The following is a 72089-nucleotide window of genomic DNA, read 5'->3' on the forward strand; positions in this document are numbered from 1 at the left end:
CAGTCTTCCACATGGTATTTGAAGACACTCACTAGACACTCTTTGGTCTTCTTTTTTGTCTTAGCTGCACTGTCAGCAAATTTGATCTGGCTTTACAGGGCCTGCCCACCAGAATCTGCACATGTCCTTCAATAATTGAGTTTTCTTAGTCTTTTCGGTTCCTCTTCCCTTCCTCTCCTTCTCCTTTCCTGTCCTCTCCTCTCAGCCACAGGAATATTTAAAGGGAAAAAATAATTAGATACTATGAAAAACAACCGAACCATATGTAAAACGATTGAACAGGTTACTCTGTGGTCCTTTAAGTAGGACGATTTTGCCACCTTTTACAGTATGACTAATATTGAGAGTGCACCTGGACTACCGTGAACCTCCAAATACATGCTTCACCAGTGCTGGGGTATTTCTCAGCCCATGAGAAGGGCTTCACAGTCTATACTGAACTTTAGCCTGTGTGTTGTCTGTTTTTGTAAGTAATGTTTTATTGGGACACATCTTGATTCATTCCCTTACCTACTGTCTGTATCTGCTTTCGCACAACAGCAGAGTTGACTAGTTACAACAAAGACTGCGTGACCCACGAAGCCCAATATATTTCCTATTTGATCCTTTATAGAGAGTTGACTGGCCCCTGGTCTATACAGACCAAGGATACCCTTGATCTTTCAGCCACCTCATCAGTGTTTGCAGTTTCTTCATTTTGGTGACTTGGGATTGGGAGTTTCTCTTCAGGCATAACCCACAGAGGAAAACAGTGCTGTAAAACTCAACAAATAAAAAGCCTTCAAATCTTGAATGTGGCTTCCTGTGTTAGCCTCTAAATGGTGTTCCTCTCCCCAAGAAATGTGCACTCCTTGGAAAAGTGGATGATGTTACCTGATCTTTAAAAGATCTGGGGTGATTTTTTAAGTCATTTTAGGGTTTTCTTGAACTTAAAAAAAAGAAGAAAAAAAGAGCAAGAGCCAAAGTCTTCAATTTCAAAGAGGATCATTCACACTGGAGAACAATAAATAATTTTACACAAAAAAGGGCAAATCATTTTAAATCTTGCTCTTATATCAGTTCATTGATTGTATTTCTTTTCAGATGCTCTAAAACACTCATATACCTGTATAATACTATTCCTGTTCTAAAACTTCAAAAATATCATTGTACTTTAATTTCCCTGCCAATCCTACAAAGGGACAAGCATTATTTAACTTATTTTACCAATGGAAAAAATGAGATCCTGAGAAAATAAATAAAATTTAAGTATATTAAGTACACACCTTAGGGCAAAGTAAATATTGCTTAAATTCACTTAACTGAATAGATGTTCTCATGAAATTATGTGGAAAGTAAACCTCTATATGTGAGATTCTGATTTTCAATTTTGGAGGGAATTATTTTGGCTTCAATATATAATAAAATCACAGTAATGCACCAAAAGACAAGCTATGTTTCACTATTTGCATGTATGTACTGTGCAAACACGAAAAGAAAAGTTCATAAAATGGACAAAGAACAATGAGTTGCTGTGGTTTTCATTAAATTCTCATGATCTCTAATAAGATAATGCTATTTCTTTTGTGATGTTAATTGGGAAAGCACTTCTCAAAATATAAAATCATTAAAAATATGAGGTAAGAGATGCTCTGGGTAATTCTTAAAAGTATGGTCCTTGCTTTTAGACAGTTTATAGACTTTCTGAGAAATAGCAATAAAACAGAAAAAGTGTAGCCAGATTTGCTGAGCCTTTGCTTTGAAACAGTTATCTTCAAATTTATTTGTGTGTAAAAGTCCCCTGTGGGGAAGGGGAACTTGATGCCCAGCACACTTCTGGGACTGACCCTGAAAGATTTTGAATTTTAGTTCAGAGGTGGAGCTCAATAATCTGCATTTTACCAAATACCCATGGCTTTATTGCTTAGGTAGTTTATAAGCCATATCTCAGGAAGATGCTCCAGGTTTTTTTTAAAGAACAAATGAGCCTGGCCAGTGTGGCTCAATGGTTGAGCATTGACTTATGAACCAGGAGGTCATGGTACGATTCCAGGTCAGGGCACATAAAGGTAGCTTATCAATGATTTCCTCTCACCATTGATGTTTCTCTCTCTCTCTCCTTCTCTCTACCTTTCTGAAATATCTATCATCTATCTATCTATCTATCTATCTATCTATCTATCTATCTATCATCTTATCTAATAATAGACAAACATGTAAAATGTAAATGGACCATACCTCCGCTACACCCACCAGTCAATCAGGAGTGATATGCAAATTAACCCAACAAAGATTGTGGTTAATTTGCATACACAGGCACCAAGATACTGGGGGCGGGCAGGATGCTTGCGTCATCGCCATGGTGACAATGCAGGCATTCTGCCCCACCTTCCATCTCTCAGGGCCTCTGGGCAGTGTGGGAAGGTGGGGCCGGAGTGGAAAGAGGCGGCTCCGGGGCTGGGCCAGAGTGCAAAGGCAGTGTCGGCAGCCAGGGAAAGGAAAGCCCATTCTAGCACGAATCTTTGTGCATCGGGCTTCTAGTATATATATATATATGGAGGTGGAAATACAGCTGGCATTTGAGAAAGAGGATTAGGCATCCTCTTCAGGGGATAATTTAGAGCAGGGGTCCTCAAACTTTTTAAACAGGGGGCGAGTTCACTGTCCCTCAGACCGTTGGAGGGCCGGACTATAGTTTAAAAAAAAACTATGAACAAATTCCTATGCACACTGCACATATCTTATTTTGAAGTAAAAAAACAAAACGGCAAAAACACCCACATGTGGCCCTCGGGCCGTAGTTTGAGGACATCTGATTTAGAGGGACTGATAGGATCATACTTCTTGCTGCTTCTCCCAAAGAACTTTCTAACTATTATAATAGGAAAAAAAAATTTATAACTAGAAATGCATTCGTTTGGCTTGGAATATTTTTCCTAAAGAAATGCAAGTAAGTTAAGAGGCAAAGATCATTTGGACCTTAGCCATCATCTATACCTCAGTTTGGCTGACTTTATTAGATCTTCCCTTAGAGAGGTTTTGATGGGGAGCAGATGGTACCAGGGACATTGCTGCCCAGAGTGCATGGAGGGGAGGCTCTTAAAGTGGACAAGGCTATTCTATCACTTCAAAAAGAATTGAGGACCTGGGGAGGGAAATGGAAAGGAAAAACGAGGTGTATAGATGCCATTTACAAGCCAGCAAGGTCCACAAAAGGTTGGGGATGTCCATTTACTTGTAAGATCAAAGTGATGTAGGGTTCTTAATAGAATTATAGCTTTTTTTTTTTTTTTTTTTGCTCTAGTTTGCTTGTTTGTATCGATCAAAGTTCCTAAGCTGAAAGTTTGTAAAATGATGTGCTTCTGTATTTGAGACTATTGCTTCATATAGGCATGCTCTAGAATTGCAGCTTTCAGAGATCACCTATAAGAATCCTAAGACATCTCCTAGTTCCAGGATAGCACATGGATTTCAACTCATGTGCAATCTCCAACTGAGTGGTAGTGACTGCCTAGGTATACTGTGTTGCAAATAATTATGTGAATGGTTAGCAGTGCCTGTTTTGTCTGTCATGGGAGTAGGCAAAACTCCATTAGTCTAAAATCCTAATTTTATGCACACCGTAACATTGAAATTCAGACTTAGTCACAGAGAAACCTCAGAAAAGCCTGAAAGAAATAAGCCTATGGTTTGTGAATCTTTGTGTGGGCATGGGTTTAAAATGACTTCTTGATTTCCTTTACTAGAAAAGTTGCCCACGGGACTCCAGATGTTGAGAGAAGGGTTCACTGTTACATTATTATGATTTGGGGTTGTTGTGTACACTGTTTTAGTATCCATCCTTTTCCTATTTGTGCATTTTTAGAATGGAATGTACCAAGGGATCAATAAATGGAAGCCTAAATAGTGCAGGGGGAAATGTGTGAGCAACTTTGTAGAATAAAATTCTTCATATATTTTCAAGCTCTTTTAGGAACATTTAAATTTCTGAGTGCACTAAAGGTTCCTTTTTCTTCACATCCTCACCAGCACGTTGTTTGTTGATTTATTGATGGTAGCCATTCTGGCAGGTGTGAGATTGTACCTCATTGTCGTTTTACTTTGCATCTCTCTGATGATTAGTGACATTGAGCATTTTTTCCTATGTCTCTTGACCATCTATTTGTATGTCCACTTTGGAGAAGTGTCTACCCAGGTCTTTTACCCATTTTTTAATTGGATTGTTCGTCTTCCTTTTGTTGAGTTGTATGAGTACTTTATATATTATGGAGATTAACCCCTTATCAGGTGTATCATTGGCAAATATGTTCTCCCATACAGTGGATTCCCTTTTCATTTTGATGATGGTTTCTTTTGCTGTGCAGCTTTTTATTTTGATTTAGTCCCATTTGTTTATTTTTTCCTTTGTTTCTCTTGCCCCAGGCAATGTATCAGTGACAATTCTGCTCCACGAGATGTCCGATATTTTGCTGCCTACATTTTCTTCTAGGATTTTTATGGTTTCATGACTTACATTTAAGCCTTTTATCCATTTTGAATTTATTCTTGTGTATGGTGCAAGTTGGTGGTCTAGTTACATTTTTAAATCTTTATTGTTGAAAGTATTACATATGTCCCCCTTTTTCTCCCATTGACCCCTTTTAACCCACCCTCCCTTCTCTGCCCCAGGCCTTCACCAACCTGTCCATTATTTCACACCATTTATTGAAGAGACAATCTTTACTCCATTGTATGCTCTTACCTACTTTGTCAAATATTAATTGAGCATAATGGGGTAGCTCAAGTGCCCATCAGTAGATGAATGGATTAAAAACCTGTGGTACATTTACACAGTGCAATACTATGAAGCTGTAAAAAAGAAGGATCTCTTACCCTTTGAGACAGCATGGAGGGACCTGGAGAGTATTATGCTAAGTGAAGTAAGCCAGTCAGAGAAAGACAAGTATCACATGATCTCACTAATATGGGGAATCTAATGAGCAAAATAAGCTGATGAACAAAATGGATCCAGAGACACTGAAGCATGTAATAGACTGATGTATTTCAGAGGGAAGGGGATGGGGAAATAGATTAACCAAAGAACTTATATGCATATATGCATAGCCCAGGGACAGATAATGCAGAGAAGGCCTGGAGAGGGGTCGGGAGCTAGGTGGAGAGGGTCAATGGGAGGGGGGCAGGGAAGGGAACATCTGTAATGCTTTCAACAATAAAGATAATTTTTAAAAATTGCTGAGTGCACTTCCACGTTCCTGACAGGACTAAGGGCATGGAGCAGAAATCAATAAAAAAGGCCGAATTCACCTCTCTACACACCATACCATTTGCCAGTTGTTGATTTAATAAGAAGTGCTGGGCATCCAGAATAATTTCTTGGGGAAGCCCCACATTCCCTGAAGAGAGAGTCTAGTGTCCCCTCGTATCTAAGCATTTGCCCCAAAGAGTCTAGGTAGGATTGGGCTACTAATGAAAAAGTGAATATTCCCAGGGATATGACCACTGGCTTTGGTCTGCCTGGAGTTGTTAGATACAGTAGAAAAGGAGCGGCCCCCAGAAACTCTAGTTAGAGACAGAGATGATGAGAAAGCTTCCAGACTCTCCCAAATTCCTGTAACCTACCTGAATCTTACAAAACGTAATTCATGTCTGGTCCTTAGCCAGGACAAACACACAAGCCTTTTGACAGTTGATTTTTAAAATTCCGCTTTTAAAAAAATTCAATCTCGAAAGTACTCAGCAAGCATCTTTTCTCATACTTCCTCCCGCTGGACCTTGGCTGGAGGTTTTGTCTCTTTCTGGATAGTATTCCCCTCCATCTCCATTCTATAACTGGGTGTTAAAGCCCTGCCCCTCCTTCATTTATGGATTCATCTATTGAGTCATTCAATTCCACTCAACAAATATTTATTGAAACAAATTAAATACGGCTTCAGATAACACCAAATGTGTCATTACAACTGTGTCTTGTGTCTCAAAAGAGGAGCGGAGGAGACTTACCCTTTGTTGAGAAAGAAGTCTTTTATCTGAGCCTGAAAAATGAATAGGATTGGACTAGGTCTGTGGTCAGCAAACTGTGGCTCGCGAGCCACATGAGGCTCTTTGGCCCCTTGAGTGTGGCTCTTCCACAAAATACCACGGCCTGGGCGAGTCTATTTTGAAGAAGTGGCGTTAGAAGAAGTTTAAGTTTAAAAAATTTGGCTCTCAAAAGAATTTCAATCGTTGTACTGTTGATATTTGGCTCTGTTGACTAATGAGTTTGCCGACCACTGGACTAGGTGAAGTGGGAGATGGGAGGAAAAGAGGAAATAAGGGAAGAGCATTCCAGGAAGAAGGTGCTGGCCAGGTGTGGCCACAGGCAGGAGGGAACATGATGAAGAGGACAAAAAGGCCAGTGTGGCCAGAGTAGTCTGTGTGTGTGTGTGTCCTATTTTTGGAGGGTGCCTACTGCAAAATGCCCAAAATGAGGACAGAGAAGTGTAAAGAGGAAAGATCCTCTTTACACTTATAATCCTTAACATGTAGGCATGTTAAGGATTTTGTACTCAAACTTATAAACTATGTGAAACCACCAAATGGGTTTAAATTGGAAGCAAAGCACACCTCAGATACCATTTCTTCTGAGAAACTTTCCCGTTTTCCTCCAACATGTTATTTGAAAATATTCAATACTCATCTTGTATTAGAAACACATAAGTATGGATCTGTCTCCACCATACTATGATCTCCTTGTAGGCAAGAATTATGTTTTTTTTCATATTTATCTAATTTGAAGCATAGCTGGCAGAGTAACATGGAAAGAGTTTATTGGCATGGATGGAGATTTGGAATCAGGCAGATCTAGCGTTGATTCCTGTCACAATGCTTTTCCAACTCTATGACACTAACCATGTGCCCAGGGCATTGTAGTTGGAGGATCTTCTCACCCCCTCCTTCCCCCGCCCCGCCCCCCGCCATGCTGCCAATGGGTGCAGGCAAGAAGGCTGCGCATTGCTGTTTAGAATTTAAAAACAGTAATAAACCTAACTGAAAGTCGGCCTGCTTTTTATTATCACCATGTGCTGACAATTCTAAATAATGTCAGTGATAAAATACTCCTCTTTAAATAATCGTTTGTGGACCTAGGTTCTAAACAATTATAATGGTTACTATTGAGGTCCCCCTTCCCAACATTTTATTATGAAAAATGTCAGACATATAGAAAAGTTGAAACAATTTTACAGTGAAAAGTCACCATCTAGATTCTAAAATTAATGTTACATTGCTTCATCTATATCTATTCAGTTATTAATTATTTTATTCATTTATCAATCAATTTTTGGATACACTTCAAAGTAAGATGCATTCATGAGTCCATTGCCCTATAAATATTTCAGTATGCACATAATTAACCAGAGTTATTACTCATTTATAGGAGTTTGATATTTGTTTAGGCTATTCCTTCTTCTGAAATAAAATTTGCATAGCATGAAATGCATAAATCCTAAGGGCACCATTTGATGAATTTTGACAAAAACATACACCTGTGTCACCCAAACCACCATTAAGATACAGAAAATGACCATTATACCAACAATTTCTCTCACACCCCTTCTTAGGAAACCCCTCCTCCCATATTTCCAGAGGAAACCTGTGTTCTGATTTTCTTCCAAGCAAATTAATCTTGCCTCTTCCAGAACTTAATACAAAGGGAATCATAAAATATGTACTTTAAGATATCTTTCTTTCAATACAATGTTTCAGATTCAACCACATTGTTGCATTTATCTGTAGTTTTTCATTTTTAGTTGCTCAGTGGCATCCCTTTTTATCAATATACCAGTTTGTTTAGTCATTTTCCTACTGATGGACAACTAGGTTGTTTACTGCGTTATGGCTGTTATGAATAAAGTTGCAATTAAATTTCATGTACACCATGGTGTGTGGGCTTATATTTCCATTTTCTTGGGAAAATATATAAAAATATATATCCTCATAAGTAGAATTACTGGTTATGGTATAGGTATATGTTTTGGTTTATCAGAAATGGCAAACCTTGTAACTTTTTGTAGCATTTTACCCTCTCATTAACAATGCATGTTTTCAGTTTTCTTTTTAAATATTAGTCATTCTAATGAGTTTGTAGTAGTATAGTGATTTTAATTTTAATTTCCCTAATGACTAATGATGTTGAATACTTTTTCATGTGCATATTGGCCCTTCATCTAGCTTTTTTTTTGCATGCATTATTGCATTTATATAAATTTCCAATATTATTGAGTATATTCCATATGCTATACTTTATTTCCCTGTAACTGTTTTGTAACTACCCATTTTTACTTCTTAATCCCTTTCGTTTTTTCATCAAGCCCTCCAACCCCCTTCTATCTGGTAACCATCAGTTTCTTCTCTGAATCTATAAATCTGTGTCTGTTTGTTCATTTATTTTGTTTTTCAGATTCCACATATAAGTGAAATCATATGGTATTTTTCTTTCCCCTTCTGATTATTTTACTTCACATAATAGCCTCTAGGTCTATCCATGTTGTCTCAAATGGTAAGATTTCATTCTTTTTTTATGGCCAAATGTGTCATTACTACTGTGTCTTGTGTCTCAAAAGAGGAGCGGAGGAGACTTACCCTTTGTTGAGAAAGAAGTCCTTTATCTGAGCCTGAAAAATGAATAGGATTGGACTAGGTGAAGTGGGAGATGGGAGGAAAAGAGGAAATAAGGAAAGAGCACTCCAGGAAGAAGGTGCTGGCCAGGTATGGCCACAGGCAGGAAGGAACATGATGAAGAGGACAAAAAGGCCAGTGTGGCCAGAGTAGTCTGTGTGTGTGTGTGTCCTATTTTTGGAGGGTGCCTACTGCAAAATGCCCAAAATGAGGACAGAGAAGTGTAAAGAGGATATATGTAGGCATGTTAAGGATTTTGTACTCAAACTTATAAACTATGTGAAACCACCAAATGGGTTTAAATTGGAAGCAAAGCACACCTCAGATACCATTTCTTTACCAATTCTTTGTTATCTAATCATTTATTGATGGGCACTTAGTTTGCTTCTATTTCTTGGCGTTTTAAATTATCCTGCAATGAACCCTTGTAGGGGTATACATACATCTTTTTGAATTAGTGTTTTTGATTTATTCAGATAGATACCCAGAGTTTCTGGGTCATATGGTAATTCTATTTTTAATTTTTTGATGAACCTCCATACTGTTCTCCAAAGTAGCTTTGCCAATTTGCAAACCTACCAACAATGCATGAGCAGTCCTTTTTCGCCACATCCTCCCAACACTTTTTTCTTTGTACTTTTCCCAGGTGTGAAGAGACATCTTATTTTGATTTCAATTTGCATTTATCCTCTGATTAGCAATGTTGAGCATATTTTCATATATCAATTGGACATCTGTATGTTCTCTTTGGAGAAATGTCTATTTAGGTCCTCTGTCCATTTTGTAAACATTATTTTGGTGGAAAGTTGTATGAATTCTTTATAAATCTTGGATATTAATCCCTTATTGGATGTATCATTGGTGAATATCTTCTTTCAATATGTCGGTGGTCTTATTATTTTGTTGATGGTTCCTTTGCTGTGTAAAAACTCTTTAGTTTGATGTAGTACTATTTATTCTTTTGTTTTGTTTTGTTTTCTTTGCCTGAGGAGCTATATAAAAATATATTATTAAGAGCAATTTCAGAGAGTTTACTGCCTAGCTTTTCTTCTAGGAGTTTTATGGGTTGAGGTCTTACATTTAAGTCCTTAATCCATTTTGAGTTTATTCTTTAACTAGTGGCCTGGTGCACAAAATTAGTGCACATTAAAAGGGAATTAATTAAAGGAAATATTTTAATATTGCTATTTGCCCTTTCTCTATAATAGAAGTGTCAGAGATGAAAGAAAATTAGTAAAATGTATACAAAATCTCCCTCCTGTCAGAGTCTGGGGTGTGCCATGGGACCTAGAGTCAAGTCCTTGCCCACCACCCACATGCACTTTGAAAACACAGGAGACCCAGACCTGGCCAGCCCCAACCCCGTCAAGCCCCTCCAGGCAGGGGGAGCAGTCTCAGGTCCCCCATCAAGCCCTGCTTGGTGGGGGATGCAGTCTCAGGTCCCCCGGCTTGGTGCCGGGGGTGGGGGGGAGGGTGTAGCCTGAGGTCCCCTGTCAAGCCCCATCAGGCGGGGGGCACAGACTGAGGTCCCCTGGCCCAGTGCTGGGGCGGGGGTGCGGGGCATGGCATGAGGTCTCCTGGCCTGACACTGGGGTGGGGGGCATGGCCTGAGGTCCCCTGTCAAACCCTGCCAGGCGAGGGGTGCAGCCTGAGGTCTCCCATCAAGCCCCGCCAGGCAAGGGGCATAGCCTGAGGTCTCCCATCAAGCCCTGTGGGGCAGGGGGGTGCGGCCTGAGGTCCCTCGCCGCAGCCAGGCACCGTGCAGCCTCAGGTCCCTGCTGTTTGGTTGTGACGTTATGGCGTCCCAGTTAATTTGCATATTCCTCTGTTATTATATAGGATATGGTGTAAGAAGGTGGCCTGGTTTCATTTTATTGCATATACTTGTCCAGGTTTCCCAGTATCCTTTATTTAATAGACTGTCTTTACCCTATTGTATATTTTTGCCTCCTTCGTCATAGATCAATTGATTATGTAGGTGTGGGTTTACTTCTGGGCTTTCTATTGTGTTCCATTGATCTATGTGTCTGTTTTTATACCAGTACCATGCCATTTTGATTACTATACCCTTATAGTATAGTACAATATCAGGTAGCATGATAACTTCAACTTTGTTCTTTTTTTCTCAAGATTGATGTGGCTATTCCAGTCTTTTATAGTTCCATATAAATTTTAGAATAATTTGTTCTAGTTCTGTGAAAAATGCCATTGATGTTTTGATAAGGATTTCATTAAATCTATAGATTGTTTTGGGTAATCTTGACATTTTAATTATGTTAATTATTTCAACCATTAGCATGGTATATGCTTTTACTTATTTGTATCTTCTTCAGTTTCTTTCTTGAACTTATGATTTTCCAAATACAAGTTTTTTACCTGCTTGGTTAAATTTATTCTTAGTTATTTTTGGTGCAATTGTAATTGGGATTGATTTCTAAATTTCTTTCTGATAGTTTGTTATTTGTGTATAAAAATACAACTGATTTATTAATTTTGTAGTCTGATAGGTTACTGAATTCACTTATTAGTTACAATAGATTTTTAGTGGAAATTTTGGATTTCTCTACATACAGTGTCATGTAGTCTGCAAAAAATGACAGTTTCCAATTTGGATGTGTTTTGTTTCTTTTTCTAGTCTGATTTTTATGGAAAATACTTCCAATCCTATATAATAAAGAGGTAATATGTAAATTGACTCTCATGCCCTCATATCACAAGATGGCCGCCCCATGTCATCACAATATGGCCGCTCTCATGTCATCACAAGATGGTTGGCAGGGGAGGGCAGTTGGGAGGGACCAGGCCTGCAGGGGAGGGCAGTTGGGGGTGATCAGGCCTGCAGGAGAGGGCAGCTGGGGGTGATCGGGCTGGCAGGGGAGCAGTTAGGTGTCAATCAGGCCAGCAGGGGAGCAGTTAGGGGGCTATCAGGCTGGCAGGCAGAGTGGTTAGGGGCAACCATGTAGCCAGTTAGGAGCCAACAGTCCCGGATTGTGAGAGGGATGTGCAACTGTCAGTTTGTGGGATCGGGCCTAAACCGGCAGATGGACATCCCCCGAGGGGTCCCATAATGGAGAGGGTGCAGGCTGGGCTGAGGGACACCCCTCCCCCCCCCAGAGCATGAATTTCGTGCACTGGGCCTCTAGTACTATCTATAATAATAAAAGAGTAATATGCTAATTAGACCAGACATCCTTCCAAATGTCCTTCCAGACAACCCTCCGGATGAAGCCAGGGCTGCATGGAAAGCCCGGGTCCTGGGTGCCTGACGGGGGCTGGAGGGAAACCTGGGTCTCGGATGCCAGAGGGAAGCTAGTGCAGGCAGCCTGGGGAAGGAAGGCCTACACTTGCATGAATTTTGTGCATCAGGCCTCTAGTGTTGAAAAAAAGTGGTGAAAGTGGACAACCTTGTCTTGTTCTTGATGTTAAGGATAACACTTTAGCTATTCCTTGTTGAGTATGACGTTAGCTGTGTGTTTGGCAGGGTGGCTTATGTGGTAGGAATCCTACAGGGCCCAGTGGCACAGTCTCTCTGATCACCTGACGTGGGTGCTCCAGGATTGTCTCTTGTGTGGGCTGTGTGTCCTCCTGCTGTTGCTGAGTCTTGATGGCTGTTGGCATGTCAGTGAATGGGTTGTCCCTCAGGCTAACTGGATGTGAAGACTGGTCATGATAACAGTGTATGAGTTGCTGTGCAGTTGTATTCTTTGTATTTATCCTGCTTGGAGTTTATTGAACTTATTTAATTTTAAATGTTCACCTTTCACCAAAATTTAGACATTTTTGCACATGGTTATTCAAGTAATATTTCTACCCCATTTTCTTCTTCCTTTTGGAATTCCAATGACATGCATGATGAACCTTTTGATTTGGACCCCTCTGTTCTTCAGATGGGGTGATTTTAACCTATCTTCAAGTTCACAGATTTGTTTTAAATGCTCTTTTTTTCCTAAATGACTACGAGTTCAATATGTTTCAATTGCCAAAGGAAATGGAGTGACTGGCCATTTTTAATTTTTGACAGAAATAGGGAGGTCAAGACTGGCTTCTTAATTTATGGGACCCAGTGCAAAATGAAAATGTGAGGCTCCTGTTCAAAAATTATTAAGAATTTCATGACAGTGACAGAGAGCACTCAACAAAAATGAGGCCCTCTGAGCACAGGGCCCAATGTAACTGGACAAGTTGTATGTCAATGGAGCTGAGTGTATGGTCATGGTAGACTTCAGAGTGTCTAGTGAGATACATCAGAATTTGAATCCCAGATCCATTACTTGTTAGCTGGGTAATCTTAGGTTACTTTTTCTCTTCAAGCTTTAGTATTCTTATCTGCAAAATGAGTCTTCCCTAGGTTTGTTCTGAAACGTGACAGCTAAATAAAGTGCCTAGTATAACATATGATCTATACATATGAAGAGGTACTATGCTCATTTGTCCGTTATGGTATCTGAGTCACGACCAGGCAGGAGCTGGTGGGCGGGGATGGGGGCAGGGACTTCCGCCCCCAGCAGGCGTGCACAGCCCTGCCCAATGCTAACTACACGCGGCCTCGGAGGCGGAGGCCACTCCCGACTGGTGGGCGGAGACAGGGGTGGCCGGCCAAGTCCGAGGCCAGCTTTGGTGGGGCCAGCGGGAGCCCGAGGCCACCCCAGCCCCCGCAGGTCCCCGGCCGGAAGGTGGCTCAGCAGCAGGTGGCGTCTCCATGCAAGGGGTGCGGGGCCCTCACCACGGGCTGTTGCACTGCCGCTGCTGTCGGCGGGAGCCCAGTGGCCTGCAGCCGGAGTGGGCATGCACAGACTGCCGCCCCACCCTGCCCCAGCCCCAGCCCCAGCCCCAGCCCCAGCCCCAGCCCCAGCCCCACACCTGCCTCCACAGCTGGCCTGGCCACGGATTCCACCCCACGCTTCAGGCAGGGGGAGGAGGCTCAAGGCCACTGGCGCCCTAGGCCACCCCCCCCCCCCCCCCGCTGCCACCTGCCTGGCTGGCAGGGACCAGAGCATCGCGGGGGAGCTGCTCCCGCCCCGCACCCCCTGGTGGTGGAACAGGGAGGAGGGTGCTGGGTGCAGGGAGAGGACCTCAGCCGAGGTCCTCCCAGCGCGGGAAGTGGCCCGGCCTGGGCCCGGTGGGGAGCTTAGGAAGTCTGGCTGAGCAGGTGCCAGGTCATACCAACTGTTCCTCTGCCATCTTCCTCCAGCTCTCCAGGCCAACCCCCCTGCCCCACCTGCCCCGGGGGAACGGGCTCCAGGCGACCTCCCCGAGCGCAGACTGTGGATCTGGAGACTCGAGGAAGAGTGTCCTGCGGGCCTGGGCGGGGGCCGGTGCAGAACTGCCAGGGCAGAGCTGCTTCAGTGTCTCAGTGAAGTTTGTAACCGACCCAAGGAGGAAACTGAGGGGAGAGGCCGGGAGCTGTGGATTCCCAGCGCTTTAGCCACTTGAAAACAGCCCCGCTTGGAATGTGAGGCGGCTGAACATTCAGCTGAGAAGTGAGGGGGCTGAACCCCACTGTCACTGGGCTCTGGTTGGTCCAAGGCCCAAGTGTCCACCACGACAAGGAAAAAACAGAGGGAGGGGCCTGGCGGAAGGGAGGACAATAGAAGAAAAGGTGTCTAGACTTCCCCCAGCCCTCTCCCTCTTTCCGCTGCCTACAAAAGCCCCAGGCCGGGCCACAGTTCTGTCTCCACCTTTTAGTCCCCTGTTCTCCAACCACAGAGGAAAGAAATAAGGAAGGAGTCCGTGCTGCCTCCAGAAAGTATCTATCTACCTAAACGGCTGGTTGTGTCCCGCAGAGGGAGGCTGGACTGCAGCTGAGGCCTGCTCTCCATGGGTAGCGGCCCTAAGCCGTCAGTAGGACATCCTGTGAGGGCTCCCGGACTGTGAAGGGGGGGCAGGCCGAGCTGAGAGACCCCCCTCTCCCATGCACAAATTTTCGTGCACTGGGCCTCTAGTATATAATATGGTAGAAAAGGAAATTATTATTTTAGGTGGGCTTTATTAGAAGAAAAATGTGGAAGGAAATAGGCAGGCAGGGGACAGAGTTGAAAATTCAGGGTGCTCGCCCTCCCAGTGAGTGGGAGGAAGCTGGTGGGGAGATAAATTTCCTGAACCCGTCTCTGGGTGGCGCTATTAGCCCAGGAGAACTTGGTTATGTTCTAAGTGTACAGGTGAGGAGGGTGTTTTAAAGGATGGGGCAAGGGAAGGGTAGAAACGCAGAAAGGAAAACTAATTTGTCAACCAGGCATTCCTATAAATCAGAAATTTTGAAAATCTGAAGAATGCTGAAGGAGTGTAGTGAGTACTTCTCAACTGCCTCGGTAGAGATATCAGGACATTTGGTTTATTTAGGTAGAGATATGAGGACTTGGGTTTATGTCTAATCATCTAAAACTTTGGGTCTCGATCTGGCTTTAAATTAGAATCGCATGTGGAGCTCTACAAACTTGTGATGCTCGGACTCCACCCCAGAGATTCTGCTTTATTTGTTCTGAGGTGAGGCCTGGGTGTAATCAGTGTCTTTTGAAAGCTTGTCAGATGATCCCAATGTGCAGACAGGGTTGAGAACCACTAATCTAAAACAATGACATGCTGTTATAATTTTGTCTCTGTATTTCCCTCTGGGGGAAGGATAGGATGGCCGCATTGTGTGTGTGTGTGTGTGTGTGTGTGTGTGTGTGTGTGTGTGTGTGTGGTAACCCGGTGATTAAGCAGCAGTAATGCACATGCAAGTGGAAACCATTCACTACCCTCAGCACACCACAGAGTGATGCTTTCACCTGGTCCACAGCTGTATCTGCTCAGGAAACCTCATCTGCTACCCTCTGCGGCCCCTACACATAAGTTACTAAGTATAATGTGTATTTAAACAGCGCCTGGCACATGACAGGGCTAAGGAAGTATTAGCTATTGTTAGTGTTGTTACTAAAATCATTTTTGTTGTTACTAAAATTATTTTGTTAGTAACGACTTAATTCTATCTAATAGAATTAAGTTTAAATTAATAAAAAAGGTTAAAGAAATTTAACAGAGTATAATTTTTACTTTGGGTGGTTCAACTTCATCCTTTCAATTCTTGCACATCATTGTAAACAAGGTTTTTAAAGAGGCAATGGAGTAAGTCATCACATTATAAAGATCACTAAATCATAAATGATAAATTACGAAATGAAAACCTGTCCTAATACTGTGAAAATGGGTACTTGTTGTCTGGGATAATATTTCCTGTGATAGTATCACATCTGGATTTAAAAATGACTATGTTGTTAAAACTTGGGTGGCAGAGAAAATAGAACATATTAGAATATTGTTTAAAAAATCAGATGACAAAGTCTCTGACAGCTAACATGGCATGTAATGCATTTGAATCAGATTGCTTCATGAAATGTCAGAGTATAATAAGGCAGTATTTCCAAATTAATGAAATAAGTGTATTTAATTTTCTTTTTAGTTTTATGCAATTAATATAATTATATGTGAATTAATAAATTAAATGTTGCAAATGGATTTTTAACTACTTCACTTAGATGCTTAAATGTTTATATGTTCAAGTTGGCAAACCACATTTTTTCCTAAATTTACATTTTAGAAAATGGACTTTGGCTTTGAAATTAGGAGTGCCTTGTGTTCAGGTATGTAGATATTAGGAAAGGGGGCATTATTGAAGATAGGTGCTAAGTAGGAAGAAAAGCAAGGCTCAAATAGCCTTCCTTTTTTCTATTTATGATTCTTAGCTATTATCATTGCAATATTTGAGAATGAGAAGGTGCATTGTGGGCTTGTTCATAGGCCAGTGAGGTTTTTAGAGAAAAGTCAACTTTTCTTGCAGCTGTCATAGCAACCTTAACAAAATAGGTGCTTTTCTGCCAGCTCTGATATGTCCAACAAATTTTTTTTTTGGGGGGGTGCGGTGAGGGGGTGATGTGCTATCACAGTGGAGGGTTGGTTTTCCACTATTTTTAAGTGCAATATTTATTGTTTTATTCAGTTCATAAATTCATCCATCTCCAATCCCAGGTACCTACCATGTCAGGAGCATGTACGTAGGTGCCACTTCATTTGCTTCATCTCTTTTGCCTAATTGTCCTCAGAGGTTACAACAATATTCTGGTTGGGGTGTAACCACTGAGTAAATGGGATGCCTCTTCTGCATACTGGTTTGCTGTTGTGACCATGTGAAGCATGCCCCCCTGCCTGCTTGCAACAAAACCACGGAAATTGCCTCACCCTAAAAAAAGAAGCTCCCAGACAATCTCTTGACCTTTACTCGTTGTGATACAGACCTCTCTGAAAAATATGGAGGCGGCATTGCTCTCTGGGTCTACTTATCCTATATTTTTCTGCTATCTGCCCAGATGAACTCTTGAATCTCAAAGAGAAATTTAAAATCTTACTCAAACATGTTTAACCAAATCAAGCCTTCTATGCTTCCTTAATTACAGGCTATATGCAATGAGAGAAATGTGTTTCTTTAATCATTTTAAATATTCTTCCTCTTACCATTCTTCTCCTCCCACGCTAAACCCTTCTACTTATATAATAAGGAGGCAGAACAGTAGGGAAGGAATATTTTTATATTGATATAAAGTGGAGAGGAACAGAGGTCATGATTTTAAAATTCTGGCCTTAGCACTTGAAAGAAATGTGTAACATTTGTTAAAAAAAACTGAATAACAATGGCCAAACGTTTATGCATCCATGAACATCCTAAAAGGTGACCAACTTATCAGCAAATGAAGCTGAGAAAACAAACACTTACACTTTTCTATTGCAGGGAGGAAAAAATAAACACTTTCCTACTCCTTCTAAGCTCTTCTGGCTGATCTAATAATCAAATTAATATGAGACAAATTAACAGGAGAAAATGACCAAATTTATTACATATGTACATATGAGGGTTCCATAAGAATATGAGACTTAAGGACAGATGGGGCAGTTGAGGTTTATATGCCATCTGGAGCTAAGGAGGAGAGGGACTTGAGGGGGAGGGTTGTGGTTTGTGACTTCAAAGGGGAGGAAGGCAATTCACATGGAGATGGAAAAGCAAATGTTTGGTAAACACATGTTTGCTGGGCCATCTTTAACAATGGGACACAGAAAACTTAGGTCAAATGGGACTTGCTAGGTTCCTCCCTATCCATCACACACTAGTTCATGTTACACTATAGTTATCCATGATGATCGCTCCCTTCCTGGAGCAGGTCCTCTGCCTAAATTCTTTTAGTCTTCTCCTTAGTCTTTTGCTTCTTAAAAATAACCAGCTTAAAATATTCAATATTCCAAGATGCATGTTTTGGGTGGGCAAACTCTGCTCTCCCTCACCATTTTATAAGCCCTAGGGCAGGAGAAGGAAGAAGTGAGAAGGTCGATGAAGTTGACTCTGGTGTGAGCTTCTGTGACTCTTCCCAAAGAGCAGTCTATGGAGTTTCAGTCCCGTCAACCTCTCTGGGGGAAAAAACAGCTTCAGTCCCTCCTCCTCTCTGGGGGAGGATTTCTTTGAAAAATACTTTTGGGGAATGTTGCATGTTTCATGTCCTTTTTGGAGATAATACAATGCACATTAACTTATAAAAGCCTTTCTGAAAAGTTCTGCAGTAAAGAACCCTATTAAACTTTGTTTAACCGTGTTTAGATTCTAGATTCTAGAACTCATTTGAGCATAGAAACCTCTTTTGCACACAACTGTTAACATCTCACAGGACCAGTATTTCCTAGATAGAATATAACTAGGGAATCGCAATTTTAGTACTTGACGTTTCTTATTTTCCTTTAACTAGTTTCTTACCTTTATTGGAAAAAGCTGTTTTCCTTTTTTTTCCTCTTTCAAAGCCCATCCTAATGTGATTCTTCCCATCTCCTGAGAGAGATGTGCTGGTGGTCCCTGCCGGGTACCAACAGCTGCAGACTCAGATGTACTTCCAAGGCTTGCCTTGAAGGTGTGGTCCCAGACCAGACTGCATCTACCTCGCCTGGGAACTTCTTAAAATTACCAAATCTCAGGCCACACAACAGACATACAGAAGGAGAATCTGCATTTTAATAAGATTCCCAGGTGCTTAACATGCACATTAAAGTTTAAGGATCTTGGTGGAAAGCACATTGCAGTGAGCCAGAGCCTAAAAGGCTAAAAATAGGGAGAAGACCCCTGGTCACAGAAGAATGTGGAATGTGGGAAAGTTATCCAGCTAGTGGCATGGCCAGCTTGCTTGGCTTTGACATTGAGATGTCACTGACTGAAGCCCAGGGTAGAATATGGCATTAACCATTTTGAAGACAGGATGGCGGTAGGGCTGGAACTGGAAAAAAGCCAGGGCGGTATAACTTCAAATCTCTTCAGTAAGTGAAGGAGACTGGCCCAGGGAATGAGACCAACAGACACAGGAGCCCTGGGGGTATGGAGAGTCCAGCAAGAACATCTAAGCAGCTCTTCACAGGTGTGGAACCCCGGAACAGCTGGGTGTTCTGACTCCATTTTCCAGACCAACAACTCAGTGGAAAAAAAACAACAACAACAACAAAAAAACTGACTCCATGCAGATGTAACATCAGGCCTCATTTGAAACTACCTTCAAATTGACTTAGTACTTAGTTGAATAATTTATTTATTCTTAAGCTCGCATACACATACACATATACTCACTTACAGAGAAAAGGAGAGGGAAAAATACCTAGACATCATGTTTGTGAATATCACAAAAATTATGCCTTAATTTCTACATCTTCATACATTCACAACCCTGGTGCTCACACACACATATGCAGTCAGACACGTGTACACAAAACTTATTCTCCTTCATCCGATGCTTAGAATATATTCACATATTATAAGCCCCCAAAAAGAAATAATGGAGCTCACAGGGGTATAGTCTTTAGCACTGCAAAAATTGCAATCCTCTACCCTCAGAGGACACAGCCCTTCGCTCTACAGTTAAGATGAGGAGAATCTCTCTCTATTCCACTGTCTGCTGAGAATTTTGCCCACATTCCTGGGAGTCAAAAGCAGAAGTAGAGTATGGTCCTGAAAACATTGCTGTGCAAAATGTAGTGCAGTGTTTGAATTGCCTATAAAGTTAAGGATATAGATAATTCTACCTTTCACACCTCCTCCCACTTACTGATAAAAAATGATTGAGATATCTGCATATTACCCAAGAATCTTTGAGTGCCTCAAGGCATGAAATCTCCCCGTTCAGTTATGGGCTAAGCTGGTTGCCATCCTCATTCACGAAAACCCAGGGAGTTAGGGAACATATCCAAGGTCAAGCACTAAGTAGGACCTGCTGCCTGGACTCACACTATTTCTGCCTGGAGAAAGAAAAGGCATAGCCAATAGTTCTTTAATGATAATATCCACACACTAAAGGGCCTAAATCAAACCATAGGTGGGAAAGCCTGATGCTTTAAGAAGGCCTCTTGACCTATGTTTTCAAATATTTTGGACTTGGGCAAAAACTGGCAAAAAATGCAATATTTACCCTTAATTTAAACCCTTGTGTATTTTCAAGTCACATTTAAGTAAAAAACAAAACAAAACATGTCTTTCTAGTTGAATGAAAGCCTTTGCTAGATACAAAGAGGGAGAGGGAAAGTACTGAGACTACTGCTGGCTGATTCCCAAATGGGTTTGGGCTGGGCTCCCACAGACAGCAGCTGAAGTTCCTGAATGATATCTCACCTATGGGGGGGTTCCCACTGAGAACTCTGAGGTCTAAACCTCAAGCTGGGCTCCTGAGCCCAGAGCACCAGAACTGAGAAAGGTGCCCATAGAACACCTGGCTGTGAAAAGCATCAGGGTTGTTGTCTGTCAGTGAGAGATGGCTGGAAATACAGTCATCTTCTTAAAGGGCCAACACACAAAATTTCGTGTGCAGCCACTCACCTTAGGCTGTGACAGAGGGATGACAGAGTGGACTGGAGCTGTGTGAGGAGAGTCCAGGGTTGGGGGACCTGGAGTTGGAGCTTGGAGGGCAGGCACCAGTTTACTGTGCTGAGTCATTGCCTTATGCAGCTCAGGTTTATTTTTGCCTGGGGGGGGAGGAAGTTCCCCCACCCTGTTAGAAGACCTCTCACCCCACCCTGTGGTTGATAGTCTGAGGCTACTCAAGGCTAATAACAATCAGACTGCAGGCAGAGGAGGCTCTCTGGAGGCTTTGAGTCTTTGCCTGTTCTCCTTATGGGCCAAGGGCTAGGCAAAGCAGACCCTAGTACACATCTTGGTCCTTTCCAAAGGCACCAGGCCCTGCAGAGGGAGGCACAGCTGTGGATTCCTGATACCTTCAAATAGGGTTCTCAGGACCAGTAAAAAACAGCATCTGACATTTTTGGAAACAAATGAAAATGAACATACAAATACCCCAAATCTATGTGACACAGCAAAAGCAGTCCTGAGAGGGAAGTTCATAGCATTACAGGCCTACCTCAAAAAACAAGAAAAATTAACAATAAACTATTTAATCCTAAAACTTACAGAATTAGAAAGAGAACAACAAGACAAGCCCAGAGTAAGTAGAAGGAAGGAAATAATAAAGATTAGAGCAGAAATAAATGACATACAGGCAAAAAAAAAAAAAAAAAAAAAAATCAATGAAACCAAGAGCTGGTTCTTTGAAAAGATAAACAAGATTGATGAACTGTTAGCCAGACTCATCAAGAAACAAAAAGAGAGGATCCAAATAAGTAAAATCAGAAATAAAAGCAGTGAAGTAACTGACACCACAGAAATACAAAGGATTGTAAGAAAATACTTTGAACAACTATATGCCAACAAGCTGGACAATGTGGGTAAAATTGATAAATTCATTGTCCTCCTCAAACTATTAAAAAAAATCCCAGAGAAAGGAACATTTCCAAGCTATTTTTATGAGGCCAGCATTATCCTAATTCCAAAACCAGATAAAGGCATTACAAAGAAAGAGAATTATAGGCCAATATTCCTGATGAACATTGATACTAAAATTCTCAATAAAATATTAGCAAATCAGATCCAGCATTACATTAGAAAGATCATACACTATGACCAAGTGGGATTTATTTCAGGGATGCAAGGCTAGTAGAATACTCATAAATCAATAAATGTGATGCATCACATAACCACATTGAAAGACAAAAATCACATGATCATATCAATCGCTGCAGAAGAAGCATTTGACAAAATCCAACACCCATTTTTTATAAAAACTCAGCAAAGTGGGAACAGATGGATCATGTCTCAACATGATAAAGGCCAAATATCACAAACCTATAACCTCAAGGGGCAAAAATTTAAACCATTTTCCCTAAAAACAGGAATAAGACAGTGATGTTTGCTTTCACCATTCTAATTCAACATAGTACTGGAAGCCCTAGCCACAGCGTTCAGACAAGAAGAAGAAATAAAGGCATCCAAATTGGAAAGGAGGAAGTAACACTGTCATTATTCACAGATGACATGATACTATACATAGAAAATTCTAAAGACTCCACCAAAAATCTACTGCATTTAATGAAGGAATTCTGCAATGTAGCAGGATAAGAAGTTAACACCCAGAAATTGACAGCATTTTTATACATCAATAATGAACTTTCAGAAAGAGAAACCAAAAAAAACAAACAAACCCATTTTTCCATGCAACAAAATAATTAAGATATTTAGGAATAAACTTAACCAAGAAGGTAAAAGACTTGTACTCAGAAAATTACAGGGCATTGAAAAAAGGGACAGAAGAAGATATAAACAAGTGGAAGAATATACCCACTTCATGGATTGGTAGAATCAACATCACTGAAATGTTCATAGTACCCAAAACAATCTACAGATTCAAAGCAATCCCCATTAAAATACCAATGGAATATTTCACAGGTCTAGAACAAATACTCCAAAAATGTACATGGAACCAAAAAATACCCCAAATAGCTGCAGCAATCTTGAGAAAGAAGAAAAAGGTTGGAGGAATCACAATATCAGATATCAAGTTATACTATAAAGCCACTGTAAATAAAACAACCTGGTACTGGCACAAGAACAGGTATATAGATCAATAGAACAGAACAGAGATTTCAGAAATGGACCTAAGTCATTACGTTCAATTAATATTTGACAAAGGAAATAAGAACATACAGTGGAGTCAAGACAGTCTCTTCAATAAGTGGAGCTGGGAAAATTGGACAGATACTTGCAAAAAAATGAAACTAGACCACCAACTTATATCATACACAAAAATAAACTCAAAATGGACAAAAGATTTAAACGTAAGTCATGAAACCATAAAAAGCATAGAAGAAACCATAGGCGGCAAAATCTCTGACATCTCTTATAGCAATATGTTTATGGACACATCTTATAGGGCAAAGAAAACTAAGGAGAAAATGAACAAATGGGACTACATCGAAATAAAAAGATTCTGCACCGCAAAAGAAACGATCAACAAAATGAAAAGGGAGAGCATGTTTGGCAATGTTACATCAGATAAAGGGTTAATATAAAAAATATGGAAGGAACTCAGACAATTTAACAAAAGGAAGACAAACAATCCAATTACAAAATGGGCAAAGGACCTAAATAGACACTTTTCCAAAGTGCACATACAGATGGCCAAGAGACATATGAAAACATGCTCAAAATCTCTGGTCATCAGATAGATGGAAATTAAAATGACAATGAGGTATCTCCTCTCACATGTCAGAACGACTACCATCACCAAATCAACAAATGACAAGTGCTGGCAAGGATGTGGAGAAAAGGGAACCCTAGTACACTGCTGGTGGGAATGCAGACTGGTGCAGCCACTATGGAAAACAGTATTGAGTTTCCTCAAAAAATTAAAAATGGAACTGCCCTTTGACCCGTTGCTCCTGCTTCTAAGAATATATTTTAAAGAGAGTCAAAACAGCAATCAGAAAGAATGTATGGCCGTGGCTGGTTTGGCTCAGTGGATAGAGCATCGGCCTGGGAACTCAAGGGTCCCGGGTTCGATTCCGGTCAAGTGCATGTACCTTGGTTGCGGGCACATCCCCAGTGGGGGGTGTGGAGGAGGCAGCTGATCGATCTTTCTCTCTCATCAATGTTTCTAACTCTCTATCCCTCTCCCTTCCTTTCTGTAAAAATCAATAAAATATATTTAAAAAAAAAAGAATGTATGCACCCCTATGTTCATAGCAGCACAATTTACAATAGCTAAGATCTGGACACAGCCCAAATGCCCATCAGTAGATGAATGGGTAAAAAAGATGTAGTACATTTACACCATGGAATACTATGCAGTAGTAAAAATGAAGGATCTCTCACCCTCTGAGAAAACATGGAAAGTATTATGCTAAGTGAAATAAGCCAGTCAGAGAAAGACAAGATCACATGATCTCACTCATATATGGAATCTAATGAACAAAATAAACTGATGAACAAATAGATCCAGAGACATAGAAACATGAAACAGACTGTGGAATCTTAGGGGGGAGGTGGGGGGTGGTGGGTGGGTGGATAGTTGGTAAGAAATCAACCAAAGTACTTGTATGCATATATGCATAACACATGGCCACAGATAATAGGGGTGGTGAAGGCCTGGGATGGGGGACAGGGGCAGCTAGAAGGGTCAGTGGGTGGGGGGGGGGGGGAGAGAATGCGACATATGTAATAGTTTCAAAAATAAAGATTTAATTAAAAAAACACACAGAAGTAGTACATAGCCTCTCACCCTTTCCAGAATCTGGGAAACTACTATACAAGTGCACGTCCCTATGGATCAAAGCAAGATAGAGCAGGAAGAGATGTGAGGGACTGAGGAAATCATAGCCTGATCAGATGATGTGTGACTTGCCTAAGGCCATGAGTCTGGCTAATTCCCTCCTCCCAGGTTCAGTATGTTTCCCTTTGCATATACTTCATACATGCATGCTTTGGAGGCAGGGTAGCCCACTGCCTCCAAAGAGAAACTCAGGGATACTGCAAATGGGGGAGTTGGAAATTTTGTTAGATTTGGGTTGCATATATCCAGTCAGCCCAGACTATTCTTGTTGTAGATGTTAGTGCTATTTGGAAAACATTTCCAGGTCTTTTTCTTTTTAAGCCTGTGGTAGGAGGACCTTCTGCCTCCTTGTTCTTGAGAGGGGGAGTGGGATCATATAAATAGTTTTAGTCAATAGGTTACAAGTAGAAATGATGTTTGTCACTTCTATATTAGTGCTAGAGCATTTCATTGTTGTGGAAACCTCAAGAGTTTCTATTTCCTCGGCCATGACAACCGGAAACATTTGAGATGGTGATTGCTCCTTCAGTTTGGATTCCTAAGTGATTATAATGAGCAGAACCGACCTCTATATAATGGGTCATACAGCATGAGTGAGTGAGAAGTAAGCGATTTAGGATGTGGAGATTATATGTTACTGCAGCAAAATTTAACATATTCTGGTTGATAGAGCCTCCAATATTATTTCCAAGGCAATCAACTCTTTGACTGCCTCTTTCTTTCCTTACACTATACTAGCTTTCCCTCAAATGTATTTTTGCCCTATTGTGGTAGTCCTTTAAGCTTTTGTTGTTGTTGCTTTTTTTTTTTCCTACCAGGTTTCACCAGTGGAAGGACAGGAAGAAGAACTGTGATAGTGCTCTATTGATCCTCCACTGAATTATTCTTGATAATAACTGAGATTAGGACCTCATTCTGACTTCACCTCGGAGTCCCAGGGACAAAACATAAATTCAGAAAAGAGCAAAAATAATTTTACAATAGAAATTAATAAATCGGACACTGGAGGTAAAGAAATTAAAGTGTTGATAATTATTTTGAAAAAGAATAGATGGAGAGTGATAGTGACTATTATCATGTACAGAAAAATTTTATTAATTTTTTATTAGTTTATTTTTAAAAATGTAAGATTCAAAACTATTTTTTCAATTAGTGATGGGTTATATACCACCGCAACTTTTGCTGCTAAACATCAACTGACCATCTGAACTTCATAATTTAAAATATTCCTTTCTTTTGAAAACTGTATGTTTTATAAACACAAATATAGTACATTCTCAGTGAATAAAATAACTTGGAAAACACAGAGAAACACAAAGAAAACATTTTCTATAATTCTGCTACTCAGAAAATAAGCATCAATATTTGTTACATGACTTTGGAGACTTTTAAATATATGTATATGTGTATGTGTGTGCCTGTATGGACTTAATTGTGCCCTCCCAAAATTCATATGTTGAAGTCCTAAACCTTGATGTGATGGTGTTTGGAGATGAGACCTTTGAGAGGTAATTAGGTTCAGATGAGGTCATGAGCGTAAGGTCCCCATCTTGGCATTAGTGCTCTTATAAGAAGACACCATAGAGCTTGTTCTCTTTCTTTCTCTCCCATGTAAGGGCATAGCAAGCCAACAGTTATCTGCAAGCTAGGAAGATGACCTTAACCAAAACCCAATCATGCTGGCACCTTAATATTGGACTTCCAACTTCCAGATCTATGAGACACGAAATTTCTGTTGTTTGAGTCACTGAGTTTATAGAATGTTGTTAATGCTGCTCAAGTTGACTATCTATCTATCTATCTATCTATCTATCTATCTATCTATCTATCTATCTATCATCATCTATCTATCATCTATTTACCTATTTTCTATTTATCTATCATCTATCTATCTAAGATTGCAGTTTAAAGCTACTAAAAGATGGTATTGTTACAAAATTTACCAGGCGACTGAAAAATACACAGGAATCCCCAGAGATACAGGAGAAACCCTGTACATCATTTCCAGATGTACTAGTACCATGACTCAGGGGAGCATGTTCTCAGATCCTGAGCAAGCCAATATGAAGGAAGCTTTCTCTTTATACCCTTTGGTTTCTTTGTCCCCCAAAAAGGATCAGACTTCCGGACCTTTCACGGGCTTTGCAAAAAGCCCCGGGTGTTGGGATGGGGAACGTGAGACCACACCTAAAGGCTTGGCCTGGCGCCAGCACTGATGACCCCTTCTGGGGATTGTGTATTGTTCATGGTTTATGGCCTCTGTAAAATGTGAGTATTTAGGTAAATAGGTCTTGCAAGACCAGGTAATTAAGGAAGGGGCAGTGACTAGACTATAGGCTAACAGGAATGTTCATTAGGTATACTGATTAACTAAGTACGGAGTCAGGCTATAACAGAGTCAGGCTGCTGGTCTCTCCCCCAAAAATGTCCTATTTTCCTCATCATTATGTTATACAATGGTAGATAATAGATAAATCAAGTGTGGTTGTTTTTGGTAGTGTTTTTAAACTGGGGATGTATGTTTGGAAGTGTTATTAAAGTCTAATTATTAAATAAATTTTTTTTCTGTCAAGTTTTGCTTATTTAACATAAATTAAATAAGAATGATCAGAAATAGGTAAATTCCTGGACCTAATATTTCCATATATACAAACAGGGGTACACCATAATATTTAGATTAAAATGTTTATAGAATATTGATTATAATGAAAATTAAAAACATACTAATATCCAGTAGAGGATTATTTAAGAAAATTTGACACATTCATTGCTATAATGGAATAATATAGCCTTAAAACTATATTGCAAATGAATATAGGTAAACCTATATTTACCTGAGGAGATCTGTGCAATTTATATACAGCAAATCTATGATTCTTTATTTAGGGTTTCTGGCATTATGTTACTCAGAAAGGGGTTCCCTATCCTGGTTTATGTAATTGTTCGCTTACTTTTTCTAGTTGTTTTCTTTTTTAGGGAGTTGCTTTTCTTTATCTTAAGTGACTAAGTAAGTTTTGCTTTATAAAGAGGGCTGTGAGACCAGCTCTTATGTCTTTCGAGTAAGAAATAAGAGGGAATAGTCCAATACGTTTAGAGGATGAATTTAGGGTGGATTTGAGAATAGAATTTATTTTAAGACTTTAAAAGCTAAGTTAGTAAATAATTCATTATGAGATTGAAAAAATAAACAACAACACTTTCTCCTAACCTTGTGTGGCCTACTGCCATACTCATAAAAGTAACTGTCTGTACCCTTCCGCCAGCTCACCTGCGGCACTGTAGTGGTGCTCTCACACAAATCGCATTTGATTTCCACAAGTCCTGGGCCTCAGGCAGCAGGAGACAAGGCACTAGATCTGACTCATTCAAAGGATCTTTCCAGTCCAATTTTTCCCAGATTTAGTCATTAGATTTGCAAAAGTCCCATTTTTAATGATCTTACCAAGTTTGGCTGACTTATAAAAATGGAAAGGAAGAAAAGAAAACAGAAAACACGGAATGATATTTGAGGCTAATCCTTCGAGTTGTGCCTACTGCACAAAGTGAGAACAAGAATCTAATTTTCTGGTCTGCTTGTTCTAGCATGCTTCTCTAGGTCTGTCATCAGTTGTGAGGGAACACAGAGATTATAAAAGATATTTTAGTTCAAGTGACTATATTCGATTCATTCCATTCTCCTTATAAAACTGCCTGCTGTAAAGTCGTGTCTAATGTGAAACAGTTCTAACTTGGTGACTAAACCACATATTAATTCCTATTAACATCGAACCACTCGCATATTCACCCAGTTGCTGTAACACATGGAAGCCCAAGCCTGACTGAACTCTAGGGTGACTGCACCCAGGTCTACACATATAACAGAGATTTAAAAAGAGTTGTTCTCTCTCCGTTCAAGCTTGGACCCAAACATCTACACACAACAGCTGTGATAGTATTCTCCAAACTTGCCAACACAGAGCTCTCTTTTATATAGCTTATATACCTCTAAAGTTACCCCTTTAAGAATTTCTTAATTTTTGTAATTGAAAACCTCACTAGAAATCTCTGTAGCTGAGGAAAACTTTTCACCTCTGCTAACTGGTTAAGACTCTGGTTCCGTGTAAGTATTAGTAAATTTCAGCTATCAGAAATGGCATTTGTTGTAGCAAATTCTTTAAATTACCAAAAATGTAACATAAACCTGGCTAGTGTTCTGATAGTCTGGTTTATCATACAGAGACTTTCTAAAAGAAATTATTTTCAGGTACCGTATTTTCCGGTGTATAAGACGACTTTTTAACCCAGGAAAATCTTCTATACGCCTAGTCGTCTTATACGCCGGAAAATACAGTAGATATCCAGGAGAGGGATTGCTGGTAACTTTATTCTTAAGTTTTTGAGGAATCACCAAACTGTTATCCGTAGTGGCTGTACCAGTCTACACTGCCACCAGCAGGCGACAACCAAAGTGTCCTGGGATAGGGGATGGGATAAAGAAGATGAATGGAATATTATTCAGCCATAAGAAAAGATGAAATACTGCCATTTGTGAAAACATGGATGGACCTTGATAATATTATGCTAAGTGAAATAAGTGAGTCAGAAAAAGCTAAGAACTGTATGATTTCACTCATATGTGGGATATAAACCTGAAACTCATGGACACAGACAGCAGTGTGATGGTTGCCAGAGGGAAGGGGGGGAGGAGTAGGGGGGCCTAATATGAGGTGACAGGAGAAGATGTGACTTTGGGTGTGGGGCACATGGTGCAACATACAGATCTTGTAACATAGAAACCCAAACCTGAAACTGATATGATCCTATTAACCAATGTCACCCCAATGAATTTAATTTAAAAATAAAATAAAAATAAAATGAATTATTTATCGTAATGGAGTATAACTTGGTCCCCTGAAGTTAAAATGACAGTGTCTTCCATATTGGGCGTGATATTTCAGAATTAATTAATTAGTTAATTAATTACCAAGATTGTAAAAAATAAACTTCACCAGCTGCCTGCCAATGTCTACTGTTTTTGCAGTTTGTTTCCAAGTGGTCTGGTCTGAGCATTCCCATGTATATATGCTAATTCCTATTTCCTTTTACTGTGTTCTTAAAATGGGAAGTGCTCATGCAGAAACAGTAAAACTTAATTTTGCTCCCATTGTTGTTCCCAGTTCTTCTTCCCCTGCAGCCCTGGGAACTTTCACTCGGGTTAGCCGTGTATTCCTCTTCATGTTCACACTTAGGGTAAATCCCTGAGTTATTTTCTAATCAAAACCATACAAGGGAAACTTATCAAGTTTCTTTACTTTTATCTGGAATTATAGCAAACTCAGTGGTAATACACATTATCTCACACTGGTCAACAGCACTTTGATGAATAAAAATGGGGAAAATATACTTGCTTAACAAATGGAGGATAAAAGAAGTCTTTTATTTTTATACATATTTTTTAAATTTATCTTCATTGTTTAAAGTATTGCATATGTTCTCCTTTCCTCCCCGCCCCCTCCCCCCCTTGGGCCTCCTCCACTCTACTCCCAGACCGCCCCTCCACAGTCCTATGCCACTATTGTCTGTGCCCAGGGGTTAAGCATATATGCATATAAATTCTTTGGTTAATCTCTTCCTGCCCCCTCTTTCCCTTCCCTCTGAGATTCCTTGGTCTGTTGCATGCTTCCATGTCGCTGGATCTATTTTATTTATTAGTTTATTTTGTTCATTAGATTCCACATATAAGTGAGATAATGTGATACTTGTCTTTCTCTGACTGGCTTATTTTGCTTAGCATAATACCCTACAGGTCCCTCTATGCTATGTCAAAGGCTAAGAGATTCTTCTTCTTCTTTTTTGTTTTTATGTGTGATAATCATGTTGCTTTTTTCGCCCCCTTTATTGATTAAGGTATTACATATGTGTCCTTATCCCCCCAGTGTCCCCCCAAACCCCCCAAGCCTGCCCTCACCCTCACCCCCTGTTGTCTGCATCCATTGGTTATGCTTATATGCATGCATATAAGTCCTTTGGTTGATCTCTCCCCCTTACCCCCACCCTCCCCTACCTTCCCTCTGAGGTTTGAGCATCTGAATGATGCTTCTCTGTGTCTGGATCTACTTTTGTTCATCCGTTTATGTTGTTCATTATAATCCACAAATGAGCGAGATCATGTGATATTTTCTTTCTCTGACTGACTTATTTCACTTAGCATAATGCTCTCCAGCTTCATCCATGCTGTTGAAAATAGTAGGAGTTCCTTCCTTTTTATAGCAGTGTAGTATTCCATTGTGTAGATGTACCAAAGTTTTTTAATCCACTCATCTGCTAATGGGGACTTAGGCTGATTCCAAATCTTAGCTATTGTAAATTGTGCTGCTATGAACATAGGGTTGCATATATCCTTTCTGATTGGTGTTTCTGGTTTATTGGGAAATATTCCTAGAAGTGGGATCACTGGGTCAAATGGGAGTTCCATTTTTAGTTTTTTGAGGAAACTCCATACTGTTCTCCACAGTGGCTGCACCAGTCTGCATTCCCACCAGCAGTGCACGAGGGTTCCTTTTTCTCTGCATCCTCGCCAGCACTTGTAGTTTGTTGATTTGTTGATGGTAGCCATTCTGATAGGTGTGAGATGGTACCTCATTGTCATTTTGATTTGCATCTCTCAGATGATTAGTGACTTTGAGCATGTTTTCATATGTCTCTTGGCCTTCCTTATGTCTTCTTTTGAAAAGTATCTATTTAGGTCTGTTGCCCATTTTTTGATTGGGTTACTTATCTTCCTTTTGTTAAGTTGTATGAGTTCCCTGAAAATGTTGGAAATTAAACCCTTATCAGAGATAACATTGGCAAATATGTTCTCCCATACAGTGGGCTTTCTTGTTGTTTTGTTGATGGTTTCTTTTGCTGTGCAGAAGCTTTTTATTTTGATGTAGTCCCATTTGTTTATTTTCTCTTTAGTTTCCTTTGTCCTAGGAGCTGTATCAGTGAAGATATTGCTTCAGCATATATCTGAGATTTTGCTGCCTGTGGATTCCTCTAATATTTTTATGGTTTTCCATCTTACGTTTAAGTCCTTGACCCATTTTGAGTTTATTTTTGTGTATCGTGTAAGTTGGAGGTCTAGTTTCATTTTTTTGTACGTGTCTGACCAAATTTCCCAGCACCATTTCTTGATGAGACTGTCTTTATTCCATTGTATGTTCATGCCTCCTTTGTCAAATATTAATTAAGCATAGTGGTTTGGGTTGATTTTTGGGTTCTCTATTCTATTCCATTGGTCTATATGTCTGTTTTTGTGCCAGTACGAGGCAGTTTTGAGAACAGTTGCTTTGTAATATATCTTGATATCTGGTATTGAGATTCCTCCTACTTTGTTCTTCTTTCTCAGGATTGCTGCAGCTATTCAGGGTCTTTTTTATTCCAGATGAATTTTTGGAGAATTCTTTTCAGGTCTGTGAAATATGCTGTTGGTATTTTAATGGGGAGTGCATTGAATCTATATATTGCTTTGGGTAGTATGGGCATTTTAATGATGTTGATTCTACCAACCCATCAACATGGTATGTTCTTCTATCTGTTTATGTCTTCCTCTATCTCTTTTTTCAATGTCCTGTAGTTTTCTGAGTATAGGTCTTTTACCTCCTTAGTTAAGTTTATTCCTAGGTATCTTAATTTTTTTGTGTGCAATGGTAAATGGGATTGTTTTTTAAATCTCTCTTTCTGTAAGTTGACTATTGGTATATAAAAATTCCATAAATTTATTGGCATTAATTTTGTATCCTGCTACATTGCTGAATTCATTTATTAAGTCTAATAATTTTTGATGGAGTCTTTAGGGTTTTCTATGTACAGTATCATGTCATCTGTGAATAATGACAATTTAACTTCTTCTTTTTCAATTTGGATGCCTTTTATTTCTTCTTCTTGTCTGGAGATCTTTCTTTTTTATAGCTGCATAGTATTCCATGGTATAAATGTACCACAGCTTTTTATCCATTCATGTACTGATGGGGACTTGGGCTGTTTCCATATCTTAGCTATTGTAAATAATGCTGCTATGAACACAGGGGTGCACATATTATTTCTAATTGGTGTTTCTGGCTTATTAGAATATATTCCTAAAAGTAGGATCACTGGGTCAAATGGCAGTTCCATTTTTAATTTTTTGAGGAAATTCCACACTTTTTTCTATAATGGCTGCACCAGTGTCCATTCCCATCAACAGTGTACTAGGGTTCCTTTATCTCCACATCCTTGCCAGCACTTGTTGATTGATGATTTATTGGTGGTAACCTTTCTGACAGGTGGGAGGTGGTACCTCATTGTCCTTTTAATTTATATCTCTCTGATGATTAGTGATGCTGAGCATTTTTTCATATGTCTCTTGACCATTTGTGTTTTATAGATTAATAGAATTAACATCTTTAAAATGTCCATACTACTCAAAGCAATTTATAGATTTATGCAATCCCTCTTAAAATACCAACAGCATATTTCACAGATCTAGAATAAATACTCTAAAAACTTATATGGAACCATAAAAGACCCCGAATAGCCACAGAAATATTGAAAAAGAAGAACAAAGTTGGAGAGATCACAATACCAGATATCAAGTTATACTATAAAGCCATTGTAATAAAAATGGCCTGGTACTGGCACAAGAATAGGCATATAGATCAATGGTACAGAACAGAGACTCTAGAAATCGACCCAAGCCATTATGATCAATTAATATTGGACAAAGGAGGCAAGGGCATACAATGGAGTAAAAACAGTCTCTTCAATAAATGTTGTTGGGAAAATTGGACAGGTACATGCAAAAAATGAAACTAGACCACCAATTTACACCATACACAGAATAAACTCAAAATGGATAAAATACTTACATGTTAGTCGTGAAACCATAAAAATCCTAGAAGAAACCATAGGCAGCAAAATATCAGACATCTTGGGTAGCAGAATGTTTATAGATACATCGCTGAGGCCCTAGGCCCTAGGGCAAGAGAAACAAAGAAAAAATAAACAAATGGGACTACATCAAACTAAAAAGCTTCTGCACAACAAAAGAAACCAGCATCAAAATGAAAAGGTTAACTACTATATGGGATAACATATTTGCCAGAAATACATCTGATAATGAGTTAATTTCCCAATTATGTAGAGTTCTCATACAATTCAACAAAAGAAGACAAACAATCCAATTAAAAGTGGGCAGAGGACCTAAATAGACACTTCTCCAGAGAGAAGTCTTTTAAATCAAGAGTTCATGTTGGGGAAAAGCAACTGATTTAAAGAACAGACGATCCCATAAAAAAGGCCCTAATGCTCTGGCTGTTGCTGCTCAGTTGGCTGGGTGTCATCCTGTGTACTGAAAGGTTGCCAACTGTGGTTGTGGGCTCGATTCCCGGTAGGGAGCATGCAGGAGGCAGCGGATTGATGTTCACTTTCAAATCAATGATTTTCTCTCTCTCCTTTTCTTAAAAAAAAAAAAAAAAAAAAAAGGTCCTAGGTTTTAATATTCTGGACTATAAATGGCAGCTTCATTTCATTAGCATCTCACCAGTACATTTCCTTCTTTAACTAACAGCCCCCTTATTCTTCTCATCACCAAAATAGGGAGCCTTCAGTCTTCAATGGGCTCCACATTCAATCAGTTGCCAAGATTTAGAGTTTCCATCTTTGAGCTTATCCTTTTACTATCTATTTTCTTTTTTTCAATTCCCATGACACCCAGATGATCCCACTGTCCCAAAGCTTTTCCTCGAGAAAAGTGTCTCTATGTTATATTTCTGATTGAATTTATTTACTAATTAATTATTCTCAAAGAACAATCTAAAGATGACCATTTCTTCTTTCTGAGAGTATCTTTTTACCTAAAGGACATTAATACATTTAAATCAGTGCTTCTCAAATTTTAATGTTCATAGAAATTATCTGAGGATGCTGTGAAAACATGAGGTTCTGATTCAGTAGGTTTTGGGGGAGGGCCCAAGATGCTGCGTTGGGAACAAGTTGCCACCTGCTGCTGCTGCTGCTGCTGCTGTTTGAGAGCCACACTTTGAGCAGTAAGATTCTAAATTGTCTCATAGCCATCGCAGCAATAGTAATAATCCTTTAATACTGCCGGCAATTTCTGTATGATCTAGTTCTTCCTAGTTTTGTTTTGTTTTCACTCTGCATGCTAAGTCTCATTCTGGGTGCTTGCTTTTTAACAGAGTAGCAGAATTGATACAACTACCTTAAAACAAAAAGGGAGACACAGTTTCTGGTTGCTTTGGGCATTCCTGCTAATAGGAATTGTAATCTTTCAGGGATATTCATTTTTAATAACTATGCTATCAGATTACCAATCTTGGCATTAGGGCTACTTGTCACAGCTTCCCATAAAATGTTCTGATTTATAGACTTTCTGTTCCTCACCACAAAATGAAGAGAAATCATACATTTGAAATACCATATCTAGCTAATGAGATTTTATGCTATTTGCTGTTTAATGGGCATTTAATTCCATGAATATGAAAATAACTCCAATTTGCAAAATGCACTTAATATTCTGGAAACATCAGCAACTGCAGAGCAGGTTACATGATACAATGAGTGCAGTTTCCTTTCTCTAGGTCTGTTTGTTTCCCTGCCCTCTCTAGCCTGCTTCTGGCTTCACTTACCTTTTCCACTACTTTACAGATGATTCATCAACTTTCTGGCATTCCCCCTTACCATATGTGTCCAACATCCCAGTAAAATCCAATAAACCTTTAATATCTAGCATCCCATTAGCTATATCCATATATACATAGCTAATTCCCTGGGAGTTGATGACCTCAAGAGAAAGGGCACTACAACTTTTTGAACAACCACTCTGTCAAGTTCTGTGCCAGTTGCATCAACTAAATCATCTTATTTAAACCTGAAGCATTAAAGATCTTAAAAAGTTATTTTTTTAGATTAGATTATGTTCAGTTTATTAAGAATAAACATATCTTATTTCTCCAATTTCCAAAATTATTTTTAAATTTTATTTGCTTGAATGCATAATGTATGTATATGATATTAATTTAAAATATACAAAAGGAATAGAGCAAAAACAGAATCTCTCTCCTTCCCATCATTCTCATCAAGTCTCTGCCTAACCTATTATGGAATATACATAACTAATCATTTACTGATAATACCTTATCTCATAGATAGATTACAATTAATAAATATGTTTTCATGACCATTATGACATTTGATTCTCCCTATAATACTATGACATGGGCAGGACAGATATTCCTCTCAACCATTTTACATATGAAAAACTGAGGTTCAAAGAGGTGAAATGATCTGCCCATGTGTATATATTTAGCAGAAAACCCCATTCAAGACAAGTAATCTAATGCTCTTTCTGTGACATCAAGGAAAAGTTAGCTCATGGATCATTGATGAAAAATATTAGTCCTTCTTAACTAAGCAAATTTATACTAATAAAAGAGTAATATGCTAATTAGACCAGATCGATTGGCCATCTTTCTGATGTCTGACTCCCTTCTGGACAAAGCCATGGTGGTGGGGGCCGAGGCAGAGGCAGTTAGGGGTGATCAGGCTGGCAGGGGAGGGCAGTTGGGGGCAGGCAGGGGAGGGCAGTTGGGGGCAACCAGACTTTCAGGGGAGGGCAGTTGGGGGTGAGGTCAGGCCAACAGGGGGGGCAGTTGGGGCTGAGATCAGGCTGGCAGGGGAGGGCAGTTGGAGGCAAGATCAGGCTGGCAGGGGAGGGCCATTGGGGGTGAGGTCAGGCCAGCAGGGGGGGCAGTTGGGGCTGAGATCAGGCTGGCAGGGGAGGGCAGTTGGGGGCAATCAGGCTGGCAGAGGAGGGCAGGTGGGGGTGAGATCAGGCTGGCAGGGAAGGGCAGTTAGGGGGCAATCAGGCAGGCAGGCAGGGGCAGTTAGGAGCAATCAGGCAGGCAGGCAGAGGGGTTAGGGGCAATCAGTCAGGCAGGCAGGCAGAGGCAGTTAGGGACAATCAGGCAGGCAGGCAGGTGAGCAGTTAGGAGCCAGTGGTCCCAAATTGTGAGAGGGATGTCCGACTGCTGGTTTAGGCCCGATCCCTAAACCAGCAGTCAGATATCCCCCAAGGGGTCCCCGATTGGAGAGGGTGCAGGCTGGGCTGAGGGACCCCGCCCATGCATGAATTTCATGCACCAGGCCACTAGTATTCTTTATAATGTTAATTCTTTGAGAACTTCCTTTGTTTAATATGGTAGCAACAAGGATTATTTACATAAATCATATATCACATAAAACTCAATATTCTAGCTTTGCAATTGCAATCATTAAGCTGTAACCAAACACCTCATTCAACAAGGGTCGGAGTTCCTATGAACGGAGTTTCACGGCTCTTCTTCTGAGATAGCTGTTGGTAATCAGAACTGAGAGGCTGCTAAAGAAGAGCTGGTCCATTTATGTACCTGCTCCATTAAACAAAAGAAAACAAGCAGAAATCAACATTATTCTAATTACAACTGACTGATCGAAGTTTTTCTATTTTGGTATCCTAGGCAGATCCATAACTTCTATACTACTCTTGGTATTAACAGATCCTTTGTGTTTTGAGATCTTGAAAGTCCAATTCAGTCTAATACGAGAGCTTCAACTGCTCACTAGATTCAAAGTTTTCTCGCTCCCCAGCTCAGACCTGCCTCAGACTGAGACCTATAGGGAAGAAGCAGGCATGGGGAGGCTTATCACTCTCCATCTTGCTTTCCTACTACTCTTTGATTCTTTTTGGTGCCTTTGGATACTCCAATATTGAAACAACAGTAGGAAAGAAAGGTAAGGTTGTAATTTGAGAGTTTTCTGGGTGTGGAGTTGTTTGTAGGCTGGTGTTTTCTCTCATGGGGTATATTTAAAAATATATATTTTTATTGATTTCAGAGAGGAAGCAAGAGGGAGAGAGAGATAGAGGAATGAGAGAGAATCATTGATTGGCTGCCTCCTGCATGCCCTCTACTGGGGATTGGGCCCGCAACCCTGGAATGTGCCCTTGACTGGAGTAGAACCTGGGACCCTCCAGTCCACAGGCTGACACTCTATCCATTGAGCCAAACCAGCTAGGGCTCTCATGAGGCACCTTTAAAGTTCCTCAGAAACACCTCCACTGGCCACTGGGGACTCCCACTGCAGGTTTCCAATACAGATGTCTCCTCCGCTGGCTGCTATTACTTTCCCTTAGCCCCTGGCTTTTGGTCCACCTTTGACTTTGTTCTGCTGGGGTTGCCTGTTGCTCCTGATGGTCCTCTTGGGTGGAGCACCATTCAAGGCTAACCAAGTCCAAATCCCTTCCCTGGAGTCCTTACGGGACACACGCTGTATCACCAGTGGAAGTCCATGCTTTAGCTATTGCCTCCTTACTCACTCTGCTGCCACAGAATACTCTGACTTTTTCAGGTACCATCTCTATGAGGTAGGCTGAATAATGAACCCTCCAAAGATGTCCATGCCTTAATCCCTGGGACCTGTGACTAGTTTACAATATGTGACAAAGGGATTTTGTAGATATGATTAAGGTTATAGATTGTGAGATGAGTAGTTATCAGAATGGGCTCAAAATGATTACATGAGCCTTTAAAAGCAAGAGCATTTCCTGGCTAAAGTCAGAGTGGTAACATTGCCTGAGAAGGATTCCATGTGCTCTGGCTGGCTCTGAGCTGGAGGGACCATTGTGCAAGAACCAGAGAGAGGCAGCTAGGAGCCAAGAGTGGTTCCCAGTTGATAACCAGCAAGGAAGTGGGGACCTCAGTCCAACAGCTGAACGGAACTGAATTCTGCCAACTTGAATGAGCTGGAAACAAATTCTCCCCTAGAACTTCCTGAGGGAGCACAGCCCAGCCAACACCTTCATTTCAGCCTTGGGAGGCCTGAAGCAAAGAAACTAGCTGAGTCCATAGGACTTCTAACCTATAGTAACTGTGAGGTAATGAATTTTTCACTGTTAAGTTTGTGGTCATTTGTTACAGCAGCAATAAGAAACCAATACACTCTACACAGGTCAGCTTTTCAAGTGCCTCTCTGAAGCCCCCTCTCACTTGCTTAAGATAAGGGGAAAACATGGGCAATGAAAGAGGGCACATTTCAGCAGTCTAAAAACCATCCCTGATAAAATTCTTGATCTCATCAATTCACAGATCTCCTGTTATATACCTGAGATTAAAGAAGAACTAAGAGTTCCTGGTCCATATTTTGGTTGCCCCTTAATAAGTTATATATATTTTTAGAATAGATGGACATTAACAACATTTGTTCTCAGCTCTAGGGCCTCAGCTAACATAAAACAAGAGGAAACGTCTAATTTTAATATCCTTTTATATGTATGGTACATAGCAACAGAGTTGCCTTCCCTTTCAAGTTTGATATTCTTAATACATGTTGAATAGATTGGGGTTGCTCTTATTAGAAAGGGTGACAGAAGAGGGAGTTGAGATCCCAAAGATGGAATTCACCACTAGGATGGGAATAGAGACAAGTCAGAAAAAAACAAAATTGCCCAAGACATGAGTTCATGTGGATGAAACATCCCTAGACTTTAGAGATAGCAGTATGAGGAGAGTTAGTGTTTGGTGGTTCTGGATGAATAATGGCTCACAAGTAAGCACATTTATATCTTTCTGCAAGAATCAGCAAGACTAGAATGAACCAGGACTATGTAGTTGGAGTGTGTGCAATAGTTGACCCTTTTCTCTCTGGGTTTTATGATTTCGTAGCTTGAATTTCCAACAGAGAATGGGGATGATGGAAGCAGAGGATGGAGTGGCAGTTCTGTTGCAGAACCCATGGTCTGTGTGTGAGTGGGGGCAGGACCACCAGGACTCTACTCCCCACTACTAAAGGCCACACGCTGGGCAGACTCTGCAGATTGGTGTATATCTGAAGAGGGAGGCAACTTTGTCACAGTTTCTGTTTCATATTGCTGCCCGTAAAGATCATTTGGAGCCATGATTTCACAGCCTCTAATAACCTAACTAGAGGCCTGGTGCACGAAATTCGTGCACGGAGGGGGGTTGTCCCTCAGCCCAGCCTGTACCCTCTCCAATCTGGGACCCCTCGAGGGATGTCACAATCCCTATCACAATCCAGGACTACTGGCTCCCAAATGGGCAGTCGGACATCCCTATCACAATCCAGGACTACTGGCTCCCAACTGCTTGCCTGCCTGTCTTCCTGATTGCCCCTAACCACTTCTGCCTGCCAGCCTGATCACCCCCTAACCACTCCACTGCCAGCCTGTTTGCCCCCAACTTCCCTCCTCTGCCAGCCTGGTCACCCCTAACTGCCCTCTCCTGCAGGGTTGATCACCTCCAACTGCCCTCCCTTGCAGGCCTGGTCCTTCTCAACTGCCCTCCCTTGCAGGCCAGGTGCCTCCCAACTGCCCTCTCCTGCTGGCCATCTTGTGGTAGCCATCTTGTGTCCACATGGGGGCAGGATCTTTGACCATATGGGGGCAGCTATATTGTGTGTTGCAGTGATGATCAATCTGCATAGTACTCTTTTATTAGATAGGACAGAGGCCTGGTACAGGGGTGGGGGCCAGCTGGTTTGCCCTGAAGGGTGTCCCTGATCCGGGTGGGGTTCCCTTGGGGCATGGGGCAGCCTGAGCGAGGGGCCTGTGGTGGTTTGCAGGCCGGCCATGCCCCCTGGCAACCCAAGCAGAGGCCCTGGTATCTGGAATTTATTTTCCTTCTACAATTGAAACTTTGTAGCCTGGAGCGGAGCCAAGCCTGGGGCTCCCTCAGTGGCTGGCAGCCATTTCTGTTGGGGTTATAATTGAAACTTTGTAGCTTAAGCGGGTGGGCCCAGCCAGGGTGTGCGGAAAGCTTTGCTTCCCCTGTTGCTGCCGGCAACTTTGGCCTGCTCTCTCAAGCTCCATTCTGCAGCCATTTCTGTTTGAATTTGTTTACCTTCTATAATTGAAACTTTGTAGCTTGAGTGGAGGCTTAGGCCTGGCAAGGGCAGGCGGAAAGCTTGGCTTCCTCTCTTACCTAGGAAACCTTGCTCTCTGTGGCTGTAGCCATCTTGGTTGGGTTAATTTGCATACTCGCTCTGATTGGATGGTGGGCGTGGCTTGTGGGTGTGTTGGAGGTATGGTCAATTTGCATATTTGTCTATTGTTAGGTAGGATAATAGTCCAGCTTCCTCTGTTTGGCCTATTCATTGGATGCCTACCATGTACAGGTCACTGGCCTCCATTCTAAAAGCTGATGTGTCTGTAAGGCTGTTGCTGTTTAGAAATTGTGCTATCATGGATAGAATCCTTTTCCTGACAAAAGCTGACTTATTCCGTAAAGGGCAACTATAGAGTAATTTCTAGAATTCTGTTTCCTTTCCATAGTCATTTCAGGAAGGAAAAGATAAATATGAAGAAAAAATTAATATATAGAAAAGTCTTCTCTGTGGGTAGTTTGAGCTGCAATATCTCAAAGTTAGGACCATTCTATGTATATTTGGTATTTCTCATTTAATTACCTATATTAAACAGCCAAGAAATAGTCATTACCCATATCCTCAGCACCTAATGCCATCTCTGACATACAATGTAGTACCTAATAAATATTTGTTAAATCAATGAATATGAAAAAATGCAAACCAAGCATTTATAATATTATGATATTATTTCTTTTGACTTCAACTCCACAAGAATGAGTGCAGAAGGTCACTGGGAGAGTGTGAAGGCATCATGAGTTTCATATTTCAACAACCAGTGCCAAACTCTTAATGCTAGAAGGGAGGAGATGGGATGTTAAACCACCTCTTATTACCACTTTTGTTGACTTCAACTGCCTCAGTATTATTCTCCAATTGCTTTGTTTCTATGGAGCTCTAACTCCTCATTACCTCTCATTGGAACACCCTGCAAATCATCCTGCTTTCTTTATCCTCTATCACCTCAAAGTAATCCTGTCATCTTGCTCCAGTTGGAACTGTTTCCATTTAGAAGACTGTGGCAAATTCTCTCTCTACCCCCGTTGCTCTTCAGGAAAATTATACTCTGGATAAGTGGATGTTACAGACACTTTTCAGAATGTATTTAACCTGAATTTCTCCGGTCTTCCAAGATTCTCCTAAGCCATTACCTTTGCAATGGAGTGGAATTAAATTTAAGGAGATAGAGGTTCTGAATTTCTTACTTTGACCAGATGGAAATTGTTACATTAGAATGCTGATGACTGCAAAATCTTGGACATATTGTTTTCACAATTAGGACATGGCAAACACAAAGTTCTTCAGTCAAAGCCAGCATTCAAATTCAGCTTCCATTTGCTGCTATAAATTTTGTTCTTGTTGCTGCCAGTAAACACCAACTGTTCAAGTGAAATAGTAAATCCAAATGTGCCTGTTGGATGAGAGTAAAAATATTACTTGCTGCATAAATGCTGATGCAAAAGGATTATTCAATACACTAAACTAGGGAAGAGAAAGGAACAGAGAAAGTTGAACTGAACGCAGTTCTCACTAAGAAATTTTTAGTTGAGAGCACTAAAAATTCTCTTGAGGAAATGTTGATGCAATATACTATTTAATCATCAAGGAGAAAAATAAATACAGAATTAGGATATCTATCTTAAGGTGGGCATACTTTGAATGCTTTAAAGGGGTTATCAGAGAAGGCATTCCCAGGTTGTGAAAGTCAGAGGGAAAAACTCCGAAGCGTCTTTAAAGCTGATGGGAGCATCTGGCCCAGAAATGATTTGTTAATGATCAATCTAACAGCTGAAAGTCAAAGTCAGTAGCTAGTGCAATCCATGATATAAGGATTTAATGACTTTCTCACAGATTTACTTTGAGGCTTACCATCAGAAGTCTGTTCTCATGTCTCCCTACAATTTAATTTAATGTATAGCTGGAATTATGGCCCAAAAAGGTAGTTTCATAAATGATTTCCTGGTGTTTAACTTTGGGTCACCTAAATTTATAAGGGGTTTCTCTTTTCCTTTCCCTCATTGCTTTTCTGTGATGCTGAAGAACTTAGTATGGACTTTGAACTTAGCTGACCTGAGCCCTGGGGCCCAGTCTGATTCTTATACCACTGAGCCTACTTTCTCATGTGAATAATAGTGCTCACCTCATTGAGTTGCTGTTAGAATTAAATAAGATAATAGATGTTAAATGCTTTGCACAAGTCTTACACATAAAAGGACCTTAATAGTAACATTAGTTCCACATCCAGATTAGACTTTGCAAACAAATAATTTGAAAAACAGAATATTTGAATCACTTCTTTAGTGTGATGAGGCTCCAGGCCAAGAACCAAGCAATAAAGATGTTCCAAATCAGAACATTTCAACATCTGCGAAAGGCTAAGGCTTTATGTTTGTGGCTAAAATAAGCAGCTTAATATAAAGCAGTTTTTCTTTTTAAAAATTCTTCTTCATTTTCTCATGGAAGGAAAAGCATTTTCAGAATAATGTTTAAAATCTTTCCTTTGTAGATCTAAAGATGTGGGCAAGCTTCATACTGAAGTCAAGATTTGCTGAAAGTGTTAGATGGATATATGAGGACCAGACACTGCTGTCAAAAATAAAACAGATGTTGGTGTCTTGAATGCCTTTATGTGAGGCCAAAGTTAAGTGTCTGGCTTATTTTTTCATTGAATTAATTGGTGTATCTAGTTTAACTGGCCAAATTATTTTTGCTTAAATGTTCACTTGCTTCAGTATTGTACTGATATATTCAATGTTTTCAAAAGTACAGAAAATACCAATAATGGCAAATACAGGGTTGGGCAAAAGTAGGTTTACAGTGGTTCATATGGAAAATAATACAATAAATAATAATACAAGAATAAACTCTGTGTTTTGCATATTCAAAACTATAAACCTACTTTTATCCCACCCTGTATATGTATTCAGAGCAAGAGAAACTATTCGTTTTCAGACCCCAGATTTATAGCAATTTTTATATAAGTATTAGTTTCTCCTTATGGTTACTTCTGAACATGTGTAAATTATCAGAGTCTGTGTGCATTTATTTACACACACACACACACACACACACACACACACACACACACACGCAAACAATACCAGCAGAGACACAGCTAAGCCAAGCTGAGACTTTTGGGTGGGTTTGGAGAAACATAGGCCAACTCAGGGTAAGGCAAGGCTATGAGATAAGAATTATAAAATAGTAATAAACAACCTTAGAAACATTGTCTTTTGAAAAGACATCCCAATAACATCCAACATATAGACTAGAAGAGACACGCATGTGCTCTATGTGTGATACAGCGAGCAAAACCAAAGGCTCACTCTGAATGTCTAATCCAGCCTGAATTGCAATATTAATGAAGGAAACAATGGTATTGATTCAAAGAAGCTCAGGATTGGCAGGGAGAGAGATATAAAGTCTAAAATCACATCCATCTGTTGCCTGGATCTCCTTTTCACTATTCTGGCAGAGAGATCATCCAATTGACAGTTGAAGTGAACAACTCACCCTTTTATAGCAGGCTTCTCTCTTTGAATAATATTATTAGATTTTTATTTTTATTTTTGGATCAAGGTCTAGTTCTCTGTAATTTCCACTTATTGGTCCTACTTCTGTCACTCATGGTCAATCCCAGGCAGAACCCCACTTCCAGTGGCAATTAGTCTTACAAACATTAAGGCAAGGGTAACAAATTAGCCTGCATAGTAATTTTAAATAATTACAAATGAGCTACTGAAATTTAAAAATTGGAAAATTACCTATAAAAATACATATTTTTTTTCAATTTTATTGAAACTTTTGAAGCTCTGGAAGCAATGGGCCACATTCCCAAATGGTAATAATTGGTTGAATTGAGTAGCAGGTGCTGCTTTTAGACAGGAAATGTGCTCACCTATTCACCGCAATCCTCACTTCTCCCTATTGTCTCGCACTGGGTCTGCTGTCCTCACTTTATGATACTTGATTGGCCTCTGAGACATTTGTATTTGAAATTCCTTTTGTGTCCTCTATAAGGCTTCTTTGCTTCAGAAAATTTATCCTCGGTTCCATTTTTTTCCCCTTTGCAGGATGAACGTCAGGCATGCTTGAAACATAAACCTGTTGAGTGATGCTACACAGGGGAAACTGACATTTGATTCATCTAATTTCACAATTAATTCTGGAGTAAACATGTGGCTAGACACTTTTAATCCCTTAGGATAAGGGTGAGGTGTGGAGGGAAGAGGTTAAAAAAAAGCCTAAGAGAGCGCCAAGTATAGTCTCTAATCCCTGCTGGAGGCTTAATTCCCAGTAGTTGTTCTTTTTATTTACTGCTGAGAGTATTACAGATGTCCCCAATTTACCCCCCCATTGTCCCCTTCCCTCTAACCCTCCCCCCAGGCCTTCACCACACTATTGTCTGTGTCCATGGATTATGCATATATGCATATAAGTTCTTTGGTTATTCTCTGCCTGCTCCTCCCCCCCCCACCCTTCCCTCTGAAATCAGTCTGTGCCAGTCTTCCATGCCTCTAGATCTAGTTTGTTCATTGGTTTATTTTGTTCATTAGATTCCACATATAAGTGAGATCATGTGATAAAAAAAAACAGCTATAAAAGGAAGGATTTCTTACCCCTTGAGCCAGCATGGAGGGACCTGGAGATTACTATGCTATGTGAAATAAGCCAGTCAGAGAAAGAAAAGTACTGGTAGTTGTTCTTATTTTCAGCTGTGAATCCTCATGAGAACTCAGACATGTGGGAAACTAGTATCTACAACGAAGAACATGCTGTGTAGGTTTTTGCTTTCTTTTGTTGCCTCCATGATGTTCAAATTTAATGCAAATTTATTTACTTCTTATTTTTTAAAATCCTCACCGGAGTATGTTTTTTAAAATTTTATTTTAGAGAGAGATGAAGAGAGAGAAACATATATATGAAAAAGAAACATCAAGTTGCCTCTGGTTCATACCCCTACAGGGACTCAAAGCATCAACCCTTCAGTGCATGGGACGACACTCCAACCAACTGAACCACACAAGCCAGGGCTATTTTTGAAAATTTATATCCTCTTTATGACACTGTCTGTTGGAGTCTTACTGTCAATTGTATAATAATCCTCCATGTTCTGGAAAGGGGAAGAGTGCTTGATTTTGAATCCCAGCATCTATAATAATCTATAATAATAAAAGCATAATATGTTAATTAGACCGGACAGCTGAACCACCTTCCAGATGACCTTCCAGATGAAGCCGTGGCAGAAGGGGTCTGAGGCAGAGGTGGCCACCATGGCGGGTGGGCGGGCGGGTGCCAAGGCAGAGGTGGTTAGGGGCGATCAGGCAGGAAGGTGAGCAGTTATGGGTGATCAGACAGGCATGCAGAGTGGTTAGGGGCGATCAGGAAGGCAGGTGAGTGGTTAGGGGTGATCAGGGAAGCAGGCAGAGGGGTTAGGGGCAATCAGGCAGGCAGGCAGAGGCAGTTAGGGGTGATCAGGCAGGCAGGAAGGTGAGCAGTTAGGAGCCAGCAGTTCTGGATTGCGAGAGGGATGCTCCACTGCTGGATCAGGCCTAAACCAGCAGTCAGACATCCCCTGAGGGGTCCCAGATTGTTAGAGGGCACAGGCCTGGCTGAGGGACCCCACCCCCTCCATGCACGAATTTTTTGCACCGGGCCTCTAGTCTCTAATAAGTAGTTGAATGTACTGGGATGTCTCTAGGTACTTCCATAACTGGTAATTGAATGGACAACTGCAGAAGCCATGTGATGATTATTCTGGAATGAGATTCAACTCTCCTGCTTGGGTCTTTGAGGCAAAGAAACTCAGGGGTCTCAGACCCCTCAGACATGAAGGTCTAGGATTATAAACATCAGTTATGACCTAGGGATCCTCTTCTGTGTAGGGACTATAGCTTAGCCCACCAACCCTTCTGTTGTAATTCTCTTCCTTTTTATAATTGTCAACAACCATCCCATTAAGAATCCATGACAAGACAGATTGAATTTATAAGGGATGTGTGTGGATTTGCATGGAGTCAGGGTAAACTATAGCAGATGCTGTCATTGCTTTATTCATGTCCCTTCAGCCCTTGCCAGTTCAACTTCCAGCATCTTCCAGAACTTACCACCCTCTAGTCCTAAGACACTGACAGAAAGAAACCATAAACAGATCACAGCTTTCTCTGTTGCTCAATCTGAGTTCTGGTTGCTGTAGTTTTTAGCCTATCTAGAGGTCACAAATGTAAACCAGGCCGACAACTTGAGTGAAACCATGGGGCCAAATGTAGACACCAAGAGAATGCTAAGCATTGGCTTCTTTGCAGGTTCCAGCCCATCAGTCACTCAGTTAGTACATCTGTAGAAATGATCTGATGTTCTTATGTTCCCATGACAACCTGAAGTGAGCCCTTGGCACCCTTGGGAAGGGCAGCAGGAAGTTGAATTTCATTGTTTAAGGGCAAATCCTTTAATCAATTGATTAACAGCTTAATGGAATTTGCAGACAGAAAATTTTAAAAAATGATAGTACTAATCTTATACAGAATAGAAGAGAAGCTATTTAAGGTAAAGGGCCAGTTTCCTCCAACATGACCACTATAGCATTATTTGATGCTACTCTGACCTAAAGGGACAGAGCCAAAAAGAAAGTATCTGCCGGAATGAGGGGGAGTGGGGCATTGTAATGCTGCCAGCTCAGGACGATGCAGGGAGTGCCACAGTGAATTTTTTTATTAATTACTTCTATGTGCCAGGACTTATTCTAAGTGTTTTACATTTAGTAACCAATTAATTACTTACAACAATCTCATAATATAGGTATCATTATTATACCTATTGTTCAAATGAGGAGTTCAAATGAGGAAACTGAGGCACAAATAGCTTTAGATTACTTCGCATCCCAATAGTCTCACTCCAGATCCTGTACTGTTAAGAATTCTTTCTTTTGTACTGTTTACTTCTATTAACAGCTCCGATAGAAGAAGGATTGATTTGGATAGCTTAATATTGGGATGCATTGTATTTTTTTCTGTGTGTGTTGTGTATAGGTGCGCACATGTGGGTGTATATTACTAGTACCTGTGTGTTTCTTAGGCAAATTCTTATGCAAAATATTCAGTTTGATCTGGAGCTGGTTGGGGTAACGGAGAGAATAACTGAGTATCTGGAAGTTTAATTAGTGGCACTACTTGCTACTGAGCGGTTTTATAGACTTGAGAGAAACCAGCTCCTGAGGGCTTATTTATTCATCTAGGAAAGAAGGCAGTTGGACGAATCACCTTCTCATTTTCTTTCTTCCCTGGACAGTTTATGGTTCTGTGATTTCCCAAACCTCTAAGGTGTCCTCAGAGTACAAATCCTACAAAACTGGTTTCCTTTGGAATTAGGAGACACTGGTGATGGGTAGGTTCACAGCTGAGTCATCTTCCAATGGCACCGAAAGCTTACGAAGTGAAGCCATTGCACCCCGACTCTCCACACCTGTTAGCAGTATTATCACCAATTATCTGTCACAAAGTTCCAGTGAAAGGTAAATTGTTGCTGGTGAAGGTGGACATGGGAGTCAGATAGACCAGACACCCTGACCTCTCTCTATGGGAATCTGGGCAGGATCACTGCTTTTTCCAGGCTGTTCTTGTAGGGTGGTTAGCAACCATACTCGAGGCTTTCATTACTGAATTTGTTTCAGTAATTTCTAAAGGTTAACTACTCTCCTCTATTTAGTATGTGACTTGATTTTTTCCAAAAGTTCCAAAACGGCAGCCCTGTAAGCTGTCATTAGCCTCCTATAGACACAATCTGAGATATGGACTGTGGATACAGAGCAAGGCAGTCCATCCAATCTGGTGTCAAGCATCTCATAATCATTTCCTAAGTAAACAATTCTTCTATCAACCCAGAGGTTCTGAGGGCAGGTGTGGGGTGTGGAATGCTCACCCTGTGGTCAACCATCTCAGAGAAATTAACTGCATGCAGTTATCCTTTCTAATGGGAAACAGAGGAGAAGGTTAGCTACACTGCCGGAGGCGCAGAGAGCAAGCACTTGGTACACCTATAGATGCACAGAGATGCATCAGAGGCTCATCAACACTTACTCCTTATGGATAAGACAAAATCTTCCCTATCTGTTTCTAGAAGTCATTGAACAGTGCCTGACATGTTCTTTTTAAAACAATCTTTATTGTTTAAAGTATTACATATGAATCCTTTTTCCCCCATTGACCTCTCCCCCGCTTGTTTCTACCCCACCTGCACATGCCCTCACCTCCCCCCCCCCCATTGATTGTGTCCATGGTTTATGCTTATAGGCATGCATACAAGTCCTTTGGTTTATCTCTTACCCAACAGCACCCCCCGACACACACACACACACACACACACACACACACACACCACCTACCTTCCACCTGAGGTTGCACGGTCTGTTCAATGCTTCTATGTCTCTGGATCTATTTTAGTTCATCAGTTTATGTTGTTCATTATATTCCACATATGAGTGAGATCATGTGATATTTATCTTTCTTTAACTGGCTTATTTCGCTTAGCACAACGCTCTCCATGTCCGTCCATGCAAATGTTAAGGGTTTATTTTTGTGAATGGTGTAAGTTGGTGGATGTGATCATGGTTCCAGCTCTTGTGGAAAGGGTTGCCTGAGTTCTCACTGGTATGTGCTCACTGTGAGATCCTGGAGTTCAGGGCCTGGGAGGAAGAGGTCTTGGGGCCTGAGGCTCAGGTGGTGTGACTTTGGCCAATGTTGTGTGACTCTTGCTGGGGTAGCGTCACTCTGAAACTCACTACAAGGATCGCATAGCCCGTGTCAGTGAGCGACAGCTGTCCCGTAGTCTGCGGTTGAGGCCGTGGGGCTCTGGCCAAGGTTATTTCCCTCTGCAAACCACGAGGGAGTCCAGAAGCCAGCAGCTGGGGATGTGGGAATCTCAGAGACTGTGGCTGAAACAGCATGACCTTGTCCGGGGAGGCAAGTCCTCAGTAACGCACCAAGGTGCCCAGAAGCAGGCAGCCAGGAGAGGGAAGTCACAGATTCAGCTGCGGGAGCCATGCGCCCTTGGTTGGAGAGGCACACGCCCCGTGGCAGCTCACAGAGGCGCCCAGGAGCTGCCTGCTGGGGCGGTGGACTCGTGGGCCAGGACCCGTGTGCTGGCATGGTGCAACCACAGTGTCCGGAGGTCAGCAGCCAGGGAGGGGGGAGTCCCATTTTCTGCTGCAGGGGCTGTGGCCCCTTGGTTGTGGGTATGTGCGCGCCCAGCGGCTCACAGAGGGGCCCAGGAACTGCCTGCCAGGCAGTGGTCTCCGGGGGCCTGTGCACTGGGCTATGTGACCCTGGTATCTGGAGAGCAGCAGCCGGGGAGGGGGAAGTCCCAGTTTCTGCTGCCAAGCCCGTGCACCCTTGGAGGTGGACATCGTGGGTCTGAGGTATGGGGGCGAGGCAGCACGACTTTGGCTGGAGTGGCTGCAGGGTCCCGGGCAGTGTCCAAGGCCAGAGTGGGTGGTGGTGAGGCTGGGTTCCTAGTGGAGGCCACTCTCCCCTTCAAGATGGCATGGGCTCCGTGCCCGAGCCCCATAGCCTGGGAGTGCCCGCAGCGGTGGCAGGGGCTCCCTGTCCAGGAGAGCCTGCTTTGCCAGCCCCTGCTGCTCCTGCAGGATCTAACTGTCCCTCAATCACACACACACACACACACACACACACACACACACACACACACACCACGTCCACACATGCCCCTTTCACCCCCTCACTCATTCCTCATTCACACCCTCTCCCTCACCTCCATCTTGCCAGCCACCATCTTGCGAACTCCCCAGTTTGCCTTACATGTTCTTAAGAAGCCACCAACCTCATTTACCACATACCTTCTGCCACGGCTTCCCTCTTTCCCTCTTTCTCAGCCCCTTGCTCAAATCCATTATTTGTACAAGCTCAGACACAGTGAAACTTTTGACTTTGTTGATGGGAACATCAAGAAAACACTGATGTTCATACCAGGCTGCTGTCTCCGAAGAGCCCAGAGCCACTGGTCCCAGGAAGCCAGAGGAGTGCGGGGTTGCCTGGGAAGCGGGGAAGAGTCTCTCGGCCCAATATTGCACTTTGTCACATGCATCCCACAGGAGCACTGTCTGTGCGTAAAAGACAGAAAATCTCAGTCTCTCCTGAGGCAATCTCAGTCATTTTCTGGCCTCGACTTTCCTCTCAACAGAGTCACTTAGAGGCTATACAAGATCCCAGAGGAAAATAGATTATTGCTCTTTCCATTCCCTCAATTTCTCTTTCCCATGATAGAAAAAAAAAAAAAAGCACAAGAATAATCTTCCTGGTTCAACACTTTCATCTTTCAGATAAAACCCAGAGAGGTAAGAATCTTGCCTATGTTCATACAGATCTTGCCCACCTCTCTTAACTCCTTGTTTGCTGCTCACAAATGTAACACTTCCATAACAATTCAGTATCCAGTTTTAAAACCTAGTTTATCAGTTTTCTACCACAATAGAAGTGTTTTGGTTCATGAATATAGCTCTTTCTTCATGAACAGGATCAGATATATGGCAAGACTCAACGATTCCTAACAGGGTGGAAGCTTCCTTCCTCTTGGGAGCTCAACAGACCCTTAGGGTTCAGCTTTCTGACTGTTCAGACTTAATCAATACTAACACAGATATTAAGACATCCATGAGGACCAAGTGTAATGGAATTGACTTCTGGCTTAAAAAAAATCTATGGATGACTTTTATCTCTTAGTATCAAATAAATACATATTGTCATAGAAGATTTAGAAATTATAGGGAAAATTTTATACACAACCTCACTCTCAGGAAATAATTGTCATGAACATTTTGGCATATTGACCATTTCAGTCTTTGTATCTCTCTCTCTCTCATCACATATTTCAAAAGCGGGATCATACCATTAGTACTCTCTTATCCAATTTTTTTAACTTACTATATGATGATCACATTTCCATATAATGAAATGTTCTGTTTCATTACATGGATGAACTAAATCTTATTTAATATTTTGACCCTCAGATCTTCGATTGCCAGCAGTATTGGTTGGCATTAAGGATATTACTTTTTTTTTTTTTTTTTTTAGAATTTGAACTTTGTGGCCAATAAGTCTCTTTTAGGAAAACTATTTAAGGTTTTCTTCTTAGAATAAATTTCTATAAATGGAAGCTGGGTCAAGGAGAACTTAAATTTTTGAAGCATTTAGTTCAAGATGTCTCTTTTGACAATAGTTGTTAACTGAAAAGACTAAGAGAAGATGAGCACATAGCGATCTCGGTGGCTGGATCTGAGACCACAACTATACACCCATTGATGTACGGTGTAAATGGCTCTGTTTTGTGCTTTCCTAACATCTTCTTTTTAAAATCAGGTTTTTTGAGAAAAATTTACATGTGGTAAAATTCAACCTTTTTTGGGGGTGTATAGTTCTATGAATTCTGAAAACACATACAGTTGTGTATCACTACAATCGAGATATAGGACATTTTTCATCAGCCCAAAATTTCTCTCATGTACATTCATTGTCAAGCCTCTCATCCTACCCTCAGCTCCTAACAGGTACCCCTCCCGATCCCCATAGTTTTTTAGCTTCCAGCATGTTATTTAAGTGGAATGATAGGGGAGGTAGCTTTTTAAGTCTGACTTTTTCCCCTTAGCATAATGCATTTGAGTTTATCCACATTGTTACCTTTATCATTAATTCATTCTTTTTTATTTCTGAGTCATATTTTATTGTATCAATTTATCCATTTACCAGGTGGTGGTTATTTGGGTTGTTTATAGTTTTTGGAGATATGAATAAAGCTGCTATAATCATTAACATACAGCTTTGTGTGTAGGCATATGTTTTCATTTTTCTTGGGTAAATGCCCAAATGCTCCATCGTATAAGTGACATTTAACTTTATAAGGAACTGTCAAACTGTTTTCTAAAATGGCTGTCCTATTTTTCATTACTACAAGCAATTTATGAGTGTTCCAATTGCTCCACATTCTTATTAGTTCTTGATCTTGACAGTTTTTAAAATTTTACTTATCAAATAGATATGTATTAGTATTTTATTGTGGTTTTAATTTGCATTTCACTAATGACTAAAAATGTTGAATATCTTTTCATTTGTTGATTTTCCATCTATCTTCTTTCATGAAGTGTTCAATATTTTGCTCATTTTTACTGGTTTGTATATCCTTACTTTACAGAGTTCTTTATATTTTTTGGATACTAGTTTTTTTTATAATAAATGTGTTTTGAAAATATTTCCCGCAAGTCTGTGGGTTGCCTACTCATTTCTCTTTACTTAACAGTGCCTTTCAAAGAGCAGAATTTTTAGTTTTGACAAAGTCCTGTTTGTCATTTTTTCTTTTTTAGTTTATTATTTTTGTGTTCCAGTTAAGAAAATTTTGCTGTATCATGGTTGCAAAGATATTTTTTTCTGTATTTTCTTCTAGACATTTTATATTGTTAGGTTTTGTGTGTGAGTCTGTGTTTCATTTTGAATTGATTTTTGTATATAATGTAAAGTATGGGTCAAGGCCCATAATTTTACTATGAATGCCCAAATTTCAGCACAATGTGTTGAAAAATGATCCTTTCTCTATTGAATTTCCTTGGTTTCTTAGTTTTTGGTAATTTTGAATGAAGTTGCCATGTATTTGCATCTACTTTGGATCCAGTTTTATCCTATTGATTTGCATGTTACTCTTTCATCAACACATGCACTCTTGATCCCTAAAGCTTTATATTAAGTCTTGAAATAAACTTTGTTCTCTTTCAAAACTGTTTTCACTGCTATTTCTTTTGCTTTCCCATGTAAATTTTAGAATTATCTTGGCAATTTCTATAAAAACAACTTGCTGGAACTTTGGAATTACTTTGAATCTTACAGGTCAATTGGGGAAGGATTGACATCTTAACAATATCGACTCTTTCTGGCCATCTTTCCATGCCAAATTATTTGTGTGTTGTTTTTTTAAATAGATTTTAATTGATTTCAGAGATGAAGGGAGAGGAGAGAGAGATAGAAACATCAATGATGAAAGGAAGATGGCTGCCGATGGGAAGGCAGACTGCAAGATAATGTGTGAGTGAGAGAATGAAGGGACAGTGTATGAAACACGGGGAGTGTTTGTTTGTGAGTTGAGGGACAGCTATACTCCAGGGGACTATGGGAAATCGTTGGACGGGGTTCCCCAGACTGGACAGCCTCCACTGCTGCTGGGATCCCTCCCAGAGTAACCGGCTCTGACGCGGAGACTGCGCCATCTTGAAGGGGAGAGTGGATGTTGTCGGAAGCCTGAAATTTCCGGGAATATACAACAACTGCACCCAGTGAACAGCTGTGAACCTGGGAACACTGGTCCCCAAGTGGCATGAGCACGCAGATTCGGAGGAGCTCTACACCCCCCCACGGAAAGGTCAGATTTCGCCTTGGATAAGGTGAGGTCTGTGGTGCAGGCAGGAGAGAGAAACGCGCATGTGGGAGCCAGAGGACCGGGGAAGTCTCCGCCCAGAAAAGTCCGCGGCCATTGGGGCTGGTGTGATCCACGAATGTGGAAGAGGATCCACAAGGCTGCTAACAGAAGGGAACTCTAAAAAGCAACCCATAGCTGAACTGGGTGCAAAAGGCCAGCCTAAAAATTTTAACAGTGTGCCGGCTGCTTAGACCCAAGGGGCAAAAAGACTGCACAGACTTGCGCCGCAGCGCTGGAGTTCTCCACTTACTCTGACTCTTTTTTCTTTTCTTTTTTTTTTTTTTTTTCTCTTTAAATCCTTGCTTTTTATTACTAAGCCCAATACATAGAATCACCCTTTTGGGGACACTCTAAGAGATTGCAGGGGAAAGTTGTTTTCGTGGAACCTGTGGATCAAAACGTGGAATAACGATCAGAGAACCAGCTCTGGGGCAGCCCATTCCCCCAAACCAGTATTAAGCACCACAGGAAAAACAAAATCTAAACACTAGCTAGAGAGGTCCTATAGACCCGAAGGTCAATCTAGAAACACTGCCACCCAGGGGTTGAAGCACAAATTGACTCTTGTGTAAACACAAATAAAGGAGTATAAGAAACAAAGAAGTACTGACTGCTTGAAAATCAGGACTGTGGCCTACAACACTGAGTAGCAGTGGAATGCAGGGAACTTCAATACTGTCCTGACTAGGAAACAGGCGAGCCACACAGAACAGCAGAGGAAGTGAATGACCTTCACTACTGAACATTTTTATTTTTAATTTTTTCATCTTTTACTTAAGAAACTAATTTTTGGAGAGAGGGAAAGACACAGAGAAACATCAGGAGAGGAACCAAGATGGCGCCATAGGTTAAACACCTAGCCTGCAGCCGGGCACAACAATTTCAAAAATACAACTAGAGGTCAGAACGGACATCGTCCAGAACCACAGGAAAGTTGGTGGACTGAAATGCCCACAGCTGGGGAGAAGGAGAAGGCCACGGGGACATTCGGGGAAGCCGTAAAAGCCTGAGGTATGGAGAAACGGGCGGAGACACGAGCACACGCGCCTGCGGGGAGGATGGAACCGGAGAGGAAGGGGCGGCTGAGGACCTGGCCGGCGTTCACTGGCAGGAAGGAGATAAAGGCTCCTGAGTGCGCTGAGCGTCGGCTCCGATTGCACTGAACCCCATTCCGGGCGAAACTCTGGGAAACTCACTCACTTTTGCAACTCCGCCGCCCCCGCAGGCCGCCCGGCCCGGGACGCTGGGGACGCCGCCGCAGCGGCGGCGCCCGGAACCCGGCGGCCTCCCAGCACCCGTCCCCGCCGCGCAGCCCCCGCGCGCCTGGCGCCGTGGGCCGCGCACCCCGCACACCGGACGGAGGCCCGGGCGCCCTCTCCGTGCACCTCCCGGCGGCGCTAGACTTCAGTAGAGTTGACTGAATTCAAGGGATTAAGAAGTACAATTTGGGGGGACGCCGCGGCGGCGACGCCCGGAACGCGGCGATGGCGGTGCCTGGAGCTCGGCGGCCGCCCAGCGCCCGTCCCCATCGCGCAGCCCTCGCGCGCCTGGGTCCGCGAGATGCGCGCACCGCGCACTGGACGGAGGCCCGGGCGCCCTCTCCGTGCACCTCCCGGCGGCGCTAGACTTCAGTAGAGTTGACTGAATTCAAGGGATTAAGAAGTACAATTTGGGGGGACGCCGCGGCGGCGACGCCCGGAACGCGGCGATGGCGGTGCCTGGAGCTCGGCGGCCGCCCAGCGCCCGTCCCCATCGCGCAGCCCTCGCGCGCCTGGGTCCGCGAGATGCGCGCACCGCGCACTGGACGGAGGCCCGGGCGCCCTCTCCGTGCACCTCCCGGCGGCGCTAGACTTCAGTAGAGTTGACTGAATTCAAGGGATTAAGAAGTACAATTTGGGGGGATGCCGCGGCGGCGACGCCCGGAACGCGGCGATGGCGGTGCCTGGAGCTCGGCGGCCGCCCAGCGCCCGTCCCCGCCGCGCAGCCCTCGCGCGCCTGGTTCCGCGGGACGCGCGCACCGCGCACCGGACAGAGGCCCGGGCGCCCTTTCCGTGCACCACCCGGCGGCGCTAGACTTCAGTAGAGTTGACTGAAATGAAGGGATTAAGAAGTACAAATTGGGAAGTTTGAAAAAGATGGCGGCGGAGGTTAAAGGCTGTTCTGTTGCCTCGCACCCAGCGAAATCGGAGGGGATGAGGTGTAGAGGCGCGTGGGCCTGCCTGGTGGCGGGGGAAAGGGGCTTTTGTTCCAAACCTAGGGGAGATTAGCTCTCCATCACCCTGAAATCCATCTTCTGGCGAACCGCGGGAGACCCAGATGCCTGCGGGGAGAGGCGGGACTCTTGCGGAGGTGCGCCCAGCAATCAGTGTTTGCTGCGTTGGAGTGCGGAACGAGGGGACTTAGATACGTGGAAGGCAGAAGGACCAGACTCACAGCCATCGCGGCTCGCCGCACCATGGCCTGTTGGCGCCCTGAGACCCCGCCCCGCCCAGGGACCCGCCCCGCACGTTTTGAAGACCTGCCCCGCAAGTCCTGCAGGCACACCTGCGCCCCAAGCAACGGCTTAGGCATGTGGGTGGCCTGCTCTCTGGCAGCAGACCAGATGAACTGCTGTTCTAGTCGGACTGCTCCAGGGCCACTCAGACAGGAGGAAGAAACTACAGTTTTTGCTGTAATCCTTGCTGAGCGCCTAAGGCAGTAGCTGATCTACACCCCATTGGAGACCCAGAAATGAGGGCATCTAGTGGTCTGTGGGAGATGACACCAGATTTCAACCATGTGCATAAGGGACACATTCAACAGGAATATTCAGTGAGCGCCAAAGCTTTGCTGCACCAAGACCCGGCCCATAAACGTGTCTCCTGCACAGCAACTCTTCCTTTATAGACAAAGAGAGCCCCCCCAGTGACACCAACAACAATCAAGACTTAACTATACAAAGGAGGACCAAGAGGGAGGCATAGGGCGGAAGCCTGATTGTTGCCTACCACAACAACTTTGAGACTACGACAAGAGAGCAGAGCAGACACCATCCAAGACCACCATAGGGCTGGCTGAGTAGATGCTCTACAACTAGAATAAAAGAGGGGTATGTGGGATGATGCTGATGCCGGTGACCCAAAGACCACACTGTAAGAACTACGGCTCAGGCGACACAAAAGAACTATGGCTCAGGCGATACAACAGTGGCCTGGAACGTGCTCGGCGCAGTTCCCCCGGCGGTCTCCGGCTGAGGGGACGGCTCCACTGGCAGCCAAGCATGGACAGACGAGCCCCTATGAGACATGGGGTGGGAGACTCCGCGCTTGCTGACCTCCGAGTCCGTCAAGAATCTCAACGCCCCGGAAGCGGCCAGGTGCGCATGCCCGGCGACCGGCCACCGATGCAGACCCAAGGGCCAACGCAGCGACGCCAGATCGGCCCACCGCCATGCACCGGGCGCACCGGAGCTTCGCCGAGCCGCCGCCCGACGAGTTCTGCAGCAGCCATACTGGAGCTCTGGAAGGATGGCCAGGGGAATTGCTGAGGGGGGATTGACCGGCAGGAATTGGGATCGGGAAGACGGGGCCCCGCTGAGACCCGGGTGCGGGCGGGGTTGCGCGCCTCTGGGCTACGGTGTGGTCACACGCCTCTGGGTATAAGTGAGGCCTCACGTCCCTGGGTCTAGGTGAGGCCACATGCCCCTGGGTCCAGGTGAGGCTGGACTCCGGGTCCGGGTGAGGCCATGTGCCCCTGGACCGGGATGACGCTGGATCCCGTGCCCGGGCGAGGCCAAGCGCCCCTGGGTCTGGGAGAGCCCACACACCCCTGGGTCCAGGCGAGACCATGTGTCCCTGGATTCGGGTGAGACCTCGTGCACCTAGGCCTGGGTGAGGTCACGTGCCCCGGGGTCTGAGAGGCCAAGCGTCCCTGGGTCCGGGTGAGACCATGCGTCCCTGGATCCGGATGAGGCCTCGTGCACCTAGGCCCGGGTGAGCCCAAGTGGCCCTGGGTCTGGGAGAGGCCAAGCGTCCCTGGGTCCGGGTGAGACCATGTGTCCCTGGATCCGGGTGAGGCCTCGTGCACTTAGGCCCGGGTGAGCCCAAGTGGCCCTGGGTCTGGGAGAGGCCAAGCGTCCCTGGGTCCGGGTGAGACCATGTGTCCCTGGATCCGGGTGAGGCCTCGTGCACCTAGGCCCGGGTGAGCCCAAGTGGCCCCGGGTCTGGGAGAGGCCAAGCGTCCCTGGGTCCAGGTGAGACCATGTGTCCCTGGATCCGGGTGAGGCCTAGTGCACCTAGGCCCGGGTGAGCCCAAGTGGCCCTGGGTCTGGGAGAGGCCAAGCGTCCCTGGGTCCGGGTGAGACCATGCGTCCCTGGATCCGGGTGAGGCCTCGTGCACCTAGGCCCGGGTGAGCCCAAGTGGCCCTGGGTCTGGGAGAGGCCAAGCGTCCCTGGGTCCGGGTGAGACCATGTGTCCCAGGATCCGGGTGAGGCCTCGTGCACCTAGGCCCGGGTGAGCCCAAGTGGCCCTGGGTCTGGGAGAGGCCAAGCGTCCCTGGGTCCGGGTGAGACCATGTGTCCCTGGATCCGGGTGAGGCCTCGTGCACCTAGGCCCGGGTGAGGCCACGTGCCCCTGGGTCTGGGAGAGGCCAAGTGTCCCTGGGTCCGGGTGAGACCATGCGTCCCTGTATCCGGATGAGGCCTCGTGCACCTAGGCCCGGGTGAGGCCACGTGCCCCTGGGTCTGGGAGAGGCCAAGTGTCCCTGGGTCCGGGTGAGACCATGCATCCCTGGATCCGGATGAGGCCTCGTGCACCTAGGCCCGGGTGAGCCCAAGTGGCCCTGGGTCTGGGAGAGGCCAAGCGTCCCGGAGTCCGGGTGAGACCATGTGTCCCAGGATCCGGGTGAGGCCTCGTGCACCTAGGCCCGGGTGAGCCCAAGTGGCCCTGGGTCTGGGAGAGGCCAAGCGTCCCTGGGTCCGGGAGAGACCATGTGTCCCTGGATCCAGGTGAGGCCTTGTGCAACTAAGCCTGGGTGAGGCCACGTGCCCCTGGGTCTGGGAGAGGCCAAGCGTCCCTGGGTACGGGTGAAGCCAGATCCTGGGTCCGGGTGAGGCCATGCGCCCCTGGATCCATCCGGGTGAGGCTGGGTCCCAGGCCCGGGTGAGACCACGCGCCCCTTGGGTATGGGTGAGGCCACGTGCCCCTTTATCCGGGTGACGCCGTGCCCCTGGGTTCGGCCGAGACCAAGCCAGTGGGAGTCGGACCTCCATTACCACCATTTGTCCACCATCCAGAGCTGAGGGGTCAGGGCTGACATGTACACATAAGGAACTACTGGACATTGAAATTGGGTCTCAAAAGAACTGTTGGTCCAGGGGGAAGCTCGCTACAGATTGATTCATTTGCCTGTCAGCATAACTATTATTGCTCGTCTCACATTTAGTTCTTATTAGTATATATCTAGTGACATATGATCTCGCTCATCTAGGGGAAATGATGAACAACATAGACTGAGGAACAAGAACAGAACCAGAAGCAAGGAGGCATCGATCGGACTATCGGGCCGCAGAGGGAGGATAGGGGAGGGTAGGGGGAGGGTGGGGGGAGGGGGAGAGTTCAACCAAAGGACCTGTATGCATGCATATAAGCCTATCCAACGGTTAAGTTCAACAGGGGATTGGGGCATGCGTGGGGAGAGGGGTGGGATGGGAATGGGGGGATGAGGACAAATATGTGGCACCTTAATCAATAAAGAAATATAAAGTAAAAAAAAAAAAAAAAAAAAAAAAAAAAAAAGAAACTAATTTTTTTCTTTTTTCCTCACTTGATTTTACCTTTTTAATTATTACATTTTTATTTTTAATCAGTATTATTACTAATACTATTTTAAATTTTTATTTATTTATTTATTTATTTATTTATTATTTATTTATTTATTTTGAATGTTTCCATTAGTCTTTTTTTTTTTTTAAATTTCTTTATTTATTAAGGTATCTGACGTCGCCTTGCCATACTAGCAGTTAACAGCTGTGCATCACTACAGGTTGCCCAGGATCAAACCAGAGAGGGTCAGACCAGCATTACCACCATTTGTCCACCATCCAGAACTGAAATGTCATGGCTGACATGTACACATAAGGAACTGTGTGACATTGAAATTGGGTCTCAAAAGAACTGTTGGCCCAGAAAGAAACTCACTACAGACTGATTCATTTGCCTGCCAGCATAACCATTATTGCTTGTCTCATTTTCAGTTCTTATAAGTGTATTTCTAATAGCACATGATCTCACTCATCTAGGGGAAATAATGAACAACATAGACTGATAAACAAGAACAGACCCAGAAACAAGGAGGCATGGATCAGACTGTCGGGCCTCAGAGGGAGGGTTGGGAAGGGTGGGGGTAAAGGGGAGAGATCAACCAAAGGACTTGTGTGCAAGCATATGAGCCTAACCAGCGGTTACCTTTTTTTTAAAAGTGTCATTTTATTTTCTCTTTATTTTATTTTGGGATCAGTGTCCTACATTCTATTTTCATCTATCCTTTAGCATCATTTTACTCTATCTCAACTTTACCTTTATGCCAACACTCTCTTCCTCACTTTTCCCCTTTTGTTGTCCTATTTCTCTTACCCTATTCCTGCTTTAGATTTTCCCTATTCCTTCTTATTACCCCCTGTTAAAATTTCACCCTACTTATGTATCTAATTTCCAATCCCCCTGCACTAAGTCCATACACACTTCTCTCTTCTCTTTATTAACTATCCAATTTTTTTTCTCTCTGTCCTTTTGTTGTTGTTTGCTTGAGTGTTGATTATATTGGTTTTTCAATGTTTGTTTGTGAGATTGTTTCACTTTTTCTTTTTTTGTTTGTTTGTTTCTTCCATCTGTTTTCCCTCACCTCGCTTGATATTAGTTGTTGTTTGTAGTTTGCATTCATCTCTAGGTACTTATTGCTGGCATTTTTTGGGAATAGTGGCTGTTCTATTTTAGTTTTCTCCCCATATAAATAGTTCTTTCCCCTATTCTTTTTTATTCTCTTTTTTTTCTCTCTTACTTTTTTTCCTTTTCCCAATTTCATTTTTGCACTCTTTTGTTCCCTTTTCTTTCTCTTCTTCTTTCTTTCTTATCCCCTAATTCTCTTTTCTGTGGTGGTCACCTTTATTTGGGGTTATTAGTATCGTGAATACATTTGTGTTCAGTGCCTTGTGTGTTATGCCTTGTTGTGTTGTATTTTGTGCCTTTAAATCAATGCAGGAGAGAGAGAACTACATAACCAGACACCCAGAGAAGGGAGATCATGGGGAGACAAAGAAACAGCCTGCATATGAAAGAAAAACAGGCCTCACCAGAAAAGAAAGTAAACAAAATGGAGGCAAGCAACCTGTCAGAGAAAGAATTCAGAGAAATGGTCATAAGGTGGATAAAAAGAATGGAAGACAAATGCAACAATATGTGTAAGAACCAACAGGAAATGAAGAAGAACCAAGAAGAAATGAAAAATGACATTGCTGCTATAAAAAACTCAATAGAAAGCATCAACAGTAGACTAGAAGAAGCAGAGGACTACATCAGTGAGCTAGAAGACAAGGTAGGAAAAAATACCCAAGCAGAGCAGCTTCTAGAAAAAAAAATAAAAAGAAGGAGGAAAGCCTGAGAACTTTAGGACAACACGAAACAAAACAACATCCACATAATAGGGGTGCCGGAAGGAGAGGAAACTGAGCAAGGGATAGAAAAGCTGTTTGAAAAAATAATGACAGAAAACTTCCCTGATATAGGGAAGAAAAAAGTCACACAAATCCAAGAAGCTCACAGAGTCCCAAACAGAATGAACTCCAAAAGACCGATGCCAAGGCACATTATAATTAAATTGGCAAACACCAACAACAAAGTAAGAATGTTAAAAGCGGCCAGAGAGAGAGAGAAAGTTACCTACAAAGGATCCCCCTTCAGACTAGCAACTGATTTCTCAACAAAAACACATCAGGCAAGAAGGGAATGGAATGAAATATACAAAGTCATGCAAAGGAAGGGTCTGAATCCAAGAATACTGTACCCAGCAAGATTATCAATCAAAATTGATGGTGAAATCAGGAGCTTCACAGACAAAAAAGGACTAAGGGAGTTTATTACAACCAAACCAGAAATGCAATAAATGCTAAAGGGTATGCTGTAAAGGACAAAAAAGAAGGAACACAAGGGTAAAGAATAAAAATGGTGACAAACAAGTACCTATCAATAATAACTTTAAATGTAAATGGATTAAATGCCCCAATCAAAAGACATAGAGTAACAGATTGGATAAGAAAACATGACCCATATATCTGCTCTCTACAGGAAACCCACCTCAGAAAAAAAGACACACACAGACTGAGGGTGAAGGGATGGAAAAAGCTTTTTCAGGCGAATGGAAATGAAAAAAAAAAGCTGGGGTAGCAATACTTATATCTGACAAATTAGATCTCAAAGTGAAGGACATAAAAAGAGATAAGGAAGGCCACTTAATAATATTAAAGGGAGCCATCCAACAAGAAGAAATAACTCTGGTAAATATATACACACCCAATACATGAGCACCCAAATACATAAAAAAAACTTCCTGAGGATATCAAAGGAGAGATTGACAGTAATGCAATAATAGCAGGGGACTTTAATACCCCACTATCACCATTGGACAAATCCTTTAAACAAAAAATCAACAAAGAAACATCAATCCTAAATGACTCACTAGATCAGATGGAATTAATTGACATCTTCAGAACATTACACCCCAAAGCCACAGAATACACATTCTTCTCAAGTGTACATGGGTCATTTTCAAAGATAGACCATATATTGGGTCACAGGCAAAGTCTCTTCAAATTCAAGAAGATAGAAATCATAGCAAACATCTTCTCGGATCACAATGGCATAAAACTGGAAATCAACTACAATAAAAATAATCCAAAAAAATCAAACACATGGAGACTAAACAGCATGCTATTAAACAATGACTGGATTACCAGAGAGATCAAAGAAGAAATAAAAAACATCATGGCAACAAACGACAATGAAAACACAACAATCCAAAATCTATGTCTTGAGAGGGAAGATCATAGCTCTCTCTACAAGCCTACTGCAAAAAAAAAGAAACAATGGTAATACATTACCTAACCCTACAACTCAAATAGTTAGAAATAGAGCAACAAGAAAAGCCCAGTGTAAGCAGAAGGAAGGAAATAATAAAGATCAGAGCAGAGATAAATGACATAGAGACAAAAAAAAAAATACAAAAAAATACAACAACAAAACCAAGAGCTGGTTCTTTGAAAGGATAAACAAGATTGATGAACCTCTAGCCAGAATCACCAAGAAGCAAAGAGAGAGGACCCAAATAAACAAAATCAGAAATGAAAGAGGAGAAATAACAACAGACCCCACAGAAATACAAAGGATTGTTAAAAAATAATATGAACAACTCTATTCCAACAAACTGGACAAGCTGGAGGAAATGGACATATTCCTAGAAAAATATAACCTTCCAAAACTCAACCAGGAAGAATCTAAAAATCTCACTAGGCCAATAACTATGGAAGAAATTGAAGCAGTCATCAAAAAGCTTCCAGTAAACAAAAGCCCAGGGAAGACGGCTTCACAGGGAAGTTTTACAAAACATTCAAGGAAGAACTTAAACCTATCCTCCTCAGACTATTCCAAAAAATTCAAGAGGAACACTTCCAAGCTCATTCTATGAAGCCAGCATCATCCTAATACCAAAACCAGATAAAGACAACACAATGAAAGAGAATTAGAGGCCAATATCCCTCATGAACATAGATGCAAAAATCCTCAACAAAATTCTAGCAAATCGGATTCAGCAGTACATCAGAAAGATCATACACCATGACCAAGTAGGATTTATCCCAGGGATGCAAGGATGGTACAATATCCGCAAATCAATAAAACGTGATACATCACATAGACAAATTGAGAGATAAAAACCACATAGTCATATCAATTGATGCAGAAAAAGCATTTGACAAAATCCAACACCCATTTTTGATAAAAACTCTCAGCAAGTTTGGAATAGAAGGATCATACCTCAACATAATAAAAGCCGTATATGATAAACCCACAGACAACATCATACTCAATGGGCAAAAACTAAAACCATTTTTCCTAAGAACAGGAACAAGACAGGGATGCCCACTCTCACCACTCTTGTTCGACATCGTACTGGAAGTATTAGACAAGAAGAAGAAATAAAAGGCATCCAAATAGGAAAAAAAGCAAAACTGTCCTGATTCGCAGATGACATGATATTGTACATAAAAATCCCTAAAGACTTCTTTAAAAAACTATTAGACTTAATAAATGAATTTGGCAATGTAGCAGGATACAAAATTAATGCCCAGAAATTTATGGCATTCCTATATACTAATAGTGAACTTACAGAAAGAGAGACTATAAAAGCAAGCCCATTAACCATCACACCAAAAAAATTAAGATACCTAGGAATAAACCTAACTAAGGAAGTAAATGACCTATACGTGGAAAACTACAGGACACTGAAAAAAGAGATAAAGGAAGACGTAAACAGATGGAAGAACATACCATGTTCATGGATTGGTAGAATCAACATCATTAAAATGTCCACACTACCCAAAGCAATCTATAAATTCAATGCAATCCCCATTAAAATACCAATGGAATATTTCACAGACCTAGAAAGAACTCTCGAAAAATTCATCTGGAATAAAAAAAGACCCCGCATAGCCACAGCAATCCTGAGAAAGAAGAACAAAGTAGGCGGGATCTCAATACCAGATATCAAGCTGTATTACAAAGCCACTGTTCTCAAAACAGCCTGGTACTGAGACAAGAACAGACATATAGACCAATGAAATAGAATAGAGAACTCAGAATTCAACCCAAACTACTATGCTTAATTAATATTTGACAAAGGAGGCATGAACATACAATGGAGTCAAGACAGTCTCTTCAATAAATGGTGTTGGGAAAATTGGACAGACACATGCACAAAAATGAAACTAGACCACCAACGTACACCATACACAAAAATAAACTCAAAATGGATAAAGGACTTAAACATAAGACAGTAAACCATAAAAATACTAGAGGAATCCACAGGCAGAGAAATCTCAGACATATGCCGAATCAATTTCTCCACCGATACTGCTCCTAGGGCAATGGAAACTAAAGAGAAAATAAACAAATGAGAGTACAACAAAATAAAAAGCTTTTGCACAGCAAAAGAAACCATCAACAAAACAACAAGAAAGCTCACTGTATGGGAGAACATATTTGCAAATGTTATCACTGATAAAGGTTTAATCTCCAACCTTTACAGGGAACTCATACAACTTAATAAAAGGAAGATAAATGATCCAATAAAAAAGTGGGCAATGGACCTAAATAGAATCTTTTCGAAAAAAGACAGAAGGAAGGCCAAGAGACATATGAAAACATGCTCAAAGTCACTAATTATCCTAGATATGCAAATCAAAATGACAATGCGGTACCATCTCACACCTGTCAGAATGGCAATCATCAACAAATGAACAAACGACAAGTGCTGGTGAAGATGTGGAGAAAAAGGAACCCTCGTGCACTGCTGGTGGGAATGCAGACTGGTGCTGCCACTGTGGAGAACAGTATGGAGTTTCCTCAAAAAACTAAAAATGGAACTCGCTTTTAATCCAGTAATCCCACTTCTAGGAATATATCCCAAGAAACTAGAAACACCAATCAGAAAGGATATATGCACCCCTATGTTCATATCAGCACAATTCACCATAGCTAAGATTTGGAAACATCCTAAATGCCCATCAGCAGATGAGTGGATTAGAAAACTATGGTACATCTACACAACGGAATACTATGCTGCTATAAAAAAGAAGGAATTCTTACCATTTGCAGCAGCATGGATGGAACTGGAGAGTATTATGCTAAGTGAAATAAGCCAGGCAATGAAAGAAAAATACCACATGATCTCACTCATTTATGGATAATAAAGAACATTATAACCTGATGAACAAAAAGATAGATACAGGGGCAGTAAAGCATCGAACAGACTGTCAAATTATAGCGGGAAGGCTGGGAGTGTTTGGGAGAGGGGGGAAGAGATTAATTGAAGGACTTTTATGCATGCATATAAGCACAACCAATGACACTGGGGGGTGGGCGGGTGGGATGAGGGCATGCGACAGGAGGTAGGGAAGACTGGGGGATGGTCAATGGAGGGAAAAAAGGAGATGTATGTACTACTATGTGTAATACTTTAAACAATAAAATAAAATTTAAAAAAATAAACATCAATGATGAGAAAGAATTATTGATCGGCTGACTCCCGCACACACCACACTGGGGATCAACCTGCAACCTGGGCATATGCCTGGACTGGGAATTGAACTGTGACCTCTTGGTTCATAGGTTAACACTCAACCGCTGATCCACACTTACTGGGCAAATTATTATTTTTTTTTCTATCTTGGATTTTAAGACCAGCTATCCAGGTGACTGCTTTCCCCTCCCCCCCCCCCACAAGTTGGCCTCATTATTGAATCTGCAGTGAACAGTAGCTATTGGCAGATAATTCATACTGACTTTAACCCTATAGGGCATAGAATTTCTGCTTTGATATATTGAAATTGTATGCCTATTTTTTTACTCCTCCTTTTAATTCTGTTTTGCTATGTAACATTGAAATGCCCTTTGACTGTGGTTAGGGTAACCGGCTCTACCCCTTGAAATGGGCTCAACCATTTGACTAGCTTTGTCCCATCAAACTTAGCAGATGTAACACAAAGACTTGAGAAAATCTTGTACATTGGGACTTGGTTTCTCATGCTTTTGCCTTGCAAATATGCCTGCTAGAGTATGAGAGGCATGTGAAACAAAACCAAGTTGCCCAGTCATCTCAGTCAGGGGCAGAGTAGATCAGCTGACAGCCAATAGATCCCCAGATATGGAAAGATGCATAACCACGATCAGCATTAACAACTGTCTAGCCAATCACTCCAAATGCAGGATCTATACATTTTTATTATTATATGACATTGAAATTTTGTGTTTATTTGTTATGTAGCATCATTGTGGCAGAAGATAACTGATGCTGCTGGGTAATATACAGGCCCTTTAGACTCTTTAGAAACAGTATTGGGAAATAACTTACCAGGGTTGTGTCATTCTTTAACAAATGTAGTTAATTTTATGGGTTAATCATCTCTTTTGATATTTTCTTTAATTCTTAATACCAAGTATTAAAGAAAGAAAATTATCATAAGAGAAAGCCAGGTAAGTCCTGATCACTACTTTCAAACTTACAATCAAGTAAAACTGTAAAACTATGGGGAACTCTATTTTACTTCATTTTAATTTTTTAAAATATATTTTTATTGATTTCAGAGAGGGAAAGAGAGATAGAAACATCAATGACATGAGAGAATCATTGATCAACTGTCCCTGCACGCCCCACACTGGAGATCGAGCCTACAACTCATGCATGTGCCCTAACTGGGAATTGAACCATGACTTCCTGGTTCATAGGTTGATGCTCAACCACTGAGCCATGCCAGCTGGGCACTTCATTTTAATTTTTAATCACAAGGAGGTTATATTTTCATAACCATTTTGGTAAAATATTGACCATCCTGACTGTGTTATGGGGATGGATCTAGAGGAAAAGGTCAAAGGAAAGACAAGCAACTAAATATAATTATCTTTAAAAAAAATCAAACTTCTTAGAACTATTTGCTGAACTATGTTTTTTTTAAATAGCTATTCTTTGAGATAGGAATGCCATGACATTAAGATAAGAGTCATAACATTTAATACATGTTTATGAAGTTTAAACCACTAACTTGGCTGCAGTTAAAATGCATTCAGCTTTCCTGCTGTGCTCGGAGCCCTCCCAAGTGCTGGGCTGGCAAAGGCTGCTGCTACTGCTGCCTCTTCCCAGGCTGGCACCACAGGCTATGAGACAAATGTAGGCGTTTAACCCACATTAAAGTGCAGTTAGAAGTATTAAAATTTGTGTTTCTCAGGTCTTTGACACAGGACACATTTCTAAAAAGTGGGGTGTGTATAGATCAGGAGCCTTTAACAACAGAACGATTTTGAATAGCTTAAATTTCAGAGTCTTCTAGTGCAGCCAAGGAAAAGACAGATGACCCACAGCCATGCTGCTATCAAGGGCAGGATCCTCCAGGGCCTGGGAGAGGATTTTCTCAGGGTCCTCCAGGACCCAGGACAGAATTTGTCTATCTTTAGGAAAGTCTGATCCGGCCTGGAGTACTTGAGACTTTGGCTCCTGGCTGTTGTCTCATCTGTTTTATTTTGTTTACTCACTCCTACCCAGTCTCCTGGATGACTTTGTCATTTACCTACAAATCACATTGCCTCCTTGATGAAAGAAAATAGATTTTGAGAATTTAGATTAAGTTCTTAGGGGGAAAGTAGAAAGCACTAACCTCTGCAGCCAGTCTGCAGCTATGCTCATAATTCAAAGGAGAGTGGTCAAGAAAGGCAAGGCTTGTGAAATATTCAGAAAAGCAGGGAAGGCCTAAGTTGATAAGCTCTGCTAGTGTGTTTACATGAAATGAATAAATCAAAGCACATTAAGTAAAAATTATAGAAGACAGATGGTGCAATGGAGTCACATACATTTGGGTTCAAATCTCTACCCCTTACCAACTGTGGGATGGAGTCTCAGTTTTCCCAACTTTAAAACCTATATATATATAAAAGCCTAAGCGACCTAGCTACCGAATGACCAAACAACCGGCTGGCCAGTTGCTATGATGTGCACAGTCCACCAGGGGGCAGACACTCAACACAGGAATTCCCCTCCTGGTGGTCAGTGTGCTCCCACAGTGGGAGCGCTGCTCAGTGAGCTTACCAAGCAGCAGCAGTGGCAGGCACAGTGAACCAGGATGAGCGGAACAGCACAGTGCCCAGCCTGGGCTCGGGCTCCTCCCCAGCTGCCTGCTGATTTGTGGACTACTACATCCTTCAGGGGATGTCGGACTGCCAGTTTTGGCCCACAGCCTGTGGGGATCAGGTCAAAACCAGCAGTCCAACATCCCCTGAGGGGTCCTGGATTGAGAGAGGGTGCAGGCCAGGCTGAAGCACCCCACCAGTGCATGAATCCGTGAATCAGGCCTCTAGTGGGGATAATAAAAGAACCTACTTCAAGGGGCTGTCATACACTTGAAAAGAAATAGTAAATAGAGAGTGCTTGATGCTGACTGCAAATGGATGCTCATAGTATCATTGAAAATGCATATAATGTGATGTTATGTCAAAAACAACCTATGCTAAGTGAAATAAGCCAGTCAGAGAAAGATAAGCATCACATGGTCTCACTCATCTGTGGAATCTGATGAACAACATAAACTGATGAACAAAAATAGATCCAGAGTCATAGAAACATCAAACAGACTGTCAAACCTCAGAGGGAAGGCAGGGGAGGGTGGGTGGGTGGGTGGGTGGGAAGAGATCAACCAATGACCTTATATGTATATATGCATAACCCAGGAACACAGACAATAAGGTGGTGAAGGCCTGGGGTGGGGGCAGGCTGGGAGAAGTCAATGGGTGACGAAGGGGACATATGTAATACTTTCAACAATAAAGATGAAAAAACAAAACAAAGTTAGGTTGCAGTATACACTGAGTGGCCAGATTATTATGATCTCTGAATGCATAATAATCTGGCCACTTAGTATATATATATATATATATATATATATATACTGAGGCCCGGTGCATGAATTCGTGCATGGGTGGGGTTTGGCTAGCCTGGCCAGAGGGAGGGCACATGGGCAGTTGGCCAGCCTACCTGCTGGTCAAACTCCTGGTCAAGGGGACAATTTGCATATTAGCCTTTTATTATATAGGTTATACACTGAGTGGCCAGATTATTATGCATTCAGAGATCATAATAATCTGGCCACTCAGTGTAATTAAAACTGTTAAAAATAATAATAGGATAAATATTGAAAATACATAAAAATTTTATTGTGTGAGTTAAGACAATTCTACCACTATAGCATTAGATTATATTTATGATGAAAATACTTAAAAATAAATGAAAATTATTTCACTTATGGACAAATCACTTATTAACTTATATAATATAATATTTTACCAAATAGTTTAACCCAAATCCAATCATAAAGAAACAAGCATATAAAACAATACAGTGGGACATTCTGGAAAAGAATTTCCCTGAACTCTTCAGAAAGATAACTGTCAATAAAAAAATAATAGTAAAGCAAAGGAAAGAGAACTGAGAAATGTATTATAGTAAAAAGACCAACAATATATAGCAACCAAATAGAATATGTGAATATTTACTGGATGCTGGATCAGAGAAAGAAAAAAAGGCAATTTTGAGAAAATTGGGAAATTTAAATAGGGCCTGTCTATTATATGATGTATGTTAATACTTCTTAGCTGTGATAAAGGAAATTTCATTATGTTGTAGAATGCCCTCATTCCTAGGAAATACATGCTGCAGTCTATGTGAGTAACTTGCCATGATATAGGCTATATATCTATATCCACATATTTGACTTTCTTTTCCTTTTTTTCAATCATTGATTGATCTATTGATTAATCAATCAATCTATCAAGAGAAACAAAGCAAATAAAAATAAATAATTCATAACAACAGACCCTACAGAAATAAGAAGAATCATTAAAAAAAATACTATGAGCAACTCTACTCCAACAAACTGGTCAATCTAGAAGAAATGGACATATTCCAAAAAAAATACAACCTTCCAAAACTCAACCAGGAGGAATAAAAAATTCTGAATAGGCTGATAACTATGGAGGAAATTGAAGCAGTAATAAAAAAACCCTCCAAAAAACAAAAGCCCTGGACCAGACGGCTTCATAGGGGAGTTTTATAAAACATTTAAAGAAGAAATAAAACCTAGCTTCCTCAGACTATTCCAAAAAATTCAAGAGGAAGGAGCACTTTCAAGCTCTTTCTACAAAGCCAGCATTACCCTAATCCCAAAACCAGATAAAGGTAATACAAAGAAACAGAATTATAGGCCAATATCCCTCATGAACATAGACGTCAAAATCCTCAACAAAATTCTAGCAAATCGAATCCAGCATTACATTAGAAAGATCATACACATGATGTTTTATTCTGGGAATGGATTTATTCCCGGAATGGAAGGATGGTACAATATCCACAAATCAATAAATGTGATACACCATATAAACAAACTGACAGATAAAAACCATATAATTATATCCATTCATACAGAAAAAGCATTTGACAAAATCCAACACCCTTTCTTGATAAAAATCCCTCAGCAAATTGGGAATAGAAGGATTATACCTCAACATAATAAAAGCCATATATGACAAACCCACTACCAACATCATACTCAATGGGCAAAAACTAAAACCATTTCCACTAAGAACAGGAACAAAACAGGGATGTCCACTCTCACCACTCCTGTTCAACATAGTACTGGAAGTACTAGCCATTGCAATCAGACAAGAAGAAGAAATAAAAGGCATCCAAATAGGAAAAGAAGAAGTAAAACTGTCCTTATTCTCAGATGACATGATATTGTACATAGAAAACCCAGAAGACTCCATAAAAAAACTACTAGACTTAATAAATGAATTTGGCAATGTAGCAGGATACAAAATTAACACCCAGAAATCTATGGCTTTTCTATACACCAATAATGAACTCACAGAAAGAGAAATTAAAAAAGCAATCCCATTTACCATTGCAACAACAAAAAAATTAAGATGCCTAGGAATAAACTTAACCAAGGAGATAAAGGACCTGTACTCAGAAAATTTCAGAACGCTAAAAAAGGATATAGAGTAAGACATGAACAAATGGAAGAATATACCATGTTCATGGACTGGTAAAATCAACATCATTAAAATATCCATACTACCCAAAGCAATGTATAAATTCAATGGAATCCCCATTAAAATACCAACGGCATACTTCAAAGGCCTAGAAGAAATTCTCCAAAAATTCATCTGGAATAAAAAAAGATCCCGAATAGCTGCAGCAATCTTGAGAAAGAAGAACAATGTTGGAGGGATCTCAATACCAGCTATCAAGCTATCCTACAAAGCCATTGTTCTCAAAACTGCCTGGTACTGGCACAAGAACAGTCATATAGACCAGTGGAACAGAACAAAGAACCGAGAAATTGACACAAGCCATTATGCTCAATTAATATTTGTCAAAGGATGCAAGACCATACAATGGAGTCAAGACAGTCTCTTCAATAAATGGTGTTGGGAAAACTGGACGGATATTTGCAAAAAAATGAAACTAGACCTCCAACTTACACCATACACAAAAATAAA

This window comes from Eptesicus fuscus, chromosome 8 (assembly GCF_027574615.1).
Source record: "Eptesicus fuscus isolate TK198812 chromosome 8, DD_ASM_mEF_20220401, whole genome shotgun sequence".
Taxonomy (NCBI): domain Eukaryota; kingdom Metazoa; phylum Chordata; class Mammalia; order Chiroptera; family Vespertilionidae; genus Eptesicus; species Eptesicus fuscus.